This window comes from Muscardinus avellanarius, assembly GCF_963383645.1.
Source record: "Muscardinus avellanarius genome assembly, chromosome: 5".
In the NCBI taxonomy this organism is placed as follows: domain Eukaryota; kingdom Metazoa; phylum Chordata; class Mammalia; order Rodentia; family Gliridae; genus Muscardinus; species Muscardinus avellanarius.
The window spans coordinates 63,393,044-63,465,132 of record NC_137790.1 but is presented as its reverse complement, the minus strand read 5'-3'; the positions used below and the strand labels follow the sequence as shown (position 1 = coordinate 63,465,132).

Here is a 72,089-nt window from a genome sequence, read left to right as displayed (position 1 = left end):
TTGTTCTTTATTTTGAAACAGGCTGTCACTGAGTTGCAAAAGGCCTCACTAAGTAGCTGAGGCTATCCGTGAACCTACAATCCTCCTGTCTCAGCCTCCCAAGTACTGGGATTACAAGCGTGCACCACCACACCCGGTCCTATTTTATTTTTTGAAACAGGGTCTTGCTAGGTTGATGAGTCTCCTACTTGTTGAGGTTATTCTTGAACCTGTGATCCTCCTGTCTTGGCCTAAGTACTGGGGTTACAGATGTGTGCCAGCACGCCTGGCTCTTCTTTCCCTAATGGTCAGTCATGTTGAGCATCTGCCATGGTTTAGATATGGAGTGTCCCTCAGCAGTGGTCATGAGTTGGCAATGCAGCAGTGTTCAGGGCGGAAATAATTGAGTCAGGGCTCTGACCTCATCAGTGGGTAAGTCCATTGGTGTATTAATAATTTGACTGAGTTTACTGGGTGCTGAGTTTATTGGCAGGTGGGCTGTGGCTGGAGGAGGCAGGTCACTGGGCATGTGGCCTTGGGGACTGTGGCCTTGGTCCCTTTTTCTCTCTGCCTCATGGTTGCCATAAGCCAGGTGGCTGTCCTCTGCTGCACCTGCCTCCATGATGCTTCTGCTTTGGAGCCAGGAGACCATGTACTGGACCTTTGTGAGCCAAACCAACCTTCTTTCCTCTAAGTTGTTTTTGTCAGGTTTTAGTCACAGGGATGAAAAGGTGTGGAAGCTAGAGAGAAAAGAAAGGAAAGGGATTTAGACAAGAGAGGAGAGAGATCCAGGAGAATAGTCGAAGGGGATGGAGGAAAAGGAAGCGAGGGGGAAAAGGAGGCTTGAGGAAGGAAAAAGACCAAATAATGTTTTGTTCATATATGAAGGCCTCACGGCCTGTTTTGCTAATGTGTACAGGGAAGGTGGGGGGGAGGAGGGATCTATAGGGAAACATATCAAGTAATGTGTGCATACATAAAGTATCACTCTGAATCTCACCATGTTATTTAAGTAATATATACCAATAAAGTTACTTTTAGAAATTCTTTGCCTTCTTTTCTTTTCTTTTTTCCTCTATTCCTTTTTTGCTGAAGTTGAACCTAGGGCCTTACTATTCTAATACAGAGCTATATCCCCAGCCCCTCTTTGTCCATTTTTTTTTTTTTTTTGGTGATACTAGGGGTGGAACCCAGAGGCTTTCTACCTCCGGGCTATACTCCCAGACCTATTTTATACTTTATTTGGAAACAGGGTCTCACTAAGTAGCTGAGGCTGGCTTCGAACCTGTGCGATCCTCCTGTCTCAGCCTCCCAAGCCCAGGGATTACAAGTGTGCGCCACCACGCCTGGCTTCTTTGTCCATTTTTAAATAGAGTTGTCTTTTTGTTATTAAGTTGTAAAAGTTCTGCAAATATCCTAGATACAATTTTTATTGGATTTATGATTTATAAGTAGTTTCCCGTACCCTGGTGTAGTGGTGCACACCTGCAATTCCAGTACTTAGGAGGCTAAGACAGGAGGATCAAAGGTTTGAGGACAGCCTCAGCAGCTTATTGAGACTCTCAGTAACCTAGTGAGATCCTGTTTCAAAACAAAAAATTAGAGCCAGATATGGTGGTACACTCTTGTAATCCCAGTATTGGGAGGCTGAGACAGGAGGATCCTGGTTTACAGCCAGCCTCAGCTACTTAGTGAGGCCCACTGAAACTTAATGATACCCTGTTTTAAGGTAAAGAATAAAATATAGGTTGAGGGTGTATCTCAGAGGTAGAATGCCCCTGGGTTCAACCCCCAGTACCAAATAACAACAACAACAACAACAACAACAACAACAATCATCATCATCCCTAGTACCTAAATAAATAAATAAATAACTTTTTTTTTGTTTTTTAGGGTTTTCACTTTTTTGTGTTGTTATTTAAAACACAAAAGTTCTTAATTTGAGCCAGGTGTGGTGGTGCACGCTTGTAATCCCAGCGCTTGGGAGGCTGAGACAGGAGGATTGCACAGGTTCAAGGCCAGCCTCAGCTACTTAGTGAGGCTCTCAGCAACTTAGTAACACCCTGTTTCTAAATAAAATATAAAATAGGCCTGGGAGTGTAGCCTAGAGGTAGAAAGCCCCTGGGTTCTACCCCCAGTAACGAAAAAAGAAAAAAGTTCTTAATTTGATAAAGTCCATGTCAGGCATGGTGGCACAAACCTGTAATCCTAGTACTTAGGAGGCTGAGATAGGAAGATCACTAGTTTGAGATTAGCCTAAGCAATTTAGCAAGGCCCTTAGTACTTGTGAGACCTTGTTTCAAAATAAATAAAATAGGTCTGGGAGTGTAGCTTGGAGATAGAATGCCCTTTGGGTCATCCCTAGTACCACAAAACAAAACAATAAAAGTAGCTGAACTGAGATATCATTTGCATTTCATGTAGATCATGTATATAAAGTATAGGCTATAAGCCAAGTGTTGTGGTGCACAGCTATAATCCCAGTAGAGAAGAGGTAGAGGCTGAGACAGGATTGAAGGGATTGCAGGGTTGAAGCTAGTAGCACACAGTAACTTGGTGAGACCTTGTCTCAAAATAAAAAGTAAAATAGGGTTAGGGGTATAGCTCAGGTGGAATGCCCCTGGGTTCAGTCCCCAGTGCGCCCTCCACACACACAAGTGTACACTCCAGTGATGTTTTGTTAGTTCACAGAATTCTGCACAATCATTTTGAGAACATTTTCATTATCCATTGAAGAAACTCCATGACTGTTAGTAGTTGCTTCAGGAAAACCCAGTATATGAGCACTAGCCACCAAAGGCATAGATAGTGCTGAGAGACCAAAGAAAGAGGCAGATGGGTCCAGGATTGTACAAAATGCAATTTATTGGTGACTTATGGACAGAACCCTGTGCTGAGCAGCAGCAAGACAGGAGGATCCTTGGGCCCTGAGACAGGAGGAAGGAGCTTACATGCTAAGCTAGACAAAGGTGGCCTTTGGCCAGCTAGAGCATACCTGGACTTTCTCAAAAACAAAACAAAACAAAAAAAAAGATTATTATGTCAAATGTTAGCTAGAAGCAGTCTAGGCATCAGTGGCCAGCACAGAACACTCAGCTGACTTACCTTAATGACTCTGTATCTTGTAGTGTTTGGAATGTGTGCCAAGGTCACCTGGTGAGCAGAATGGCAGTTGCCACCAGGACCGGTGTAGTCTTGTAAAACTGAGTCCCTAGAGTAGTGGTTCTCCAGTTCTCTTCCCCAACACAATACTCTAGTTCACTTCTGAGACTTCTTATTTTAAATAAATATAGATTCACTAGAAGTTGCAAAATAGAACAAAGAACCTATGCATTTATTTTTCCTTTTTTTGGAGACAGTCAGAATAAGATCATTCTCCTGCCCTATCATCTCCCCAGTCACTGGGATTCCAGGCATGGCCCACCACCACCCTTGGCTAGAGGCCATGTATTCTATTTCCTATGCTCTCCAGTAAATTTAACTTAAATCACTTAAAATTCTGTAAAAATTAAAATTGAGTTTCATGGTCACATTAGCCACTTTCAAGTAATTAATAGCCATGTGTGTCTAGCAGTGAATGTATCGAGCATCTCAGAAACAGAGTATTCCATTATTGTACAAAGTTCTTTTGGACAGCACTTGTTTAGTCTGTGTTGTTTTTGAGGGCACATGCCTTCTTTGTATAGGCATTTCCTAGGACACTGTGGGTACTTAACCCATACTTGAATGACCCAAGTTAGTCCTATCCTCTTGTTTTACATGTGGAGAAATTTAGATACAGATAAATAAAGTGGTGTCTAATTACTGAACAGCAAATCTAGAACTAGAACTCAGGCTTCCTAATTCTAAATTCATTGCTCTTTCCATAAATTCATAAATTCATTGCTTTTTCCAAATGGACCGTAACTTCGTGAATTCCTTAGTCTGTGCTGAGTTTATAGGAAGTAGTATTAAAGTAATTATAATTATTTTAAACCTTTAGTGTGAATAATAAACTACCAGGTGTGGTGATGCACACCTGAAATAAACAAGGGCTGGGGTATAGCTTGGAGGTAGAATGTTCCTGGGGTTCAATCCCTAGTACTACAGTAATAATAACAACAACAATCATAATAAACAAAACATGCAAACAGCCCATGTATCTACTAGTAGAAAAATGGGTAAACAGATTGTGTTATAAACTCACACTCAGTTATAGATTCATACTTGGCAACAAAAAGGAACAAACTACTGCATGAATTTCAAAAATATATTAAGTAGAAATTGACACAAGAATTGTCATTAATATATTTGTATGAAGTCCTGTGGTGAAAGCAAGTAAGATAGTACTTGTTTCTAGAATGGGAGGATTGACTAGGAAAGGTCATTGCGAGAACTTCCTCTGGTGATAATCTTCTGTGCCTGGATGGTGGTTGGTCACACAGTTGTGCACCTTTGTCAAAATCCATTGAATTATATTTAATGTTTGTGAAATTTATATGTGGGTTTTGCCTCAAGGGGAAAAAACTGTTAGAAAAGATGTGATTTGGTACAGGTGATATGAGGACAATAATTTGAGGATCACTGAGTTTAGCTAATTTCCAAATAATTCTAATATTCTAATTTCCAAATAATTTCTTACCATAAAGACATAATTCACAGATTACTATAATAATATTTTGGCATTTTAAATTAAAAGTTCATGGAACCTTATATTACTGGGTATATTTGTTTAATTATATTACTGGGTATATTTGTTTAATTATATAGATATTGTATTCAAAATGCCATTTCAGGCTGAGAGTGAAGCTCAGTGTAGAGCACATGCTTATCATGCACAAGGCCTTGGGTGTGATCCCCAAGACCAAAAAATGAGGAAAAAAAGCCATTTCTTAATTAGTAGGTTAATTAGTAAGTAGACTGTGATTTATGACAGTATAGTTCTTTATTCTAATACATGTTCTTTTTTAACTTGAGGAATGCAATTTTAATATTGAGAAAATTTAGCATGGGAATAATTTTATATTGAATTGGCTGTAATTGAATTTGTTAAAATGTGGTTTGGGATGGATGCTCATAATGGCATTTGGTAAACTGGATGATTTTGATTTGCAGTTGTATTCATCTTGCAATTAAATTCCTGGTTTTCATCCAGTGCAATAAATGTGAATCTGCAGATGTGAAACCCATGGACGCAGAGGGCTTGATTGTACCTCTCAATAATTGTTATCAGCAGGAATGTCTGGGAAACATTGCCTAAAAGTATATCAAACTTTCTCAGATGTGTGTGTGTGTGTGTGTGTGTGTGTGTGTGTGTGTGTGTTACTGAGAATTGAACCCAGGGGCATTCTACCTGTGAGCTATACTCCTAGTCCTATTTCTTTTTTTTATTTTGAAATAGGGTCTTTCTAGGTTAATGAGAGTCTCACTGCTTGGTGATACTGTCCTTGAACCTGCAATCCTCCTGTCTTAGCCTCCCAAGTACTGGGATTATAAGTGTGTGCCATTGGTTCTGACTTCAAACTTTTTGTATTGAGAAAGGGTGGAGATGGGGGTTGGGATGGGGCAAAGGGGATCACTTGTGAAGAAAGGAAGAAGAAAAATTGCCTAAGAAGCTTGTTGATAAATGTAGATTCGTGGGCCTTCTCAAGCTTTCACATTTGTCAAATCTGGGATAAAGGTCTCAAATCTACATTTTTCTTTTTCTTCCTTCCTTCTTTTCTTTCTTTCCTTCTTTCTTTCTTCCTTTTTCTTCTTCTTCTTTTTTCCCCCTGTGGTACTGGGATGGAACCTAGAGGTATTCTACCTTTGAGCTACACCCTTTTTTTTTTTTCTTTTTGGTGGTACTGGGGTTCCTGGAAACCCGTCTACCTCCGGGCTACACTCCCAAACCCATTTTTATATTTTTATTTGGAAACAGGGTCTTTTAAGCCAGCGAGGCTGGCTTCAAACCTGTGCGATCCTCCTGTCTCCACCTCCCAAGCGCAGGGATTATAAGCCTGCGCCACCACGCCTGGCCCCCTAGCCCTATTTTTTATTTTTTATTTTTAGGTGGCTTTCTACCTCCAAACTATACTCCCAGATCTGTTTTTTATATTTTATATTTTTTATATTATATCTCACCAAGTTGCTGAGAGCCTCACTAAGTAGCTGAGGCTGGCTTCGAACCTGTGCGATCCTCCTGTCTCATCCTCCCAAGGGCTGGGATTACAAGCGTGTGCCATGCCTGGCTATTTTTTATTTTGAAACAGGCTCTCACTGAGTTGCAAAGGGCCTCACTAAGTAGTTAAGGCTGGCCTTGAACCTGTAATCCCCCCCCCATCTTGGCCCCCAAATGCTGAAATTACAAGTGTGCGCCACCACGCCCAGCTTACATTTTTCTTGATGAACACATACAGTGTACTGGTCTGAGGCCTATCTTCCTAGTGTCACTACCCTGATGAAAGATCCATGAATACATTTTGAGTGTGTGTGTGTGTGTGTGTGTGTGTGTGTGTGTGTGTGTGTTACTGGGGATGGAACCCAGGGGTCTTCTACCTCTGGGCTATACTCCCAGACCTTTTTATATTTTGTTTGAAAACAGGGTCTCACTAAGTTGCACAGAGCCTCACTAAATAGCTGAGGCTGGCTTTGAACCTGCATGATCCTCCTGTCTCAGCCTCCCAAGTACTGGGATTACAAGTATGTGCCATCATACCAAGCTTTCAGTCACTTTTATAAGGAAGAAGAGGAAGATAGGAAATTGAAGGAGTTGCATTAGGAGGGGGTCCAAGATGGTGGCTGCAGGATCAATAGCTGGCAGCGGCCAAATAGGACAGGTATTCCTCTGAGAAACCCCAGACATCAGATTTTGTTTTAATATCGGATCGGGACAATATATAGAGACATTTATAGCCATGACTTCCTAACTAAAATATAAGAAAGAAGAGATGGACCAAGATGGCGGAGATGGTGGTGGCAGCTGCAGCCAATATTCGGGAGAGCTAGATAAATCCAATCCAACCCGCCTTGAACTGTTGGAGAAATCTCCCCAAAAAAAGACTGCTCTGCCCCACATGCTCAGGAATTCTGGCCAACATACTATGTAAGAAAAATGCTCGGGAGGAGAGCCAAGATGGCGGTGGCGGCAACAGCTAGTATCGGGGAGAGGCAGGTAAATTCAGTCTAATCTACCCTGAACTTTTGAGGAAATCTCCCCAAAAGTAGACTGTACCTGCACCACATGCTCAGGAATTCTGGACAACATACTATGTAAGAAAAATGTTCGGGGAGCGTCAGATGGAACCCTGCATAGTTGGATCAGCGGATGCCGAGCGTCCTGGGAGCCAAGGGTGCTCCTGGCCGTGTGCTCCTCTGCGTAGCGCTGGGGCTGGGTGCGCTCACCCGCTCTCCATGGTGCAGCTGTGGGCCTCCGCTCTTGGCGGGGAGATAAAACACATTGCTACTAAGTACTTGGGTCCCCAACTCCTGCAAAAACCACGTACTATTTTCTTTTATTAAAAATATTGAGGGAGGGGCCAAGATGGCAGTGGCCACGGTCACCACTGCGACCCAACAATAGTTGGCAGCGGCCAAATAGGACATGTATTCCTCTGAGAAACCCCGGACATCAGATTTTGGTTTAATATTTGATTGGGACAACATATACATTTATAGCCATGATGTCCTACCTAAAATATAAGAGAGAAGAGATGGACCAAGATGGCGGATATGACAGCGGTGGTGGCCAGTATTCAGGAGAGCTAGATAAATCCAATCTAACCGCCTTGAACTGTTGGAGAAATCTCCCCCCAAAAAAGACTGCTCCTCCTGCTCCACATACTCAGAAATTCTGGACAACATACTATGTAAGAAAAATGGTAGGGAGGAGGGGCAAGATGGCGGTGGTGGCGGCGGTGGCCAGTATTGGGGAGAGGCAGGTAAATTCATTCTAATCTACCCTGAACTTTTGAGGAAATCTCCCCAAAAGTAGACTGCACCTGCACCACATGCTCAGGAACTCTGGACAACATACTATGTAAGAAAAATGTTCAGGGCATGTCAGATGGAGCCATGCATAGTCGGGTCGGCCAGTGCCGTGTGTCCTGGGAGCCAAGGGCGCTCCTGGCCGCCTCGCTCCTCTGTGCAGCGCTGGGGCTGGGTGTGCTCAGAGCAGCAGAACCTGCTGTCTGTGGTGAAGCTGTGGGCCTCTGTTCTTGGATGGGAGATAAAACACATTGCTACTAAGTACTTGGGCCCTCAACTCCTGCAAAAGACATCTACTGTTTTCTTTTATTAAAAATATTGAAGAGGGAGAAAGATGGTGGCAGCTGCAGCTGCAGCTGCAGCGGCAACCACGGCCACAGCCATGATGGTTAGCAGTGACTGAATAGGACATGCATCCCCCTGAGAAACCCTGGACAACAGATTTTGATTTAATAGCTGATTGGCACAACACACAGAAACATTTCCAGTCATGACTTCCTATCTGAAATATAGGAGAGAGAGTGGAAAATGGCAGAATTAGAAGCAAGACTGCAGCGTGGCGCCCGCCACTGCAAGAAAAGTGATTTTTGGAGGGATAGCCCAGAAGAGATTAGAAAGCAGACTGCTCCTGCCACCCATGCACAGGAATACTTAACAACAACATACTCTAGGAGAGACCAAGAAGGTGGCGGTGGCAAGTATTCAGGAGAGGCAGACACATCCAACCAAATCCACCTTGAATTTTTGAAGAATCTCTCCAAAAGTAGACTGTTCCTGCCCCACATGCTCAGGAACTCTGAATAATGTACTGTGTAAGAAAAAGTTTTGCGGAGACAACCAAAATGGCAGTAGCAGCGGTGGCCAGTATTTGGGAGAGGCAGACAGATCCAATCCAGTCCACCTTGAATTTTGGAAAATATCTCCCCAAAAGTAGATTGCTCTTGCTGCACATGTGTAGGAATTCCAGACAACACACTATGTTTTCAGTGAGTAGGAATAAATGTGGAGAAATAGAAGCTCTAATACATTGTTGGTGGGATTGCAAGTTGGTGCAACCACTTTGGAGAACAGTATAGAAGATCCTCAGAAGAAGGAAAACAAACGTACCGTATGATCCAACAATACCACCTCTGGGTATCTACCAAAAAGAATGAAAACCAAAACACCAAACTAATGCATGAATAACCATGTTCATAGCTGCACAGTTCATCACTGCCAAACTGTGGAACCAGCCAAGATGTCCTTCAACGAATGAGTGAATTTCAAAACCATGGGATATGTATACAATGGAATTTTGCCCAGCCATAAGGGAGAACAAAATTATGGCATTTACAGTGAAATGTCACAAAAAATAAGAAATCAGATGCTTTTCTTAATGTGCAAAATATTAGGGAGAAATGGGTAACAGGAGGAACTCTAGATGAAGAAGGAACCCTATAGAGGAGCAATGAAGGTGACATACCCGAGGGGATAAGAGGGAGGATAAGGGAAAATCTCTTTAAAGCACATCATGTACTTAAACATAACAAAGTCAATCAGGAAGCCAAGCATGGGTAGGGGGCAGGGGAGGGAAGGGGTTAGATATAGATTAAGTAGGGGCTGGTTGGATAATGTGTGCATGTATATCTCCACAAGTTTTTTGTCCCATTGAGATGTATGACTACAACGCACCAATAAAAATTTATTTAAAAAAAAGAAATTGAAGGAAAAATAATTTTAGAACTGAGTATATATCCTAGTATGGAGGACTTTAGGTAACACACAGGCAGGGAGGTAGTAAGGAACAGCAAATGTGCATAAAGGAAGAGAGAATCACCTCTTGGGGCCATCTCTTGGCTATAAAACTACCTACCATCTTTGTGGGGCTGATTCATGAGTAACCCATTGGAAAGGGACTTTTGATAGCAGTGGCATTTATTTTCTTCCACATGGTGGGGAGAATTCAGGATTACACTGCATACCTGTAAAAATCTGCCTGCATACTATTGGTTGTCCGCCCTTGTCTCATGTGCTGCTAATTGGCTTCTGGAGATTATAATCATTCCTGACTTTTCTCTTGTATAGAAAGAAGAAAACATAACCTATAGACCATCTTTTGGCAGAAGATGATAGATTTGGATCAGAAACGGGAGGTGTTGGAAGCCAGGAATCAAAAGTAAAGAAACTCTGCCAGCCCTTGGGTAAGAAAGGTGACAAGAGAATGTATTTGTCCTATATTGTCATTATATGCTTATCTAACATGAGTGTATTGCTTTTAGGCCCATAAATACCTTTACAAATTGTAGAGAGAATGTGGGGCATGAATAAGCTGCTAGAAATGGGTCTTGAAGTATGTGTGTATGTATGTGTGTTCCTGGGAATTGAGCTCAGGATCATTCTACTGGTGAGATGCATCCCAAGCCCATTTTTATTTTTTATTTTGAAACAGGGTCTCGCTAATTTGCTGAAGCTGGCCTTGAACTTGTGATCCTCCTATCTCAATCACCCAAGTACTGGGATTACAGGCGTGCATCACCACACATCAGTTTGGAAATGGGTCTTGGCTACACCTTTCTCTGCAGGCTGCTTCAGTTAGTACTTCCTGTCATCCTCTTTTCTGCATTCCCTTTTACTTTTTTTCCCAGAACTCTTCTGCCTCCTTTCTGTGACTAGCACTAACCCTGTGACACTTCATTAATACTCATAGCTAACAACAATTATTGGATCCTTATTAATGCCAGGCACCATGTATTGTGGCCTCCCTGCATTGTGTGTGTGTGTGTGTGTGTGTGTGTGTGTGTGTGTGTGTGTGTGTGTGTTACTGGGGATTAAACCCAAAAGCATTCTACATTCTACCTCTGAGCTATGCCCCCATCCCTATTTTTTATTTTTATTTTGAAACAGGGTCTCACTAAGTTGCAGAGGGCCTCACTAAGTAGCTGAGGCGGTGCATAAACCCACGATTCTTCTGTCCTAGCCTCCCAAATACTGGGGTTACCAGCATGTGCCAGGCTCTCCCTACATTTTTTTATTCCCTTTTCTCTCTCTCTCTCTCTCTCTCTCTCTCTCTCTCTCTCCCTCCCTCCCTCCCTCCCTCCCTCCCTCCCTCTCCCTCTCCCTCTCCCTCTCCCTCTCCCTCTCCCTCTCCCTCTCCCTCTCCCTACCTCCCCCTTTCTTGTGGTACTGGGGAAGGAACGCAGGGGCATTCTACCTCTGAGCTACACTCCCAGCCCTATTTTTTATTCCTCCGGGCTACACTCCCAGACATATTTTATATTTATTTGGAAACAGGGTCTCTTATGCCAGAGAAGCTGTCTTTGAACCAGAGATCCTCCTGTCTCTGCCTCCCAAGTACAGGGATTACCAGCATGTGGGTATTACAAGAGTGAGCCACCACGCCCCGGCTTTTATTCTTTATTTTGAAACAGGGTCTCTTTGAGTTGCAAAGGGCCTCACTAAGTAGATGAGGCTGTCCTTGAACCAAGATCCTCCTATCTCAGCCTCCCAAATGCTGGGATTACAAGCCTGAGCCATCACACCTGGCTCCCTTTTTCTTTTTCTTTTTCTCCTTTTCCTTTTCCTTTTCTTTTTCTGTGGTACTGGGGATTGAATCAGAGGTATTCGACCTCTGAGCTATACCCCCAGTCCTATTTTTTATTTTTTAAATTTTGAAACAAAGTCTCACTGCTTATTGAGACTGTCCTTGAACCTGTGATCCTCTATCGTAGCCTTCCAAGTGTGCCACCATGCCCAGCTTTTATTCCCTTTTCAAAACAATCTAATACTGTAGATGAGACATTTGAGGTTTCAAGAGATTAGGTAACTTGCCCAAGACCTGATGGGTAGGAAATGGCAAAGCCGGATTTTAAACTCCCACTGATTCAGGCTCCATACTTGCTGTCTTTTTTTTCTCAGAGGAAAAGGGGGAAGCTGTTTGTGTGCTGCCCCTCCTCCAGTGTACCAGAACAGGTATAGCCACTTGGTGGACCTCTCAGAAAGTGATCATTTCCTAGGACTTAGAGTATTGAAATTTTCATTAGGAAGTTTTTGAAAATCAGAGAAGAGAAGAAACCACCTATAATTTTGTTGACCTTATATAACCACAGTTAATGTACTAATGTTTTTCCTTTTAGCCTTTTTCCATATATGAATGTATTTTCCTATAGTATTTATGTTCTTTAGTATCCTCATATTTTAAATAGTAATACTAATTTTCATAACTCTCATATGGTAATGTGAGACTTCTAGCAGTTTATAGAGAGCCCAGCAAACAAGTGAATGAATGAATTCTTGCTTTCCGTGTGTGTGTGTGTGTGTGTGTGTGTGTGTGTGTGTGTGTGTGTTTCTGTATTCAGAGAGGGGACTCATTGTTCTAGTTGAAATTTCGTTTAGCACTTGATGTCATGGACAAAGAGTATACTCTGCCAACTCAAGTATGTCCTACCTGTATTTCCAGGTTTTGTTCAAGCTCACATCACCTTTGAGCCTTTTTGATTTCCAAGCTCACAGTGTTCTTTTTCTGCTCCAGTCTTCTCAAGTGTTTTCTGGCTGTATTTCACATTTGATATTCCTCATGTTTTACATCTGCTAGTTACAATGTTTTGTCCTATTTTCTTACACCTTTGCCCATTTATAACACCTAATCCAGTACTTTTTCAATGCCAGTTTTATTTAAGCATTTTGGTATTCAAATGAAATTGCTGTTGATCAATTTCTTCAAGATTTCAGAGTGACTAAACTTTCTTGTGTGTCTTTCCATCCCTTTGTAGGTTCCTGTCACCATGCCAGAAATGACAGAACATGAGACTCCTATGAAGAAGCAGCATAGGTATGTATCCACAGGCCAAAAATAATATTGTTTGGGTAGATAGATAGCAGAACTAGTCCCCATTTTGCTAAGTAGATAATTTTTAATGAACTTTCATTTGAATGCCTCGAAAATGATTAATTTATAAAAATATATGGAGGTAAGTAAAGATTTACTAAAAGGGTTATATGGTTAAAATGTACTCACCCTCCTTATTCTATCAGCAATGTAATAAGTAAGAGTGGCCATCAGTAATTAAAATAGTGTATCAGCCAGGCACTTGGTGTGCACCTGTAATCCCAGTACTTGGGAAGTTGACACAGGAGAATTGAATGTTCAAGACCAGCCTCAGCAACCTAGTGAGACCCTGTTTCAAAATAAAAAATAAGAAAAGGGCTGGAGGGGGCGGTAGTGTAGTTTGGAGGTAGAATGCCCCTGGTTTAGAGCCCCAGTACCCAAAAAAAGTGTATCAAATCTATGCTGAATGTTTAGTTTCTAATGACATAAAATAGCAGATATTAGCCGGCCATGGCGGCACATGCTTGTAATCTCAATACTGGGGAGGCTGAGACAGGATTGCAGGTTTAAGGTCAGCCTCAGCTACTTAGGCCCTCTGCAACTTAGACCCTGTTTTAAAATAAAAAATAAAAAAATAGGGCTGGAGATGTAGCTCGGATGTAGATTCCCTGGGATTCCATCTGCAGTATAGAAAAATAAAATAAAATAGCAGATAGTATTAATTTTTATAAATCCTAAATTAGATAGGCTATGGTCAGTTTGAATAGATATATTGCAACATTATAATCTATTGATGTTAATATGCCTATCTGTACAATAATACTTTTATTTTCTGGCAAGGCCCCTCTTCTAAATTTGTAGCATGTCTCTGCATACAATTGGATGGCCAGTGGTTTTACTAATATTAAAATTACTGTTCTTTTTCCTTACAAATAACTCTTTGAGAATGCTACTATACTGAGCCGTTATGCATAAAAGGAGACATCAAAACTTTTAATAGATAGTCTTTTAAGAAAATTTAAGTTTGGACAACCTAAGTATACAAATTCAAGATTGTTCAAAAACCAGTTGCTGCAGGGTGTGGTGGCACACGCTTGTAATTCCAGCATTTGAGAGGCTGAGAGAGGATCACAGTTCACAGCCAGCCGCAGCTACTTAGTGAGGCCCTTTGCAACTCAGTGAGACCTTGAGTTGCAAAGAATAAAGATATAAAAGAATATAAAAATAAGGAATAAAGATATAAAAGAATATCAAAATAAAGAATAAAAAGTAGGTCTGGGGGTATAGCTAAGAGGTTGAATGCCCCTGGGTTCCATCCCCAGTACCACAGGCAAACAAACAAACAAACAAACAAACAAACAAACAAACACACACAGTTGCCAATGTGCAAGTGTTCTGTTGGCCTCTGCATTTTCCCTACTGAGGATTACGAACTTCCTCTCTACTATTGCTTGGCTCTCCCATGCCTACTCCCACCTGGTTGCCAGGGCAGACATTGGAAGTCACCTATTAAATATGTCACTTTAAGATTTTGGTAGCACCCAAATTACATTTTTCAAATAGGTATGGTTTTCAGTGATTGAGTCTATTCTCAAACTGACTTTTGTATATCAAAGAATAGAAACTATCTTCTAAATTTATATGGAGAGTGTCTGTAGGTTTTTATAACATCATATATATTAAAGCTTTTCTTCAGATGTTTTTTTATTGATGCAGCAAATACAAATTTATAAATTTTATTTTTATGGTTCTCAAAATAGAAAGTGGTAAAATATGCTTTGCTTTTATCATCATATTACCTTTTATCTATACTTTTTGTTTCAGAAAGAAAAACCGGGAGACACACAATGCAGGTAGATACAATAACTTATATCTTACTTGTTAGCATTTTTTTGCTTTCAGAGGGAAATTATGCCACAGTTGATTATAGGTGCTTATATTAAAACATAGTTATTATTTATTGTATTTTAAGAAAGCACAACTGTATTCATCTTTGTAGTCTATTTGGTTAAGAGATTAGTATATTCTTAGAGTTGGTATTTGAAGAGATTCAACCACCAAAGGATCCAGGTGTACTTCCCCTTCCTATAGTAGAATGAAGGTTATGTGTCTGGCTGCGTAAATGCTAGAAGGGGTGATTCTCTAGAGGAAGAGATGAGCTTCAGACAACAGATCTTAAAGGAATTTACATGTAAAAAGTCTTATGTTGTATGGCTTTGATTATAGGAAGGAATACAGAAAATAAATATTTGATTTTTATCTCCAACATCAAAAGTATAGGCCAGCTGGGCATGGTGATGCACACTTGTAAGCCCAGTACTTGGGAGGCTAATATAGGAGGAGCATAGGTTCATGGCCAGCCTTAGCTACTTAGGTCCTCTGCAACTTAATGAGACCTTGTTTCAAAAAAAGAATAAAAAAAATAAGGATTGGGGTATATAATGGAGGTAAAATGTTCCTGGGTTCAATCCATAGTACCCCCCCCCAAAAAAAAAGTATAAGCCAAAGCCAGACACACACACACACACACATACACACACACACACACACAGTATATTGAATATTCTACATACATTTACAGTTTGGTGCATTGTATAACGTTTTGTTTTCAATCAGAGACTTCATTCAAACAAAAAAAAAAAATTAGAAGTTATTTTCTATTCTACTACTTGAAAGTGTTATCTGCTTTTTACTATGAAAAGGACTAGCCAGGTGTGGCAGTGCATGTTTGTAATCCCAGAATTCAGGAGGCTGAGACCAGAGGATTGTGATTCGCGGACAGCCTCAGCTACTTAGTGAGGCCCTCTGCAACTTAGACCCTGTTTCAAAATAAAGAGTAAAAAATAGGGCAGGGGGTGTAGCTCAGAGGTCGAATGCCCCTGGGTTCCATCCTCAGACCCGCAAAAAAAAAAAAAAAAGGGCAGGAAATTTGGAAATTTTACATTCTAGAAACAGTAATATACTACCAATGTTCAAGACATGTTTGTATAGATAAATTTCTCCAACAGTCCTTTTTTTTTTTTTTTTTGGTGGGTCTGGGATGGAACCCAGGGGCATTTGACCTCTGAGCTACACCCCCTGTCCTATTTTTTATTCTTTATTTTGAAACCGGGTCTCACTGAGTTGCAGTGGGCCTCACTAAGTAGCTGAGGCTGTCCGTGAACCGCTATCCTTCAGTCTTAGCCTCCCGAATGCTGGGATTACAAGTGTGTGCCACCATGCCTGGCTTTTTAGTTTCCTGCCTTTGAAACCTATTTATTTATCATTGTGGGTAAAGAGTCTTAATATGAGATTAGTCAAGCACAGTAAGAGAAGGGACATATGTTTTCTCTAATATGCCCAAGCTAGGGAGTAGTGGTAATACCAGAGGGACTCCAGATAATGGAGGGGAAATCTCAGCAAAGCTAGAATGGAAGGATAGGAGAGGAAGAAAGCTGAAGTTGTTCAATGGAGGAGCTACATCTGAATATGTGTAATAGTATAAATATAGCATGGTTAACCTGGACACTCTTTATTGGGAGGGAGGAAGGGGAATGGGGGGTGGGGGAGGGCACGAAGCACAATCTAAATGTACACTATTTTCAATATGTTCCACTTATAAATAAAATAAAATATGGAAAAAAATCCTCCTAGGAATTAAAAATGTTTTAATATTGGGTTGTTATATTTTTAAAAACTTAACACATTTAAGAAATCTGCTCTTAGGTAATAAAAAAGATTATTGTTAGCGAATTCAGGAAAAGGTAAGCTATACCTTATTGCTTTGGGTATTTTGCCTTTCTGAATTAAATTTAATCTTTTATGCCATACATACAAACTGAATATTTTTTTGGAATCAACTTCTTGATGCCCTAAAAAATATCTTCACTGTAGCTTATTAAGAGAGGCTCTTTGCAACTCAGTGAGACCCTGTTTCAAAAATAAAAAGACTCAGCTAGGCTGAGACAGGAGGATCCGGGTTCATGGCCAGCCTCAGCTACTTAGTGAGGCCCTTTGCAATTCAGACCCTGTTTCAAAATAAAGAATAAAAAATAGGACTGGAGGTGTAGCTCAGAGGTAGAATGCCCCTGGGTTCCATTCTCAGTACCGCAAAATGAATGAATGAATGAATGAATGAATAAAAAGACTAAAAAATAAAGAATAAGAAAGTAGGGCTGGGGGTATAGCTTGGAAATAGAATGCCCCGGGTTCGATTTCCAGTACTGCAAAAACAAAACATCAAAACAAAACAAAAAAACACAATTAATCATTCCTGTCCTTTCTTTGAATGGACTTACTATAGATGATATTTTTGTGTGTGTGTGTGTGTGGTACTGGGGTTCCTGGAAACCCTTCCACCTCCAGGCTACACTCCCAGACCTATTTTATACTTTTTATTTGGAAACAGGGTCTCCTAAGCCAGCACAGCTGGCTCAAACCTGCGGGATCCTCCTGTCTCCGCCTCCCAAGGGGGATTACTAGCGTGCACCACCACGCCCAGCTAGATGATATTCTTTAAAAGGCTAAAATGAAAGCCGGGCATGGTGGCGCATGCTTGTCATCCCAGCATTCGGGAGGCTGAGACTGGAAGATCGCATTTCACGGACCCGTCTCAGCTACTTAGTGAGGTCCTCTGCAACTTAGTGAGACCCTGTCTCAAAATAAAGAATAAAAATTAGAGCATGGGGTGTGGCTTGGAGGTCGAATGTCCCTGTGTTCCATCCCCAGACCCGCAAAAGAAAAAAAAAAAAAGCTAAAATGGCTGGGCGTGGTGGCATGCTTGTAATCCCTGCCCTTGGGAGGGTGAGACCGGAGGATCGCATAGGTACAGGTTTGAAGCCAGCCTCAGCTACTTAGTTAGGTTCTCAGCAACTTAGACCCTGTTTCCAAATAAAATATAAAATAGGCCTGGGAGTATAGCCTGGAGTTAGAAAGCCCCTGGGTTCCACCCCTAGTACCACACACACACACACACACACACACACACACACACGTGCTAAAATGTTTTAGGTCAATTTTTTATAACGTTTGATAAACATTTCTTAATTTCTTGACCTAGAATTTTCTTGGGGTACTTTGGCATAGTAGTATAATGTTTGACAAATGGATTTTCCCTCCTATCTAGTGGAGAGGCATAGAAAGAAGAAAATCAATGCTGGAATAAACAGAATAGGAGAGCTGATCCCATGTTCCCCGGCTCTGAAGCAGGTAAGAATCCACTCATATTTTCATTGCTTACTTGTGAACAGAGAGTTTTCTAAATTTTTTTGGTGCTTAGAATAATTATTTTTGTTTCCTGCCATTTGTAGTAGTTTTGGTGAATTAATAGTTGCCTCATTTTTCATTTGCTTCATTTTCTATATACCTAACTTTAATTTTCCCTACATTTCTAACAATCATTTGGTATAATTTTCTACATGGTCAAATGTACCATAGAATTACTAGACTCTTTCAAGTTGTGCTTTCTCTTGAAAGACTAAGTCCCATGATTATATTGATATATGTCATTCTGTTTATCAGTCACTTTTGTTTTGTTTTGTTTTCTACTAGTTTATGTTTATATTCTTTACTCTTTTAATTATTTTCTTTTTAAATTCTTTTTGGTACTGGGACTTGAACCCAGAGGCATTCTACTTCTGAGCTGTACCTCCAGCCCTTTTTATATTTTTTGTTTTGCAAAGAGGTCTCACTAGGTTGCTGACTGCCTTGTTAAGTTGTTGAGGCTACTCTTGAACCTGTGATCTTCCTGTCTCAGCTTCCCAGGTGCTGGAATTTTAGATATGTGCTGCCACACCTGGCTTTTTTAAAAATTCTTACCTAGAAACTTCCAAGGACCTATTCTTCAATTTATTCTTCATGCCCTATTAACTTCGAGTAGTTCTTAAAAATCTCAGTTTAGTGCATGATAGTTTTCCCTAATGAAGATAGGTTTGGGTTTCTTCTAGCCATGATGATAAAGCATACTCATTGAAAACCAAACAGCTGAAGAAATATGGAATGCATAAAAAGGTTTTTATTTTTTAAATTGACATCCTAGCTGGGCATGGTGGCACATGCCTATAATTCCAGTCCTTGGGAGGCAGAGATCAGAGGATCATAGGTTCGAGGCCTGTCTCAGCAATTTATGAGACCCTCAGTAATTTAGCAACATTCTTTTTCAAAAAGGGGCTGGAGCTGGGCACAGTGGCACACGCCTATAATCCCAGTACTTAGGAGGTTGAAACAGGAGGAGACAGGTTTACTACTAGCCTCTGCAAGGTTTACAGCAATTTATTGAAACTCCGTTTCTAAATAAGAATTAAAATAGGGCTGGGTGTGTAGCTTGGATGTAGAATGCCCCTAGGTTCAATCAATCTCCAGTACCAAAAAAGAAAAGGAAAAAAAAAAAAAAAGTGAGGGGCTGGAGGTGTAGCTTGGAGATAGAATGTCCATGGGTTCAATCCCCAGTCCCCAAACAAAACTGACATCCTATTCCCAAGTTATAACCACTAATGTTATTACACATATCTCCAGCTCTCCAGACATGGCTTTATAAGTATAAATGTGTCTATAGCCAGTGCTGTTTCATAATCTGCCTTGTCACTTGCATTCAATGGTACATGGTAGAGTTTTGGTTGTAGACATCTGTTCTCATATGATACTCTTTCTTTTTTTTTTTTTTTTTAGAATTTATTTATTTGTGTGTGTGTGTGTGTGTGTGTGTGTGTGTGTGTGTGTGTGTGTGTGTGGTACTGGGGTTCCTGGAAGCCCTTCTACCTCCGGGCTACACTCCCCTCCCAGACCTATTTTTACATTTTTATTTGGAAACAGGGTCTCCTAAGCCAGCACATGCGGCTGGCTTCGAACCTGCACGATCCTCCTGTCTCTGCCTCCCAAGCGCGGGGATTACAAGCGTGCGCCACCACACCCGGCTATACTCTTTCTTTTTAATGATCATATGTTTTTTTCTTTTGTGGTACTGGGGATGGAACCAAGGGGCATTCTACTTCTGAGCGACATCCTCAGCCCTATTTTTCCTTCCTTCCTTCCTCCCTTCCTTCCTTCCTTTATTTATTTATTTATTTTTTTTGCGGGTCTGGGAAGGGAACCCAGGGGCATTCGACCTCTGAGCTACACCCCCTGCCCTATTTTTTATTCTTTATTTTGAAACCGGGTCTCACCGAGTTGGTCTCATTAGTGGCTGAAACTGTCCACGACCCGCAATCCTCTGGTCTCAGTCTCCCGAATGATGGGATTACAAGCGTGTGCCACCACGCCTGGCTTATTCTTTATTTTTTGAAACTGGGTTTCACTGAGTTGCAAAGGCCTCACTAAGTAGCTGAGGCTGGCCATGAATTGCAGTCCTCCTGTTTCAGCCTCCCAAATGCTGGGATTACAAGCATGTACCACCCTCCCCAGCAATTATATGGTATTTTTATAGTGGGGTATTAATAATTTATAGTAACTTTTTGGTTAATTTTAATTAAATTATATATACAAAGATTACCATATGCACATAGCAAATAGCATTAAAAAGCTTAAAACAGAGGCTGCAGCCAAAGCAGAAGGATTTCAAGTTTGAAGTTAACCTTAGTACCTTAGCGAGATCCTCAGCAGCTTAGCAAAATCCTGTTGCAAAATAAATAATAAAAAGATCTGGTTAGAGGATAAATGCCTCTGGTTTCAACCCCAGTACCAAAAATAAATAGGCAGATAGAAAAAGAAGCTTAAAACAAACACAAATCCTCTGCTTCTCAACCCTAACACTCAGAGGCAGCCATTCTAAATTGTGTCTTCTGATATTTACTGATATATTCTAAATAACATACTTATATTACTGTTTTAATTTTTCCCTTTTAGGTATTATATCTATCAAAATGCTGTTGTGCTTTTCTCTGGCTTCTCTTTCTTTGATTCTCCCTGTCTAATTCTATTAGAACTTTTACATGCAATTGACCTTCAGTCTTTATATTATTAAGACTGTGCAAATAATATTTGTTGTTGAGTCAAGGAATGTACTATTATTGTTTCATTTCATATGTAGCTTTTGGTATTTTAGAGTTAATAATTGCCTCATAGTTTCTCATTGCTTAATTTTCTATAGTGTGTATGTGTATGTGTGTATGTGTGCGTGCGTGTGTACGTGCGTGCGTGCGTGTGTGTGTGTGTGTTTTCTGTGTATTTTACTGGCAACAGAACTAGGGGTATTCTACCTCTGAGCTACATTGTCAGTCCTATTTTATTTTTATTTTGAAACATGGTCTCACTAAGTTACTGAGGGTCTTGTTAAATTGCCAAGGCTTTGAACCCATGACCTTCCTGTTTCAGCCTCCCTTGTACTGAAATTACAAGCATGTGCCGATGAGCCTGGTTTATGTACCTATCTTTAATTCTTTCTACACTTCCAGCAAGCTTTTGTTCTGCTTTTCTGGATGGTCAAGTGTACCACATAATTTCTATTTTCTCTTTGAGACTTTACTTCTGGAACCCTCTCTCCTTCTTTTTCGATCTCAAATAGTTGACATCTCCGAACTCTTCTTAATTTCAGATCTCATTTTTAATTTCCAAGAGTCTTTTCCCTAATTCTGTTTATTCTTTTTCATATTGTATGTTTATTCTAGGGACACAATGTTGTCTCATCTCTAAATGTTTTATAGGTTTTTCCCTGAGGTTTTCTTCAATCTATGTTTATTTTTTTCTTGTTTTAAATTTTTTATTGGTGGACAATCAAGAGACTTCCGGGAAGATGGCGACCAAGAAAAGCGGGGCTTAAGAGCCCCGCTAACAACCAATCTCCATTACCACAAAATCAGCGCCTTTCATAGCCAGAAAACACCATCACCAGAGAAACAAAAAAATGACCAGGCTCCAGAGAGAAAGCGGTCTGAGAACAGAGCTCAGGGCCACAGAGGAGATACACTGGCCTCACGCCCGAGGACGCGGCAGTAGCGCCATACTGCCGGGGGCAGCTGCGACTTCACTGGACGGCTACAGCAAGCCGAGGTGAGCCGCTGCGGAAGAGCCAGGCGGGATTTCTCGCCGCAGGTAAAATCTAAAGCTCCCAGTGGCTGAGCTCAGCACACGCTGCAGGGATTCAGAGTGGAAATCAAAACCAAGAAGAAATACGCCAGCCTCACGGCCGAGGGCGTAGCAGCGGCGCCATATTGCCACCGGTGGCAGCAGCAGAGAATTCACCGAATCTAGTACAGCTACATATGCATACTCAAGAACAGTGAGTCAAATTGCGGGCCACAGAGGAGAAATCCCAGTACTGTACTCCCTGGTACTTGACCCAGTGGGGGAGGGGTGGTGGCAGAGATATCACACAATAGAACGCCCAACTTGGCACCCCCCCCATGGTCTAAAGCAGCCTCGATTGACTCCCTGGGTCTGAGACTCTGTGATACAACCCAGTAAAGGAGTAGTGGGGTCTGAGATACTACTGACTCGAGATCCAGAACACCTTTAGTGAAGTCATAGTGACCCAAGGGAAGAACCCAGAGAAGGCACAAACTTCCGAAATCATGGGAAAGAGGAATAATACTGGAGCAATGAATGCCCACAACCCCACAACATCAGAACCAGATAAAACAGAAAATCAGAGATTTCTAGAAGATCAAATCAGGAAAATAACTGTAGAAATAATAGAGGTGCTTCGAAAAGAACTCAGAGAGAGCCAAAAAAGAGATAAAAGATGCAATTAATGAAGTAAAGGCCTCAATTCAAAGCATGAACAACCGCTTAGACCACATGGAGAACAGAATCTCGCTCTTCGAAGATGATCATTCCAAAAATGAACGCATAGTTTCTAATCTAGGAAAAAATATCCGACAGCAGGAATCTGATATTGAAGAAATATGGGCCCATTTTAAGAGAGCTAACCTAAGAATAATTGGAATAGAGGAGGGAAAAGAAAGTGAAACCAAAGGGATCAACAATCTCTTCAAGGAAGTAATAGCAGAAAATTTTCCAAACATAGAGCAAGAGGTTGATACACAGGTCCAGGAAACTTATAGAATTCCCTTTAGACAGGATCAGAGAAGAGGACCCCACGCCACATAATTGTCAAAATGACCAATGTGGAAGCCAAGCAGAGAATCTTAAAGGCAAAAAAAGCAAAGGGCCAAGTGACATTCAGAGGCAAACCAATTAGAATCACTCCAGACTTCCCAAACCAAGTCATGAGAGCCAGAAGGGCTTGGAGTAACATATTCCAAACTCTGAAAGAAAACTTCCAGCCAAAAATTTTCTACCCAGCAAAACTTTCTATCAAATTAGATGGAGAAATAAGAAGCTTCCATGACAAACAGCAACTGAAGGAATTTATGTCTTCAAAACCAGCACTAGAGAAAATACTCAAAGAGATTAACTACAAAGAAGAAATAGGTAACACACACCAGAACCAGAGAAACAAGAGTTTCCATCCAACAGACAATTAAGATTGGTTATCTGTGGAGATTCATTACTTATGTTAGTGTTTTACCTATCTCTAAATGGTATTGTTTTCCTTTATTGTTGTTAATTTTTAGGATTTCTAGTTGGAATATTAATATACCTTCAGATATAGCATTTGGAAATATTTTATGCCATTCTATTAGTAACTGTTAACTCTGTTTACATTGTCTTTGGATATACAATATCTTTTTTATTTTTTAGGGAGTTTGTATACTCTTCCGTTGCCTGTGCCATTGAAATCATATCCAAGAAATCACTGCCAATTTCAATGTTGTGAGGTTTTATGACCCAGATTTTCTCCTAAAAGTTTATAGTCTTAAGATTTATATTTAGGTCTTTTATCTATTTTGAGTTAATATTTGTATATGGGATTAGGTAAGGGTCCAACTTTATTCTTTTCCATGTCATTATTATGTTTCAACAATATTTAGTTAAAAGATTATTATTCCCACCACCAAATCTTCGTGGAAACCTTGTCAAAAATAACTTGACAATATAGGGAAGAATTTAGCTCTAGGCTTTTATTTAACTCCAATGGTTTATATATCTGCCTTTAGAATAGTACTACACTGTTTCAATTAATGTAGCTTTATATGGTTTGAAATCAGAAAATATATATCTTCTAGCTTTGTTCTTTTTCGAGATCATTTTGGGTATCTAGAGTCCATATTCCTTATTAGGATAGATTTTTTTTTCTGAAAAATAAATATATAAATATATGATAGTTTCACCTAAAAAAAGTAGAAAAAAAAATTCTCTGGTAAGAAAGAAAGTAAAAAGAAATATTGAAATGTTATCTTTAAGTCATCAAAAGCTTGGTATCAGACAAATGAAACTATTATGTGAGATTATCATTTTTAATTTTGGATAAATTGCTATAATACTAGATGTCAACCACTAAGCCAAGCATGGGAGGGAGGGATGGGGAGAGAATGGGGTGGGGATCGGGTGGGGGCTGACTGGGAGATGTGTGCATGTATGTCTACAAAAGTTTGTATCCCACTATGATGTATGAATACAGTGCACCAATAAAAAATAAAATAAAATAAAATTATGCAAAAAAACCCACAATCAAGTAAAAAAATTTTTTTTTTATTGGTGTATTATATCCATATATCATATTAGGGTAAAAAACTTGTGTGGACAAAGCCGGGTATGGTGGCGCACGCTTGTAATCCCCGCGCTTGGGAGGCTGAGACAGGAGGATCGTGCAAGTTCGAAGCCAGCCATGCTTGCTTAAGAGAACCTCTTTCCAAATAAAAGAAAGTATAAAAATAGGTCTGGGAGTGTAGCCTGGAGATAGAAGGGTTTCCAGGAAAACCAGTACCAAAAAAAAAAAACAAAAACCAATAAAACAAAAAGAAATTTGTGTGTACATACATGTACACATCACACATTTAGCCTCTACTCAATTCCCACCCCATTCCCTCCCCACCCCTCCTTCCCATGCTTGGCTTAGTAGTTGACTTCAATATGTTTAAGTACATTGTGTGTTTTAGAGAATTTCCTTCTGTCCCCCCCCATCCCCTCATTTAGGTTGTCTTGTTTGCTGCTCTATAGGATTTTCTTTTTCATCTAGCGTTCCTCCTATGACACATTTCTCCTTAGCTTTCACATAATAGGGAAAGCATCCGATTACTTATTTTTTGTGACTGACTAATCTCACTTAGCATAATGTCCTCAAGTTCCATCCATTTCCCTGAAAATGATGTAATTGAGTTTTTTTTTTTTTATGGCTGAGTAAAATTCCATTGTGTACATATCCCACAGTTGTGTTTATCTAAAAAGTTGTCAGTTTCCTCCAGATTTTCCATTTTGTTAGAGTATAGTTTTTCAAAGTAGTTTCTGATAATTCTCTTGATTTCTACACTGTCAGTAGTAATGTCTCCTTTTTTATCTCTTATCTTCATAATTTGGGTTGATTCTCTTTTTTTAGTTAGGTTGGCTAGTGGTTTATCTAACTTGTTAGTTTTTTCAAGAAACCAGCTTTTGGTTTGGTTGATTTTCTGTAGTGTTTTTTTATTCTCTACTTCATTAATTTCTCCTCTGATATTAATAATTTCCTGTCTTCTACTGGCTTTGGGGTTAGATTGTTCCTGTTTTTCAAGGGCTTTGAGGTGTGTTGTTAGGTTATTTATTTGAAGATTTTCTGTTTTTTTTTTTTTTTTTTATGTGATCACTCAGTGCTATAAATTTTCCTCTTAATACTGCCTTCATAGTATCCCGGAGGTTTTGATATGTTGTATTTTTATTTTCATTTGTTTCTAGAAATTTCTTGATTTCACCTCTTACATCTTCTATGACCCATTCTTCATTCAGAAGTGTGGTGTTCAGTCTCCACATGTTTATGTTGTTTCTCTGGGTCTTCTTATAGTTGATTTCTAGTTTCGTTCCATTATGGTTTGAAACGACACAGGGAAGTATGTAACATTTTTTGAATTTGCTAGTGTTCATTTTGTTTCCCAGGATGTGATCTATTTTGGAGAAGTTCCGTGAGCAGCTGAGAAAAATGTAAATTCCACCGTAGTTGGGTGAAATATTCTATATATGTCCAATAGGTCCATTTGATTAATGGTGTTCTTTAGTTCTGAGGCATCTTTACTGACCTTTTGTCTGGAAGATTGGTCTAATGGTGTGAGAGGTGTGTTGAAGTCTCCCAGTATTATTGTATGGGATTGCTGTGTGATTTAATGTCACAAAGAGTTTATTTTATGAAAGTAGCTGCACGTATATTTGGGGCATAGATGTTGATTATTGTTATTTCCTCTAGATGGATTATTTCTTTTACAAGTAAAATATGACCTTCTAATCTCTTCTGATAAGTTTGGGTTTGAAGTCTAACTTGTCTGATATCATAGTTGCTACTCCTGCTTGCCATTGAGTTCTGTTAGCATGAATTACCTTGCTCCAGTCCTTTACCTTGAGTTTGTTACTATCTTTACTTTTAAGGTATGTTTCTTGTAAGCAGAAGATGGATGGATTCTGTTTTTTAATCCATTTTGTCACTTTATGTCTTTTTATTGGGGAATTGAGGCCATTTACATTCAGTGTGATTATTGAGAGATAATTTTTAATTTCTGACATGTTAAGATTTAATTTCTGTTTGTAATACTGTTTATTCTTCTCTACTTAGTTGTCTGCTGGATGATAAATCTTGTTTCTCTGGTTCTGGTGTATATTACCTATTTCTTTTTTGTAGTTAATCTATTTGAGTATTTTCTCATGTGCTGGTTTTGAAGACATAAATTCGTTCAGTTTCTGTTTGTCATGGAAGCTCCTTATTTCCCCATCTAATTTGATAGATATCTTTGCTGGGTAGGAAATTTTTGGCTGGAAGTTGTTTTCTTTCAGAGTTTGGAATACGTTACTACAAGCCCTTCTGACTTTTCTGACTTGCTTTGGGAAGTCTGGAGTGATTCCAATTGGTTTTCCTCTGGATGTCACTTGGCCTTTTGTTTTTGCTGCCTTTATGATTCTCTGCTTGGCTTCCACATTGGTCATTTTGACAATTATGTGGTGTGGGGATCCATTTCTCTGATCTTGTCTAAAGGGAGTTCTATAAGTTTCCTGGACCTGTGTATTGACCTGTTGCTCTATGTTTGGAAAATTTTCTTCTATTAGTTCTTTGAAGATATTATTGTTCCCTTTGGTTTGACCTTCTTTGCCCTCCTCTTTTCGGATTATTCTTAGGTTGGCTCTCTTAAAATGGGCCTATATTTCTTCAGTGTCAAACTCCCGCTGTCAGATTTTTTTTTCTAAGTTATAAATTACACATTTGTTTGTGGAGTGATCATCTTCTAGGAACGAGATTCTATTCTCCATATGGTCTAATCGATTGTTTATAGTTTGAATTGGTGCCTTTACTTCAATGATTGCATCCTTTATTTCTTTTAGACTCTCTCTCTTAATTCTTTTTGAAGGTCCTGTATTATTTCTACAATTATATTCCTGATTTGATCTTCTGGAGATCTATGAATTTCTGTGTTATCAGGTTCTGATATTGTGGGGTTGTGGGCGTTCATTGCTCTATTGTTGCGCCTCTTTCCCATGATTTCAGAAGTTTGTGCCTTCTCTGGGTTCTTCCCCGGGTCACCATGACTTCACTTAGGGTGTTCTAGATCTTGAGTTTGTGGTAATCTCAGCCGCCACTACTCCTTTACTTGGTTTTATCCCAAAGTCTCAGACCCAGGGAGTAAATTGAGGCTGCACAAGACCATGGGTGTGCCAGCCTCGGTGTTTTCCCACGGGGATCTGCGACTAGGATGTGGTATCTCTGCCACCGCTACTTCTTCACTGGGTTGAAATCTAAAATCTCAGACCCAGGGAGATTATCAAAGCTGCACAAGTCCCTGGGGGTGTAGTGCTGGAATTTCTCCTTTAGGGACTGCAATTTCACTTTTGTTTGTTGTGCTCAATGATCTGGAGCTGTCACGGGCGTGGTGATCTTGACAGCACTGCTTGCAATATGGCGCTGCTGTCATGCCCTTGGACATGAGGCTGCTGTATTTCTTTCCTGGTTTTGTGCTCCTTTCTTAGTCCCTGGAGGGCATGATGAGCTTGGCCACTGGGAGTTTTAGTCATTCTTTGCTCTGAAAGAACTGCTAAATTACACCCGAATGATCTGCAGCTCCTCACCTCAGCTCCTTGTTTACTTTTCCTCCCTGGAGCCTGGTGCTGTGATGCAAGATGGTGCTGGTGTGGTGTCTGCTGCCGCAAGGCAGGATGGTTTCTTTTCTGGTCTCTGGTTGTTCTTCTAGTCTTCTTTTTTTTTTATCCCTTGTATTTGCATTTTTTGTTTCTCTGCTGATAGTTTTTTCTGGCTATGAAAAGCGCTGGTTTTGTGGCAATAGAGATCGAGTGTTAGCAGGACTCAAATGCTGCTATTCTCCGTCACCATCTTCCTGGAAGTCTCCAGGTTTTTTTCTTGTTTTTTCTTATTCCCTTTCCTCCAATTTGTTTCAATGTTTGGTCCTTTCTGGAGGTTTTATTTAAATGCTTAGCAGCCAGACATGATGGTGCATGTTTGTAATCCCAGCACTTGGGAGACTGAGAGAGGAGGATCAAGCAGGTTCCAAACCAGCCTCAGCTACTTAGTGAGACCGTGTTTCTAAATAAAATATAAAATAGGCATAGGAGTGTAGCCCAGAGGTAGGAGGCTCCTGGATTTGATCCCCACCCAGCTCCACACACAGAAAAAATAAATAAAAATAAATGCTTAGCATTATGTAGCTGTTTATTCATACTTGACATTGAGGCATTTAAAAAGATGTTCAAATGAATAACCCTGCTGGGCGTGGTGGCGCCCGCTTGTCATCCCAGCATTCTTGTAATCCCAGCATTCTTGTAATTCCAGCATTCTTTTTTTTTTTTTAATTTATTTTTTATTGGTGCAATGTATTCGTACATCATAGTGGTATAAAGAAAATACTTTTGTAGACATACATGTACATCTCGCCCAGTTAGCCCCTACCACGATCCCCACCCCTTTCCCTCCCCATCCCTCCTTCCCACGCTTGGCTTACTGGTTGACATCTAGTATTATAGCAATTTATACAATATTAACATTGATAATCTCACATAACAGTTTCATTTGTCTGGTACCAAACTTTTGGTGACTTAAAGATAACATTTCAATATTTCTTTTTGCTTTCTTTCTTACCAGAGAATATTTTTTTAATTTTTTTTTTTTAGGTGAAACTATCATACATTTATTTATTTATTTTTCAGAAAAAATCTATCATGATATGGAATATGGACTCTAGATACCCAAAACAGTCTCAAAGAAGAACAAAGCTAGAAGATGTATATTTTCTGATTTCAAACCATATAAAGCTACAATAATTGAAACAGTGTAGTACTGTTCTAAAGGCAGATATATAAACCGTTGGAGCTAAATAAAAGCCTAGAGATAAATTCTTCCATACATTGTCAAGTTATTTTTGACAAGGTTTCCATGAACTTTTGGTGGAGGAAATACTAGTCTTTTAACTAAATATTGTTGAAAAATAATAAATGAAAAAGAATAAAATTGGACCCTTACCTAACATATATACAAATATTAACTCAAAATAGATAAAAGACCTAAATATAAATCTTAATACTATAAGCTTTTAGAAGAAAATCTGGGTCATAAAACCTCACAACATTGAAATTGGAAGTGATTTCTTGGATATGATTTCAATGGCACAGGCAACAAAAGAGTAAACAAACTCCCTAAAAAATAAAAAAAAATTGTATATCCAAAGACAATGTAAACAGAGTTAAAAGTTACTGATCCTCTTCCAAGAGTTCCTCCTATGACCCATTTCTCCCTAACTCTCACATATTAGGGAAAGCATCTGATTTCTTATTTTTTGTGCCTGACTAATCTCACTTAGCATAATGTCCTCCAGTTCCATCCATTTCCCTGAAAATGATGTAATTGAGTTTTTTTTGATGGCTGAGTAAAATTCCATTGTGTACATATCCCACAGTTTTGTAATCCATTCATCTGTTGATGGACATCTTGGCTGGTTCCATAGTTTGGCTATGGTGAATTGTGCAGCTATGAACATAGATACACATGCATTAGTTTGGTAGTTTGGTTTCTTTTCTTTTGGGTAGATACCCAACAGTGGTATTGCTGGATCAAATGGAAGATTTGTTCCCATTCTTCTGAGGATTCTCCATACTGTTTTCCAAAGTGGTTGCACTAATTTGCAATCCCACCAACAATGTCTTAGAGTTCCCACTTCTCCACATCCTCGCCAGCATCTGTTGTTGTTTGTGTTTTGAATGATGGCCATTCTAGTTGGAGTTAGGTGAAATCTCAGGGTAGTTTTGATTTGCATCTCTCTGATTGCCAGTGATGTTGAGCATTTTTTCATGCATTTATTGGCCATTTGAATTTCTTCTTTTGTGAAGTGTCTATTTAGTTCATTTGCCCATTTTGTTATTGGATGCTTTGTTTTCTTAGTGTTGAGTTTCTTGAGTTCTCTGTATATTCTAGATATTAGTCCTCTATCAGTGGTGTAGGTGGCAAAAATCTTCTCCCATTCTGTTGGCTCTCGATTGAGGTTCTTGATAGTTTCCTTTGCTGAACAGAAGCTCTTCAGTTTCATGCAATCCCATGTATTGATTCTCCTTTTAATTTGTTGTGCCTTTGGGGTCTTGTTGAGGAAATGTTTGTCTGTGCCTATGTGTTGTAGTGTTGGACCTATGCCCTCTTCAAGGAGCTTCAAGGTCTCTGGTTTAATTTCCAAGTCTTTGATCCATCGTGAGTTGACTTTTGTACAGGGTGAAAAAGTGGGATTAACATCCAATTTTCTGCATATGGTTAACCAGTTTTGCCAACACCATTTGTTGAAGAGGCTATCTTTTTTCCAGTGTATGTTTTTGGCCCCTTTGTCAAAAATCAATTGGCTGAAAGTGTGTGGACTTGTTTCTGGGTCTTCTATTCTGCTCCATTGGTCTATATATCTGTTCTTTTGCCAGTACCATGCTGTTTTTATTACAATGGCTTTGTAGTATAGTTTAAAGTCAGGTATTGTGATTCCTCCTGCGTGGTTTTTGTTGCTGAGAACTACCTTGGCTATTCTGGGCTTTTTGTTATTCCAGATAAATTTAAGGACTGATTTTTCTATGTCTGTGAGGAATGATCTTGGTAGTTTAATGGGCATTGCATTAAATCTGTAGATCACTTTTGGGAGGATGGCCATTTTAATGATATTAATTCTGCCAATCCATGAACATGGAAGGTCTTTCCATCTTCTAAGATCTTCTTCGATTTCTTTTTTCAGTGTTTTATAATTTTCTTTGTAGAGATCTTTTACTTCCTTGGTCAAGTTTATTCCTAGGTATTTTATTTTTTTGTGGGAGATCCTGAGTGGAAGTGTTTTCTGAATTTCTTTTTCAGTGGATTTATGGTTGGTGTACAGGAAAGCTTCTGATTTTTTAAGATTGATTTTGTATCCAGATACCTTGCTGAATTTGTTGATCAGTTCTATAAGCCTTTTGGTTGAGTTTGTTGGGTTTTCTAAATATAGTATCATGTCATCTGCAAATAGTGAAAGCTTAAGTTCTTCTTTTCCTATTTGTACTCCTTTGATTTCCTTTTCTTGCCTTATTGCTCTGGCTAGAGTCTCTAGTACTATATTGAAGAGAAGTGGTGATAGTGGACATCCTTGTCTCGTTCCAGTTTTTAAGGGAAATTCTTGAAGTTTTTCCCCATTTAATATGATGTTGGCAGTGGGCTTATTGTAGATTGCCTTAATAATGTTGAGATATGTTCCTTCTATTCCAATTCTCTGCAGTGTTTTTATCATAAATGGATGTTGAATTTTATCAAATGCTTTTTCAGCATCTATTGAGATGATCATGTGGTTTTTGTCTTTGATTCTGTTTATATGATGAATTACATGGATTGTTTTTCGTATATTGAACCAGCCTTGCATCCCTGGGATGAACCCTACCTGGTCATGGTGAATGATTTTCTTGATGTGGTTTTGAATGCGTGTTGCTGGTATTTTGTTTAATAGTTTTGCATCCAAGTTCATCAGAGATATAGGCCTGTAGTTTTCCTTCCTTGAACTGTCTTTATTCGGTTTGGGTATTAGTGTGATGTTGGCTTCATAGAATGTATTTGGGAGAGTCTCGGTTTTTTCTATTTCCCGAAATAGTTTGAGTAGTATTGGGATTAGTTCTCCTATAAAGGTTTTATAGAATTCACTTGGGAAACCATCTGGTCCTGGGCTTTTCTTTGATGGTAAGCTCTTTATTGCTATTTCAATCTCTTTGATTGTTATTGGTTGGTTTAAGTGTTCTATATCTTCTTGACTCAGTTTAGGAAGGTTGTATTTATCTAGGAAGTTGTCGATTTCCTCCAGATTTTCCATTTTGTTGGAGTATAGTTTTTCAAAGTAGTTTCTGATAATCCTCTGGATTTCTACGCTGTCAGTAGTAATGTCTCCTTTTTCATCCCTTATCTTCATAATTTGGGTTGATTCTCTCTTTTTTTTAGTTAGGTTGGCTAGTGGTTTATCAATCTTGTTAATTTTTTCAAGAAACCAGCTTTTGGTTTTGTTGATTTTCTGTATTTTTTTTTATTCTCTATTTCGTTAATTTCTGCTCTAATTTTAATAATTTCCCGTCTTCTGCTGGCTTTGGGGTTCAATTGTTCCTGCTTTTCAAGGGCTTTGAGGTGTGTCATAAGGCTATTTATTTGAAGATTTTCTGTTTTTCTTATGTGAGCACTCAGTGCTATAAATTTTCCTCTTAATACTGCCTTCAAAGTGTCCCAGAGGTTTTGATATGTTGTTTCTTTATTTTCATTTGTTTCTAGAAATTTCTTGATTTCACCTCTTACATCTTCTATGACCCATTCTTCATTCAGAAGTGTGGTGTTCAGTCTCCACATGTTTATGTTGTTTCTCTGGGTCTTCTTATAGTTGATTTCTAGTTTCATTCCATTATGGTCTGAAATGACACAGGGAAGTATGTAACATTTTTTAAATTTGCTAGTGCTCATTTTGTGTCCCAGGATGTGATCTATTTTGGAGAAGGTTCCATGAGCAGCTGAGAAAAATGTAAACTCTGCTGTAGTTGGGTGAAATATTCTATATGTGTCCAAAAGGTCCATTTGGTTAATGGTGTTCTTTAGTTCTGAGACATCTTTACTGACCCTTTGTCTGGAAGATTGGTCTAGTATTGTGAGAGGTGTGTTGAAGTCTCCCAGTATTATTGTGTTGGGATTTATGTGTGGCTTCATGTCACAAAGAGTTTGATTTATGAAAGTAGCTGCCCCTATGTTTGGGGCATAGATGTTGATTATTGTTATTTCCTCTTTCTGGACTATTCCTTTTACCAGTAAAACGTGACCTTCTTTGTCTCTTCTAATAAGTTTGGGTTTGAAGTCTAACTTGTCTGATATCATAGTTGCTACTCCTGCTTGTCTTCGAGTACCATTAGCATGGATTACCTTGCTCCAGCCCTTTACCTTGAGTTTGTTCCTATCTTTACTTGTAAGGTGTGTTTCTTGTAAGCAGCAGATGGATGGATTCTGGCTTTTAATCCATTTTGCCACTTTATGTCTTTTTATTGGGGAGTTGAGGCCGTTTACATTCAGTGTGATTAGAGAGATAATTTTTAATTCCCAACATGTTAAGATCTTATTTCTGTTTGAGATACTGTTTATTCTTCTTTGCTTAGTTGTCTGCTGGATGGGAATTCTTGTTTCTTTGGTTCTGGCGTGAATTACCCATTTCCTCTTTGCAGTTAATCTCCTTGAGTATTTTCTCTAGCGCTGGTTTTGAAGACATAAATTCCTTCAGTTGCTGTTTGTCTTGGAAGCTTCTTATTTCCCCATCTAATTTGATGGATAGTTTTGCTGGGTAGGAAATTTTTGGCTGGAAGTTGTTTTCTTTCAGAGTTTGGAATATGTTACTCCAAGCCCTTCTGGCTTTCATAACTTGGTTTGGGAAGTCTGGAGTGATTCTAATTGGTTTGCCTCTGTATGTCACATGGCCTTTTGTTTTTATTGCCTTTAAGATTCTCTCCTTGGCTTCCACATTAGTCATTTTGACAATTATGTGGCGTGGGGATCCTCTTCTCTGATCCTGTCTAAAGGGAGTTCTATAAGTTTCCTGGACCTGTGTATCGACCTCTTGCTCTATGTTTGGAAAATTTTCTGCTATTACTTCCTTGAAGAGATTGTTGATCCCTTTGGTTTCACCTTCTTTTCCCTCCTCTATTCCAATTATTCTTAGGTTAGCTCTCTTGAAATGGGCCCATATTTCTTCCATGTCAGATTCCTGCTGTCGGGTTTTTTTTTCTAAATTAGAGACTATGCGTTCATTTTTAGAATGATCATCTTCAAGAAGCGAGATTCTATTCTCCATGTGGTCTAATCTGTTGTTTATACTTTGAATTGAGGCCTTTACTTCATTAATTGCATATTTTATCTCTTTTTGACTCTCTCTAAATTCTTTTCGAAAGTCCTCTATTATTTCTAAAGTTATTTTCCTAATTTGATCTTCTAGAGATCTTTGGGTTTCTGTGTTATCAGATTCTGATGTTGTGGTGTTGTTGGCATTTACTGCTCCATTGTTATTTCTCTTTCCCATGATTTTGGAAGTTTGTGCCTTCTCTGGGTTCTTCCCTGAGTCACTACGAGTTCACTTAAGATGCTCTGGATCTCTAGTCTATGGTATCTCAGTCACCACTACTCCTTTACTGTGTTGTATCACAAAGTCTCAGACCCAGGGAGTCAATCAAGGCTGCTTAGACCCTGGGGGGTGCCAAGTTGGGCGTTCTCCAGTGGGGAGTTGTGACTATGGTATGATATCTCTGCCACTGCCACTCCCTCACTGGGCTGCACTGCTAAAATCTCCGACCCAGGCAGACTATCTGCGCAAGTCCCTGGGAGTGCAGTACTGGGATTTCTCCCCTAGGGGCCGCAATTTGACTCACGGTTGTTGAGTGCGCTGATGGAGCTGTAGTGAACTCAGTGGATTCGCTGCTGCCGCCACTGGCAATATGGCACCACTGCCACGCCCTCGGCCGTGATGCCGCGTATTTCTTCTCTGGTTTTGAACTCTGCTCTGAGTCCTTGCCAGTTGTGCTGCGCCCAGCCCTTGGGAGCTTTAGATGTTCCCTGCACCAACAAAACTGCTGACTGCCGCCCGGCTGTTCAGCACCTGCTCACCTCGGCTCGCTGTCCACCCCTCCTCTCAGGCGCCTGGTGGCTGGTTGAGTGGGTTGGTCTAGGGCCGTCCGGTGAACTCGCCGCTGCCGCCAGCAGTAAGACGCTGCTTCTGCATCCTAGGCCGCGAGGCCAGAGTACCTCCTCTCTGGATTTGAGCTCTGTTTTGAGTCTCCCTCCTCTCTGGAGCCTGGTGTTGCTAGGGGAGATGTAGGCCGCACCACTCTGGCCGCTCTGCGCCGCGGCTCTGGCTGCTCCGCACCACGGTTCTAGCCGCTCCGGCTGCTCCGGCCGCTCTGCACCGCGGCTCTGGCTGCTCTGCACCGTGGGTCTGGCCACTCCGGCCGCTCCGGCCGTTCCGTGACGCGGCTCTGGCTGCTCCGGCTGTTCTGGATGCTCCGCTCCGGCTGCTCTGGCCGCTCCGCTCAGCTGTTCTGGCCACTCTACTCCGGCTGCTCCGGCCGCTCCACTCCGCGCCGCCGCTCCAGCCAATCCGCGCTGCAGCTCTGACTGCTCCGGCTGTTCTGGCCGCTCCGCTCGGCTGTTCTGGCCGCTCCGCTCGGCTGCTCTGGCCGCTCTGCTCAGCTGCTTGGAACCGCGACTCCAGCTGCTCTGTACCGTGGGTCTGGCCACTCTGGCCGCTCCGGCTGTTCCGCGCCGCGGCTCTGGCTGCTCCGGCTGCTCAGGCCGCTCCACTCCGCGGCTCCCCTCAATCTGCGCTGCGGCTCTGGCCGCTCTGGCTGCTCCGGCCGCTCCGCACCGCGCAGGCGCGGCACTTCGGGCTGGTTTTTTTCCGGTGTCTTGTTTTTCCAGCCCTTTTTCTCTGTCCCTTGTATTTACCGTTTTTATTTCTTTGCTGTGGTGTTTTCTGGCTCTGAAAGGCGCTGGTTTTGAGGTAGTAGAGTTGGATTGTTAGCGGGACTTGTAAGTGCCGCTTTCCTCCGTCGCCATCTTCCCGGAAGTAGTCTCCAGCATTCTTGTAATCCCAGCATTCTTGTAATCCCAGCATTCTTGTAATCCCAGCATTCGGGAGGCTGAGACTGGAGGATCGCGGTTTGCGGACAGCCTCAGCTACTACTTAGGCCCTCTGCAACTTAGTGAGACCCTGTTTCAAATTAAAGAATGAAAAATAGGGCAGAGGGTGTAGCTTGGAGGTCGACTGCCTCTGGGTTCTATCCCCAGACCTGCAAAAAAAAGAAGAAAAAAAATATAGCCCTAATTATATGATTAGATAGTGTGATAGTTTTGTTTTGCTTTTATATAGTGATGATAGAACTAAAAAATATTAGCTTTTGTAGTTTCTTTCTCTTTTGGGAAGGTAGCTATTAATTTCTTTTTCCCAAGAAAGAGTGTGTGTGTGTATGCTTGTGTGTCTGTGTGTGCGTTTGATACTTGAGATTGAACCCAGGAGGATTCTACCTCTGAGTAATACCCCAATCCTATTTTACTTTTTTTTTTTTGAAATAGGATCTCACTATTTATTATTTATCTCACTATTTAAATAGGTTGATGAGAGTCTCACTACTTGCTGAGACTGTCCTTGAACCTGTGATCCTCTTGTCTCAGCCTCCCAAGCACTGTGATTACAAGCATATGCCACCACACCAGGTTAAGAATCTATCAGTCTCTTACCTGGAAATGGAAGTAGTGGAAGGGAATATGAATTTATTTGCTAGCATTTGAAGGCTGGGTAGAGACAGCCTAGAAAATGCCTGGTTGTGTCCCCCTGACATGATGGAGAATGATCATCTCTCATTACTCCCCACCTATTTTTGGGGCAGAGTACTGGAAATTTAATCCAGGAGGATTTTACCTCTGAGCTATACCCCAGCCCTATTTTATATTTTTATTTTGAAACAGAGTCCCACTAAGTTGCAGAATATCTTGCTAAGTTGCTGAGGCTGGCCTTGAACCTGTGATCCTTTTATCTCAGTCTCAAGTGGGAATTACTTGGATCACAGGCATGTGCTACTATGCCCAGCTCTCTGTCCCTTCTTATAAAGACATTAATGTCATTAAAGTTCCACCCTCATGATCTAATTACCTCTTTAAGGCCCCACCTCCGGATAGCATCACATTAGGTATTAGGATTTCAACATATGAATTTGATGGGGGAACACATTTAGTCCATAGCACACAGAATCCTTCATTAATTATCACCTTGGCTTCTCCCTACTGTGATGTATTTTTATTTGTACTACTTCGTGTGTGTGTGTGTGTGTGTGTGTGTGTGTGTGTGTGTGTGTGTGTATGGTGTGATTTTATCATCACTTGGGTGTGTGTGTGTTACTGGTGATTGAATCCAGGGCATTCTACCTTCAAATGACACCCCCAGCTTTATTTTATTTTTATTTTGAAACAAGGCGTTGCTAGTTTTACTATTTGCTGAGACTGTCCTTGAACCAGTGATCATATTCCCAAGTACTGGAATTAGAGGTGTTCATGCCTGGTTCACTTGTTTACTTTGCATGTATTTTTATATTCTTCAAGGACACATACTTTGTTTTCCTACTGCTTCCCAGTGCCTAGAACAAAGCCTGACACATAGTAAATGCTCAGTAGATTCCTTAAAAAATGAATGGAAAATGAAGAGTAGAAGCTTTTGAATATGGTGCTTGTTTTCAATTTTAACTGTTACATATATATGATGAAGCAAAAGCTATAAATTTCTTCTGGCATATTCTTAAGCTTGGGACTTTTATTTATTTTATTTTTTATTTTATTTTTGGTGGTACTGGGGTTTCTGGAAACCCTTCTCCCTCTCAGCTACACTCCCAGACCTATTTTATATTTTTTAAATTTGGAAAGAGGGTCTCTTAAGCCAGCAAGGCTAGCTTCGAACCTGCGCGATCCTACTGTCTCCACCTCCCAAGCGTGGGGGTTACAAGTGTGCACCACCACACCCAGTGGGACTTTTATTTTTTTAATTAAAAAATTTATTGGTGCATTGTAGTCATACATCTTACTGGGATTAAAGATGGTGGAGGAATACATGCACACATCACCCGATTAACCCTTACCCAATCCCCACTCCATTCCCTCCCCAACCCTCCTTCCCATGTTTGGCTTAGTGATTGACTTTGATATGTTTGTTTAAGTACATCATGTGCTTTAGAGAGCTTGGAACTTTTATTTATTTATTTATTTATTTTTTATTTTTGCAATTACATTTTATTCAGTATTTTAAAAATACAGATTTTGTGGCAACTTATGAATTTTTACTGTAATAATAATTTGATACTTTAAACCATGAAAACAATATAAGCAAAATTCATTTACAAATTAAAGCACTATGCTTTGTTGTTTAGAGGTGCTTCACTTTAAGCATAACTTTGCTTTTAAGATGATTGTTACAATCAGGAATAATCACTTAGTTATATCTAAGTTCTGTCTGTTAAAAATAAGTTCTTTTGGAGAATCTGACTTAATCATCTTATGCTTTTGTTTAGTGATTTTCTCCAATCAGTGGTCGAAGTATTCCTTGATGGACAGAATGACCCCACCCAGATCAGAGACATGTGGACCACACAGGCTTGAGTCCAAAGAAGCCCAGCTCTAGGGTGTTAAGCAGGCCCAGTTTAGAAAGTAATTGACATGGTACTATTTGTTATTAAAAATTGACAACTTTGGGTGTCTTTGTTTTGGGTTTCGGTTTAGGCACATCCAAAACTTCTTCATAGTCTGCACTCATTCCCTTTGCCCAGCGACCAACTGTGACCATTCGATCTGAATTCTGACTTTCAGGGCAATCTTTCTTAAAATGGTTCACAGAGCCACAAAGTTTACAACCACCACCATCAGCATAGACACCTTTGGGATTATCAGGACAAGATCGGGACAGGTGCCCCATTTCCCCACACATAAAGCATTTTGCAAAAGGAAATTCACCAAGAGCTGGGTCTGCTTTCTCCTTGCACTTGGTTATCTCGTGCTCTGTGGACCCACATCGGTAACATATCCTAGTGCCCATTTCTTGATTTTCAAGGGCCGCCGGGCAATCTGCAATTCCATGGCCAGGTTTTCTGCAGTGGAAACATACCATTGCATTTTTCTTTGCTGCTTGTCTTTTTTAAAATTTATTTTTTATTTATTTTTATTTTTTTTAAATTTATTTTATTGGTGCACTGTATTCATACATCATAATGGGATAAAAATAATACTTTTGTAGACATACATGCACACATCGCCCAGTTAGCCCCTACCCGATCCCCACCCCGTTCCCTCCCCATCCCTCCTTCCCATGCTTGGCTTAGTGGTTGACATCTAGTATTATAGCAATTTATCCAATATTAACGTTGATAATCTCAAATAACAGTTTCATTTGTCTGATACCAAGCTTTTGATGACTTAAGGATAACATTTCAATATTTCTTTTTGCTTTCTTTCTTACCAGAGAATATTTCTTTCTTTTTCTTTTTTTAAGGCGAAACTATCATATATTTATTTATTTATTTTTCAGAAAAAAATCTATCCTAATATGGAATATGGACTCTAGATACCCAAAATGATCTCGAAAAAGAACAAAGCTAGAAGATGTATATTTTCTGATTTCAAACCATATAAAGCTACAATAATTGAAACAGTGTAGTACTGTTCTAAAGGCAGATATATAAACCATTGGAGTTAAATAAAAGCCTAGAGGTAAATTCTTCCATATATTGTCAGGTTATTTTTGACAAGGTTTCCACGAACATTTGGTGGTGGAAATAATTATCTTTTAACTAAATATTGTTGAAAAATAATAATTACATGGAAGAGAATAAAATCGGACCCTTACTTAACACCATATACAAATATTAACTCAAAATAGATAAAAGACCTAAATATAAATCTTAAGACTATAAACTTTTAGAAGAAAATCTGGGTCATAAAACCTCACAACATTGAAATTGGCAGTGATTTCTTGGATATGATTTCAATGGCACAGGCAACAGAAGGGTAAACAAACTCCCTAAAAAATAAAAAAGATATTGTATATCCTAAGACAATGTAAACCGAGTTAAAAGTTACTGATAGAATGGGATAAATATTTCCAAATGCTATATCTGAAGGTATATTAGTATTCCAATTAGAAATCCTAAAAATTAGCAACAATAAAAGCAAACAATACAATTTAGAGATAGGTAAAAGACTAACATAAATAATGAATCTCCACAGATAACCAATCTTAATTGTCTGTTGAATGGAAACTCTTGTTTCTCTGGTTCTGGTGTGAGTTACCTATTTCTTCTTTGTAGTTAATCTCTTTGAGTATTTTCTCTAGCGCTGGTTTTGAAGACATAAATTCCTTCAGTTTCTGTTTGTCGTGGAAGTTTCTTATTTCCCCATCTAATATGATAGAAAGTTTTGCTGGGTAGGAAATTTTTGGCTGGAAGTTGTTTTCTTTCAGAGTTTGGAATATGTTACTCCAAGCCCTTCTGGCTTTCATGACTTGGTTTGGGAAGTCTGGAGTGATTCTAATTGGTTTGCCTCTGAATGTCACTTGGCCTTTTGTTTTTGTTGCCTTTAAGATTCTCTGCTTGGCTTCCACATTGGTCATTTTGACAATTATGTGGCGTGGGGATCCTCTTCTCCAATCCTGTATAAAGGGAATTCTATAAGTTTCCTGGACCTGTGTATTGACCTCTTGCTCTATTTTTGGAAAAATTTCTGCTATTATTTCTTTGAAGATATTACTTATCCCTTTGGTTTCACCTTCTTTTCCCTTCTCTATTCCAATTATTCTTAGGTTAGCTCTCTTAAAATGGGCCCATATTTCTTCAATATCAGATTCCTGCTGTCGGATTTTTTTTTCTAAATTAGAAACTATGCGTTCATTTTTTGAATGATCTTCTAAGATCAAGATTCTATTCTGCATGTGGTCTAGTCGGTTGTTTGTACTTTGAATTGAGGCCTTTACTTCAATGATTGCATCCTTTATCTCTTTTTGACTCTCTCTGAATTCTTTTCGAAACACCTCTATTATTTCTACAGTTATTTTCAAGATTTGATCTTCTAGAAATCTCTGAATTTCTGTTTTATCAGGTTCTGATGTTGTGGGGTTGTGGGCATTCATTGCTCCATTGTTATTCCTCTTTCCCATGATTTCGGAAGTTTGTGCCTTCTCTGGGTTCTTCCCTTGGGTCACTACGACTTCACTTAAGGTGCTCTGGATCTCGAGTCTGGGGTATCTCGGGCCCCACTACTCCTTTACTGGGTTGTATGGCAGAGTCTCAGACCCAGGGAGTCAATCGAGGCTGCTTTAGACCATGGGGGGGTGCCAAGTTGGGCGTTCTCCTATTGTTTGATATCTCTGCCACCGCCACTCCCCCACTGGGTCAAGTCCCTGGGAGTCAGTACTGGGATTTCTCCTCCAGGGCCCGCAATTTGACTTACTGTTGTTGAGTGCGCAGACGTAACTGTAGTGGACTCGGTGAATTCGCTGCTGCTGCCGCCGGTGGCAATATAGCGCTGCTGTCACGCCCTCGGCCGTGAGGCTGGCGTATTTCTTCTCTGGTTTTGAGCTCCGCTTTGAGTCCCTGCAAGGTGAGCTGAGCCCAGCCCCTGGGAGCTTTAGATGCTCCCTGCACCGAGAAATCTGCCGAATCCCACCCGGCTGTTCTGTAGCGGCTCACCTCGGCTCGCTGTCCGCCGCTCCTCTCTGGAGCTTGGTCGGCTGTTGAGTGTGTTGGTCTAGAGCCGTCCGGTGAGGTCGCCGCTGCCGCCGGCAGTAAGGCGCTGCTGCCGCGTCCTCGGGCATGAGGCCAGCGTATCTCCTCTGTGGCTCTGAGCTCCATTATGAGTTCCCTTCCTCTCTGGAGCCTGGTGCTGCAAAAGAAGATGGCGCCCACCACTCCACGCCGCGGCTCTGGCTGCAGCACTGCGGTCTGGTTTCTAGTGTCTCGTTTTTCCAGCCCTCTTTTTCTCTGTCCCTTGTAATTACATTTTTTGTTTCTCTGCTGATGGTGTTTTCTGGCTATGAAAGGCGCTGATTTTGTGGCAATAGAGATTGGTTGTTAGCGGGGCTCATAAGCCCCGCTTTCCTCTGTCGCCATCTTCCCGGAAGTCCTGCTTGTCTTTTTAATCTTCGTCCTTCCCGCCGACTGTCTTTCTTTAAAGCAATTGAAATTTCTTCCCTTACTTCCTGGCTGTCTGTTGTTATCATCTCCCCATTGTGAACCATCTGTGGGTTCTGTCTTAGGTATTCCATAAACCCATTCACATCTTCATTTAAGTATTTTTTCTTCTTTTTGTTCTTTTTATGCTTTGCTTGGGGTGCATCATTTTTCAGGGACAGCCTACTAGGTCCAGGTTGTTTATGCTTGGGCAGGTTTGGCTTGTTCCCTCCAAGGAGCCCTTTTTCATGTCCTCCCATGATGTTGCAGACAAGGTTCTCTTATTATGTGTGGTAGTAACTCGTGCCCAGCCCATCTGGTCATGATTATATCAGAGGTACCTTGTCAGTCTTTAAGGTAAGTGTGGCTGGTTAGTTATCATTGTGCGCGGATCAGCTTGGAACTTTTAAATGGCTAACTGTGTGTGTGTGTGTGTGTGTGTGTGTGTGTGTGTGTGTGTATGTATTTTGTGGTCCTGGGAATTGAACACAGGGTGATTCTACCTCTGAACTATACCCCCAGCCCTATTTTCTTTCTTTCATTTTTTTTTTTTTTTTTTTTTTTTGTGGTACTGGGGGGTGGAACCCAGAGGATTTCTACCTCCGGGCTATACTTGTAGACCTATTTTATTTGGAAACAGGGTCTCACTAAGTTACTGAGAGCCTCACTAAATAGCTGAGACTGGCTTCGAACTTGTGCGATCCTCCTGTCTCAGCCTCCCAAGCGTGGGGATTACAAGCGTGCGCCACCATGTCCGGATTTTTCTTTTTTAATTTTGAAACAGTGTCTCACTAATTTGTGGAGGGCCTCACAAATTTGCACTGAGACTGACTGTGAACTTGAGATTCTCCTGTCTCAGCCGCCAAAGCAAGGGGACCAGGTGCTGCATAAGCTGGGGAATTAAATGGTTACTCTTTTTGGCAGAGCAAGAATATGATCCTGGACCAAGCCTTTAAATATATAACAGAATTGAAAAGACAAAATGATGAACTCCTGCTTAATGGAGGAAACAATGAACAAGGTAAAGATTTGGAGATTCTTATTTTTTGTTATTTGTTAAATATATAGGCCTTTGTGTTACAGCTAAACTTATTTAGAATGCATAAGGCTGCTTTCTTTTTTCCCTAAAACATTGAGTCTGGGAGAATAGTGTTGCAAATAAAATCATTTAACTCTTCTCCCTCCTCTCTGAGCAACTGTAATCTTGCATGCTTGCCTAATTTTGATTTTGGACCCTTCTATGTACTTCATGTTTGCCTAACTTTAACTCATGATACTAATAATACTAAGTCTCCTTTATTCTAGTTGGATCTTGCAGCTAGGGAATTCCTGTAAGAGGATATAGGGAGGAACTCTGCTTAGTGTAACTTAAAAAGAAGATGGGATAGACCTGTGCCAAGTCTTTATTTTACATTAACTCAAAAAGTCAAACATTCATTTTATAATTATTTGCATTGATGTAAATATGTATCAAACTGCCTGATAATGTAGTGATTGATACTTGATTTTTAGGTAGAGGTGACATTTTATGTTATCAAATGAGTTCTTTATTTCTACTACCATTGGAGAGAATCAGAAAAAAAAAATAACCATGTCAATCTTAGGGTGGTAGGCCAGTTCAAATTGTCCTTTTTATGGTTTTGACGACAGCAGAGAGAGAATTTCCTTTGACAACTCAACAGTCTACCTTAAAAAAAGAGAAAATAAGCAGAATTTGCTGAGGTAAGGAGAGTGCTAGGCACAGTTTATTGTAATGGGTGGGAAGAATATTCAAAAGCATATCCAGAAGGCCAGCATTCACAATTCTCTTTGTTAACTTTTAGTTAAATGACAGCTAAACCCCACTCAGAGTTTAGGTCAGCTGTCTTTCTGGTCTAGGTCCTTTTATGTGATGCTGCCAGATAGTTAGGTACACTGATCTGTGTTGACTAATCATTACATGATACCCCACAAAAGGATGGGAAGCTAGAATGGTGTGTGGACTTTTCTAATGAAGGTTTTTTTCATTTCAAAGCATGGAGGCTAAGGCATTCAAGTTACTTTAGAGAAAAGGGAAACTATTAAAATACTGGGTGCATGGGGCTCAGCAAAGCTGAACATCAGGAACAAGGGTTGGAGGAGGGGCAGTGCCCAAGGCAGCTGCAGTTTGCTGTCATCCTGGCCTTCACCATTGTTTCTCTAGGTCTTTTTCTGCCCCCCTCCCTCTCTCCCTCCCTCCCTCTCCCTCTCCCTCTCCTTCTTCCTCTCCCTCTCCCTCTCTCCCCCTCTCCCCCTCTTCCCCTCTCCCTCCCTCTCTCCCTCTCTCCCTCTGTCCCTCTCCCTCTCTCCCTCTCTCTCCCTCTCCTTCTCTCTCTCTCTCTCTCTCCCTCCCTCCCTCCCTCTCTCCCTCTCTCTCTCTTTCTCTCTCTCTCTCTCCCCAGTGACTTCCTCTGCAAACTCAACCATCCACATGACAGTTCAGCGTAGTAGTTGAAGCAGTAGCCTTGGAGTCAGGCATGCCTGAACTTGAGTTTCAGCTTCATTTTCTCACTTAGTACCCTTAGGCCAGTTACTAAGCCTTCCCAAGTATCAGTGGTGCTGGAAATTGAACCCAGGACCTGGTGCATGCTTGGTTCTACCACTGAACTATACCTTTAGCTCTTTTTGTTTTATTATAGAGACAGGGTCTCACTAAGTTGCTTGGGCTGGCCTCAAACTTGTGATCCTTTTGCCTTCTCTGCCCAAGTAGAAGGGATTATAAGTGTGTGCTACTGTGTCCAGCTCAGTTTCTGTACCTCAAAATGAGGTTAATTAAGCCAGGTGTGGTGGCACACACTTTTAATCCCAGTTACTTGGGAGACTGAGAAAGAAGGATCTCAGGTTTCTGGATAGCTTCAGCAATATAGTGAGGCCCTCCACAACTTAGTAAGACCCTGTTTCCAAATAAAGTAATGAAGTAGGGCTGGGGATATAGCCCAAAGGTAGAATGCCCCTGGGTTCCATCTGCAGCACTACAAAAACAAAAACAAAAACAAAAAAAGAAAAGAAAAGAAAAGAAAAAAAATGAGGATAATTATAATATCTACTTGGATGATTTTAGGCAAATTATGTAACCACTATGAGCTAAGTCTTACATTTACAAATAGTGATAATAAAACATAGTTACCATTTCCTGGTCCTTATGAGGACTAAGAGATAATATAAGTAAAGCCTTTAGCCTAAAGCCTAGTATATGGTAAATGCTTGATAAATGTTAGTTGTCTTCATTGGTGGTGTCATCATTAAATGAGACAATGAATGAAAAGTGTCAGGCAGTAAATATGCAGTAAGTGAGAACAAGTAGATTATTACTATTTGGTTCTTAATGATTATATATATTTTAATTTTTAATGTTCATGGAATACTGGCATTTTTCATCATGTAGTTTAAATATCTGAGAAAAATGGCCTGGCAGTCAGTTCATTCTTGTTGAAATGGAACTTTTCATTTTAGGCTGCTTCATAAGTCTTATAGGTTGACTGCCTTTGGTGGGGAAGGAATAAGAATACCTACAACTGTGGCAAGACAGATGGAGGTATAGGCCACAGAGCATAAACACCAGCAGACAAAGCTGTCCCCATAGGAGGACCTGTGGCTGAAGTCATCTTCTTTAGAAAGGAGATGGGTGTGACGGACCCTTCGCTGCTTAGCAGCAAACCTGGCCCTGCCAAGGGAAACTCAGGTTCCATTGCTGATGCCCTTTATGGTATTCTACTACTCGACTTCTGACTTGTTCTCATTCCTTTTGTCTCCATTGTTTCAAAGGTTAAATGAAAAAAATAAAAGTTATTTGGAAAAGAGGCCATTATCACCACAAGTCATGTTAGGTGTTACAGCATTTAAGTGGTATGATGGGATACTTAGTGTTATTTTCCCAACATGTAACCATAATATCAATGTCTTTCTTTGCTTCACTGGTGTACCTGCACTATTGGAAATGTTCAAATTGGGAATTTTGATATTTCTGCATTATGAACTATTTTCAGTGGTTGACCTTTTTTTTTTTTTTTTTTTTTTTTTGGTAGTACTGGGGGTGAACCCAGGGGCTTTCTACCTCCGGGCTATACTCCCAGACCTATTTTTTAATGTTTTATTTGGAAACAGGGTCTCACTAAGTTGCCAAGAGCCTAAGTAGCTGAGACTGGCTTCGACCCTTGGGATCCTCCTGTCTCAGCCTCCCAAGCATGGGGATTACATGCGTGTGCTGCCATGCCCGGCAGTGCTTGGCCTTTGAAGATATATATAATTTTAAAAGGCTAGGGTGGGAGTTTGAGGTACCATTCTTTTTTTTTTTTTTTTTCTTTCCCAGTATTGGGCATGGAACCCAGGGGCAGTTTACCTTCGAGTTATACCTCCAGCCCTAGTTTTTATTCTTTATTTTGAAACAGGGTCTCACTTAGTTGCAGAAGGCCTCACTAAGTATCTGACTATGAACCACAATCTTCCTGTCTCAGCCTCCCAAGTATTGGGATTATAAGCATATGCTAGCATGCCTGGCTTGAGTTACCATTCTAAAAGAAGAAAGAATGTATATTAGCAAAGAGCTGAAGATTCTCAATTTATTATTTGGAATGCTAGAATTAGAGTTCAGTAGTTCAGTACATAGTTCTTTTTCAAGTTATTATTATTATAAGTGCTGACATTCACCAGTTTTTTTAATTTTATTTTTAATATTGTAGCTGAAGAAATTAAAAAGTTACGGAAACAACTGGAAGAAATCCAAAAAGAAAATGGCCGATATATTGAATTATTGAAAGCAAATGACATATGCTTGTACGATGACCCCACAATCCACTGGAAAGGAAACCTTAAAAACTCAAAGGTGTCTGTTGTTATTCCAAGTGACCAGGTTCAAAAAAATATCATTGTTTATTCCAATGGGAGTCAGCCTGGTGGAAACAGCCAGGGAACAGCTGTTCAGGGGATCACCTTTAATGTTGGACATAATTTACAAAAGCAAACCGCCAACGTGGTGCCAGTACAGAGGACTTGCAATCTTGTGACTCCTGTGTCTATTTCTGGAGTTTACCCTTCTGAAAACAAGCCGTGGCTTCAGACCACAGTTTCTGCACTGGCTGCCAACCAGCCTGTTCCTCTTTGTCTTCCTGCTACCATTTCTGCTCAAAACATTCTTGAGCTTTCCACCTCTGAGACTGAAGCAAGTGTGTCTGGGGCCACTGGGAGCTCCCTGATTGCTGTTTCAGTTGAACCTGACCCTCACCACCATCGTTCCTTGCACACATGTCTAAATGATCAAAATTCTTCCGAAAACAACAGTGGGCAAGAGAGCTCCAAATCATTAAAGAAGACAGCCCCTTGCGTTACAAGCATCTCCTCAGCAACTGCCACTGAAGTGCAGCATGGAAGCAAGGCCTGCCGGAGCACACAGGACCTCAGAGATAATTTTCAGAACACCTTCGTTGTTTCAGTTACAACCACAGTCTGCTCCCAGTCTCCCAGATCTGCAGGTGATCCTTCTCCAACGAGTGTTAGCAAGTGCACAAACTCAACCAGTGCAACCACAGTGGTGGCACCATCTGCCCCAGGAGCAGGGAGGACCACCACTTCAGTAAGTACTCTTTCTGCAAATCCTTTGGACAATGGCTGGACTCTTTCTTGTTCTTTGCCTTCTTCAAGTGTTAGTGCTTCAGACTTGAAAAACATTAATAGCCTTACCCGAATTTCTTCAGCTGGAAACACACAGACAACGTGGACTACTTTGCAACTGGCAGGAAACACTATTCAGCCTTTAAGCCAGACACCATCTTCCACTGTGATTCCAGTATTAAATGAGTCTGGTACTAACCCCACCACAACCAACCACAGTAAACACATGGCTACAGGCATTAACTTAAACAATTCCATTTCAACAGATGGGCAGTCAGTTGAGCAAGTAGTTGTAACCTTTCCTTCTTGTCCATCTTTACCTATGCAGCCACTAATTGCTCAGCCACAAGTTAAATCTCAGCCTCCAAAAAATATCCTTCCACTGAATTCAGCAATGCAAGTGATTCAGATGGCTCAGCCAGTCGGGTCAGCTGTAAGTGGAACTCCAACTAATCAGAACGTCATCATTCTTCAGCCACCCAGCACTGCCTCTTGCCCAGCAGTGATGCGGGCAGAGGTTCCCAACCAAACAGTAGGTCAACAGATAGTCATCATACAGGCAGCTAACCAGAATCCCTTGCCACTCCTCTCTGCTGCTGCACCTCCTGGTTCTGTCCGACTGCCTGTCAATGGAACCAGTGCTATAATAGGATCCAATAATTCAGTACAAAATGTATCAACCCCACAGACTTTTGGAGGGAAGCATCTTGTCCACATATTACCAAGACCTTCATCTTTATCAACATCTAATTCAACACAAACTTTTTCTGTTACCGTGTCAAACCAACAACAGCCTCAAACCATTTCTTTAAATGGACAGCTCTTTGCTTTGCAACCAGTGATGTCTTCATCAGGAACTACAAATCACGCCCCTATGCAAATTATTCAACCTACCACCAGCGAAGATCCAAATACCAATGTTGCCCTGAATACATTTGGAGCTTTGGCCAGCCTCAATCAAAGCATATCACAGATGGCTGGGCAAAGCTGCGTACAACTCTCTCTTAGCCAGCCTGCCAATGGTCACACTGCTGCAAATGGTCACACCACCCCAGCTAATTGTGTTTCGCTGACAACTGTAGCACCTCCCATGACAATGGACAATTCAGCCACACTCCCCAGTACTTTTAATCTTGTGACCACTTCCTCAATGAACACTGTCACTTGTTTGCCAGCTACCGTGAAGTCAAAAAGATTGAATAAGAAGTCAGGTGCCAAGAAACACATAGCAGCTAGCAAACCAGCATGTCCTCTGAATCTGGTCAGAGGTGTGGGCAAGTTAGATGGCCCCAGCACTGAGGGCTCAGCAGAGCCGTTGAGTAGTGAAGGATTGTTGGACAGCCTCCCTGTTGCACTACCATCTGTCACTGTGTCCCAGGAAAATAGTGTGAGTGTTTCTGCTTCACATTCTTTAGACAGTCTAAATTCTGAATCAGTAATACCTGAGTCTGTATCCAAATCTAAGGCAGTAGAAGAGCATAGCTCAACCTCTCAAGAATCTGTAACAAGTGAACAATTTGCAGCAGCCCCAGTAAAATCCAAAGATGCCACCCCCATTTTGCAACAAGAGACATGTCAGGATAAACCACCAACTAGTGTAGCATTGTCAGATGCTACCAAATCCTGCACTTCGGCCAGTGTGTTGATTCCATCTCCAAGTGATCCCCAGATTTTGGTTTCTCAGGTTTCTGGTTTGTCATCCACCACAAACACTACAAGTACTGACTGTGTTGCTGAGGTAGAAATCATCACCGAACCTTGCAGGGTCGAGCAAGACCCAGCAGTAACAATGCAGACCACAAGTCTCTTAAAGGGGCAAGGTTTAACAACACTGCTATCTGATCTTACTAAGGAAAAAGACCCTCAGAAATCATCTCTTTCAGTCCAGATGGATCATTCTGACTTTTCTTCAGAAAATTCTAAGATAGTTGATTCAAGTGTTGATTTAAATCCCAAACAGGAACTGTTACTGATGAACAATGATGATCGAGATCCACCACAGCATCATTCCTGCCTTCCTGATCAAGAAGTTATTAATGGTTCTTTGCTCACCAGTAGGCAGGCTGACTCTCCCATGTCTACCAGCTCTGGCAGTAGCCGTAGTTTCTCAGTTGCATCCATGCTCCCTGAAACAACCAGAGAAGATATGACCAGCAGCACAACAACTACCACGTGTGACAGCTGTACCTTTGCAGAGCAGACTGATATAGTAGCTCTTGCAGCAAGAGCTATTTTTGACCAGGAGAACATTGAGAAGGGAAGAGTCAGCATCCAGGCTGATGTAAATGTAGTTACCTCGAAGCCTTCTGAAGCATCATCTTTAGAGGGAGATCAGCCTCACAGATCACAGATCCCTAAAGAGAATGGCACAGGACAGGCAGAAGCAACACCAAATGAATTTAACTCTCAGGATTCAATTGAAGCAGCAGTGGATAGGCCTCTTGAAAAACCCAGTTGCTCTCTAGGAATTAAAACATCAAATGCCTCCTTGCAGGTTTCTACTTCTCAGCCACCAAGCCTCACCAGTTTAAGTGTGAATAATCTTATCCATCAGAGCAGCGGCAGCCATCCTCTGGTCAGCTGTGCTGGTGTATCCCAGACTTCAGAGCAAACAGCTGTTTCGGCAACAGTCAACCTGACCATTTCATCTAGCTCCTACAGCAGCCGGCCTTCTGGACCATCTCTGATGACAGAATATTCCCAAGAACAGCTAAACACTATGACTAGTAGTACCTTACCAAATCCACAGATTCAAGAGTCCCTCTTAAAGCCAAATCATGAAAGCCGTAAAGATTCCACCAAGCGTGCGGTCCAAGATGACCTTTTACTGTCTTCAGCCAAACGTCAAAAGCATTGCCAGCCAGCCCCCCTCAGGCTTGAAAGTATGTCCCTGATGAGCCGAACTCCTGATGGCATTTCTGACCAAACTCAAATGATGGTTAGTCAGATCCCTCCCAACTCTTCAAACTCAGCTGTGCCTGTGAGCAACCCAGCACATGGAGATGGCCTTGCACGCTTATTTCCACCTGGTAACAACTTTGTGTCTCCTGCATTGAGGCAGGCTGAAGTACAGTGCAGTTCTCAGCCTTCAGTTGCTGAGCAGCAGCAAACCCAGGCAAGTCAACACCTACAGGCCCTGCAACAGCATGTTCCAGCTCAAGGAGTGTCTCACCTTCATAGTAACCATCTCTATATCAAGCAGCAGCAGCAGCAGCAGCAGCAGCAGCAGCAGCAGCAGCAGCAGCAGCAGCAGCAGCAAGCAGGGCATTTGAGAGAGAGGCATCACTTATATCAGCTACAGCATCATGTAGCTCATGCAGAGAGTGCTGTTCACTCTCAGCCCCATAATGTGCATCAACAGAGAACTCTCCAGCAGGAAGTTCAGATGCAGAAGAAGAGGAATCTTGTTCAGGGCACACAGGCCTCTCAGCTTTCTCTACAACCAAAGCATCATGGAACTGACCAATCTCGACCCAAGAGTGGTCAGCCACATCCCCACCATCAACAGATACAGCAACAGATGCAGCAGCATTTTGGAAGTTCCCAGCCAGAGAAGAGCTGTGAAAATCCTTCAACTAGCCGAAGCCACCACAGCCATCCCCAGAACCATCTCACTCAGGATATCATACACCAGCAGCAGGATGTGGCGAGCAGGCAGCAAGGCTCAGGGGTTTCTTCTGAACATGTTTCTGGGCATAATCCAATGCAGAGGCTTTTGACATCAAGAGGCCTAGAGCAGCAAATGGTGTCCCAACCAAGTATTGTGACTCGACCTTCAGACATGACGTGTACTCCACACAGGCCTGAGAGAAATCGAGTTTCAAGTTATTCTGCTGAGGCACTCATTGGAAAGACATCTTCTAATTCAGAGCAGAGAATGGGCATATCAATTCAGGGTTCCAGAATTTCAGATCAGCTTGAAATGAGAAGCTATCTTGATGTTTCCAGAAATAAGAGCTTGGCTATTCATAACATGCAGGGTCGCGTGGACCATACGGTTGCCTCAGATATCCGCCTTTCTGATTGCCAGACGTTCAAGCCAGGTGGAGCCAGTCAACAGCCTCAGAGTAATTTTGAAGTACAGTCTTCAAGAAACAATGATATAGGTAACTCCGTATCATCATTGAGGAGTATGCAGTCACAGGCCTTTCGAATTAGCCAAAACACTGGCCCACCACCCATCGACCGTCAAAAGAGATTACCTTATCCACCGGTTCAGAGCATCCCGACAGGAAATGCTATTCCACCAAGGGACAGTGAAAATACGTGTCATCAAAGTTTCATGCAGAGTTTGCTTGCCCCCCACCTTGGTGATCAGGTCATTGGGAGCCAAAGATCACTCTCTGAACATCAGAGGAACACACAGTGTGGCCCATCAACTGCAATTGAATATAATTGTCCCCCAACTCATGAAAGTGTCCATATTAGGAGAGAGGGTGAGAGTCAGAATAGGGAAAGTTGTGACATGTCTTTAGGTGCAATTAACACCCGGAACAGCACCTTGAGTATTCCTTTTTCAAGTTCGTCTTCCTCAGGAGATATTCAGGGTCGAAACACAAGCCCCAATGTTTCTGTACAGAAGTCCAATCCCATGAGGATTACTGATAGTCATGGGACCAAGGGCCACATGAACCCTCCTGTCACAACCAACATTCATGGGGTTGCAAGGCCAGCCTTGCCACACCCATCGGTGTCTCATGGAAATGCTGACCAAGGGCCTCCTGTACGTCAAGCTAATTCTTCAGTTCCTCAGAGATCAAGGCATCCTCTGCAAGACAGCAGTGGTTCCAAAATTCGTCAGCCTGAAAGAAATCGTTCTGGAAACCAAAGACATAGCAATGTCTTTGATCCCAGTCTTCCCCATCTTCCTCTCTCTACTAGTGGCACTATGATTCTTGGACGTCAACAACCTGCTGCAGAAAAGAGAGGAAGTATTGTTCGTTTCATGCCTGATAGTCCACAAATACCTAATGATAATTCAGGTCCTGACCAGCATACACTATCGCAAAATTTTGGCTTTCCTTTCATTCCTGAGGGTGGCATGAATACACCAATAAATGCTAACACTTCTTTCATTCCGCAGGTCACTCAGCCTAGTGCCACTCGAACTCCAGCCCTCATTCCAGTAGATCCCCAGAATACGCTACCCTCCTTCTATCCCCCATATTCTCCTGCTCATCCAACACTGTCCAATGATATTTCAATACCTTATTTTTCTAATCAGATGTTCTCAAATCCCAATACAGAGAAGGTAAACAGTGGAAGTTTAAATAACCGATTTGGATCAATTTTGTCTCCTCCCAGACCTGTTGGCTTTGCTCAACCAAGCTTTCCTCTTCTCCCTGATATGCCACCGATGCATATGACCAACTCTCACTTATCCAATTTTAATATGACATCTTTGTTTCCAGAAATAGCAACAGCTCTTCCTGATGGCTCAGCAATGTCACCTTTGCTTACAATAGCGAATTCCTCTGCCTCTGACTCTTCCAAGCAGTCCTCAAACAGACCTGCCCACAACATAAGCCATATTTTAGGTCATGATTGCAGTTCAGCTGTTTAGATGCAGATAAACTAAATGTGAAGGTATAGGCGAGATTGCAGAAATACTTGTGTGCACATACACACATACAAATACATCACATACCTGAAGAGAGGGATTGTGTGGGTGTCCTTGTGTTTGTGTAATCAATTTTCAGTTGTCTTCTGAAAGTAAGGAAGCCATGTCAGAGATGATACAAATACTAGGTTGTCAAAAACAAATTATTTTTCTTTTTTAACTGCATGGTGTGCTCCCTCCAAACATATTTAGCATATTTACATTTCCCAGTTTGATTTGTAACTGTGTATTCTCTAAATTCTAGTCAGCTGGAAGTTGGGGGGTGTCATCTTGGTATATGTTAGGTAGCAGGAAGGGGCTGAAATTTTAAACTTGATCATTGGTAGTTAATAAAAGAGATAATTGAGATATAGTTGAGTTGCTATTTCAAAAATATAGGTAACTTGATAAAACATAATGGCTCATAACCAGATGCTGGCTGATGTCAGCATGTAAAAATTTCTTACCCATGGCAGATTTTGAATTGAATGTCCATGAAGTCCAGCAGTTATCAAATAAATGAATTGTTTAAGCAGCCTTCATTTCCTAAGTTTGATTTATATATGGGTGTTTTTCTTAATTATTTATAAATTATCTAACTTTCTTGTCTTGTTATTCAAAGTAGGGAGCCATGTTACACTTAATGTGCCAAGATCCTTTAAAGTCAAGTCTTCCTGAGACAATTAGCCTTAACAATAAAAAGCTAAAAAGTAGCCGGGCGTGGTGGCGCACGCTTGTAATCCCCGCGCTTGGGAGGCGGAGACAGGAGGATCGCGCAGGTTCGAAGCCAGCCGTGCTGGCGTAAGAGACCCTGTTTCAAAAATATAAAATAGGTCTGGGAGTGTAGCCTGGAGGAAGGAGGGCTTCCAGGAACCCCAGTACCACCAAAAAAAAAAAAAAAAAAAAAGCTAAAAAGTAAAGTGCATACATGCTCTCTATTTTGTATTGTAGTTTGTATCAGGCCATAAGTACAAAAGCAGTCAATTGTGGAGTTTTTCATAGGTTCATTTAACAATTGGTGTTTCATTCACTGAGTTTTGATTTAATGTTCTCTTTTTATCCTATTTTTATCTCAAAATACATTCTCCATTTATTCAGATATTATGACTTATCAGTAAATAGTGTGCTTAAAATGTACACACTTATTTGAGCCTTACTTTAAAATAAAAGTTTCTTAATGGAGCTTTAAGCTCTCTCAGTATATACATTTTCTGATACTTATTTTTTTTTTTTTTTTTTTTTTTGCGTGTCTGGGGTTGGAGCCCAGGGGCATTCGACCTCTGAGCTAAAACCCCTGCCCTATTTTTTTTATCCTTTATTTTGAAACCGGGTCTCACTGAGTTGCAGAAGGCCTCACTATGTAGCTTAGGCTGTCCGCGAACTGCAATCCTCCAGTCTCAGCCTCCCGAATGCTGGGATTACAAGCCTGTGCCACCTCGCCCGGCTTGATACTTATCTTTTAAATATGGCATTGTATATGGCATTGTTATCCTTCATAATAGAATTATGATGAGAAGATTAATTTGTTCATTATTTTTCTTGATGGTAGATGTGAAATGGTGCTTCAAAGAAATAGTCTTTATGTCTGTGTGGCGTGTGAATGAAAACAGACAGATTTTAAAATATAAACTGGTCCTTCCTATTCCATAATGTGCATATACTTCAATATCTTATTGTATACCATACATACAGTATTGTCAATTAAAAACAAATAATAAATTTGAAAAAAAATGGGACTACCATCTGAGAGTAGGAAATTGAGACCTGCTAAAGCATAGAAAAACTTGACATAGGTGGGGCTTTTTAAAAACCCAGTGACGTTAATAACTTCACTTTGAAAACTTAAAAAACTAAGAAAATAATTGTATATACTGATTTTCTTGTGCTTGTTTAACCCATGGCTTGTTTTTTTTCTTTGTTATATTCTGCCAAAAATGGGATGGGGTGGAGAAATGCATATAAATTGCTCCATCTGCTCTGTTAAAGAATGAACCCAGGGACCAGCATTTTTTCCATCCTAAGAAAGCTGCCCAGGCCTGGTCAGAGCAGTTACCTTCAGCAAATACCTCTTCTAAAGACTCAGCAAAAGGGTCACTTGTGCCTCTTCAACTTTCACCAAACTTTCCTATCTGTTTCTGCGCCAACTACAGCAGCCTCCCCAGGGGCAAATAAATAGCATAAACGAGAAAAACCTGTACTGTCTTGTTTCTAAATGATCCTGGGGGAAAAATAGAAGAGCTTCATGAATAAGTTACTTAAGCAAGACAAAAGATAAATAGCAGTTAAAAATTTTATTGGGAAATTGTCTGAACCTATGTTTAAGCTTTAACATTGAGATTTTTCTTTGTCCTTGAAAGGTTCAGTCTGCCAGATTCAAGGACAGTGTTCTGTGTTTGTCTGTTCATTTCTCTCTGTCTTGATCTCTGTCTCTCTCCCACACACCCACAACTTTTAATTGCTGTTGAGCAGAAGGACTGGAGAGTTAGGTATAATTAGATCTAAGGTAACAGGCTCAGGAGAAGTTTAATCCTGTCCCCGCTTCTGGCTCATGGGGTCTTACTATGTTATCCAGGCTGGTCTCCAACTCCTAGGCTTAAGAGATCCTCTGTTCAGCCTCCTAAGAGCTGGGACTAAAGGTGCATTCCCCCATGCCTGGCTGAGAAGCTCAATTTGAACACTGCAGTGCAAAGGGCTCAAAGTCTGTTACTTTCAGGAATTTCTGTTGCATCGATTATATTTTAATAATTCTTGCTGTCTGTGTTCAGAGGTTTGTTCCAAGAATATTAAATGAGATTCCATGAGGCTTATTTGACCATCTGAAAAAAGATGTGATCACTTGCAGATAATTGGGCTCGTGCCTGTAAGTAGCTCTAATTATCTTAATAGACAAAACACATTTGTATGTTAGATGTCATTTCATATATTGGCTTAATTCTGAAGGTGTCCATTCCATTGTATTGTTATTTGATTAAAAAGCACGAGTACTTACTAAACAGTATTAAGTATTTGATAATTAAACCTACATGATTTTAGGGAGGAAATTATTATATGGTACTAGATATTAGTATATAACTTTTGAAAAGGAATGACAAAATACAGTCAATTTTGCTTATAGTAAATTTAATGTTATTCTTGGCTTGCTAAAATGACTATATAAAGTTAAGCAATCTCCACAAATAAATTATAATTTCTGGACATACACAAATGTCTGAATCATAAGTGAGAGTCATCGATTAAATCATTTATTTTTGCATTATTGATCAGATAGGAACAGTTGCAGAAAATAATTGATTCCCTCAACACTTAACAATGAATTCTAATGAGGTAAAAAATTTCAAATCTCTTTTCATGTACAAGCTTCATAAATGAGTTTTTTAAATATGTCAATCATAGAGGAAATCCATTTTGATGTTTTATTTTTTAAAATACAAGTTGCTTTGGGATATCTTATATGTTTTATACCACTACAGGAAGTTTATTTTTTATTCCAAGACCTTTTGGGATACCAGAGGTAGCAATTTTTTTCCGAGTAAGACCCGAGAATTCCACTGTGGTCAGGATTTGTTAAATATAACTTATCAGAACTGTGGAAAAGGAGGGGAGACCGTGTTCTCTTGCAGCAGTGTCTAGTCACATGTCAGGGTTATGTTGAACTGCAATGATGATCACCTTTTTAAAATTGGCCTTCTTAATGCAAGGCATTATTTAGGCATTTTAAAGTTATGTCATTTGCCTTGTTCTTGCCTTCTGACAGCCATTTCATAGAGAGGCTAAAGTTTATACTCCAAAAAATGTAGAAACATATAATGGGAGTAAAAGTTTTCAGAAAGGATATAGACTCAGTAATGCATCATCTCAGCTTTATCTTTCCTTCATATATAAGGACTCAAACTCTTGTTTTCTTCTATTTGCTCCACATCAGATAGGTGATAGGGAGCCTGGTCATTTCCTCAGCAGGATGATTACTCATTTGCCTTGAAGCATTTATTGGGACCACTATCTATTAGGTTAGTATATGGTAGGGAGCCGTATTTCCAAATTAGTAATTCCTGATTTCTGGCTCTGGGAAACCACAATGCTTCTTATTATCTTAAGGGACAACAACAATTTCTCAAAACAATATTAGTTGAAAATTGATCTAAACCATTTCAGTGTGCCAGATGGCTCTATTCCTTGGTTTGGTGGACTTAAGGTGGGATGAAGAAAGGACAAAGGTGGTTCCAAAATGAAATGGCTTTGGGTCAGTGTCCTAAGGAGCCTAGAAGCCATTGCAGTTCGGTATCTAGACAAATCCTGCCTGGAGGCAATGTGCATATCTAGAGGGTAATAGTAATAGCTAATTAATGACCAGGTAAACTAAGTTTAAATCTCTTGGGTGGTGATGTTATCGGACTAACATGCAAATTAAAGGCAGAAGTTAATTTCTTCTTGAGATGCCATTTTGGCTGAATGTTACCATAGTTCCTTCCCCAAAGTTCTGCATAAAAAGGTTCTTTTATTCTTTTTCTCAACTATACTCTCTTTGCATTCTACTTTTCCTGGGTTGGTTTTTACTAGAGTGAAACCTAGGAAGTGTTTCTGTGAGAGTCTGTGGGCATCACCTGGTTGAGATTGGGCAGTCCAGATATGCTAGGAAAAAGCACTGAGGACGTTGCTGGGCACAAAGCTTCTAGCTCTGTCCTCTTGCCTCTTACCCTGGTACTGCACTTTACTTGAAACTGTGCCTCTGGTCCACAGCCAGATACTGGAACATATCACTTGCCCACTCTTCAGTTATATAGCAAAGGACCAGCTGGGATGGTGCACACTGTGTAATCAAACACCTCCCAAAAGCAAGTACAGCTGATGTTTCTCACTGTTGCCTTATCATTCTCTGAGCCATCTTTGAAGCCAGTCTTGTTAAAAAAAAAAATAACGAACTTAACTAGTTAGTAGCAAAACTCCTTTGGAACACCGAGTTTATAGGTGGTGGTCATTCAGAATTCTTATTTCTAGATTTGCACACACTATCAACTAATCTTCTGGCACATGTATGTGGTCAGATACTTCATAAACAAGAGAATTGAGGTTGAACATGTTGTGCATCTTATCCACACTGGTATTCTTTTGGATGACTGTATAATCCGTCACTGGAGATTTCATGAGACATAGAAGATGATTTGTAATGTAACACTTTTTTTTTTAAAAAGATGATCTTTAATTTTTTGGCTCAGTGCATACAGCTACATAACATAATTATGTCATAGGAACTTAAAGTTTGATTCCTGTAAATCTCTTCTTCAGTTCAGCGAAAGCTCTCTGCCCTCCCACCCCTAAGTCATCAAGTCATTTTCACCTGTTAGGTCACTGAGGCGCTGGGCTTGGCTGTTGTGCTAACCTGGACAGGGAGTTGACTGTTGATCTTCCAGGAAGAAAGGGACCAGTGTTGCTTATGATGCTGCAGTCGTGTTACTGTGAAGAAAAGATTCGCTTCCACTTTCAGCAGGTTATATAAATAAATATATATACATATATATTTTCATTTTGGTAAAAAAAAGTCTGAAAAATCTGAGGAGGACATAATTACCTTCACAAATTATTTATAGATACTCTGGGTGAGAAGCTTATACTGTAGGGCGGTCACCAGGAAAAATCTAATTTTAGTGCTTCAGTAGTATAATATTTGTGTCTATTACTATGCCAGCAGGGTTTGCTGTGCACTGTGTCCTATTACTGTAAATCACCTGGTTTATAATTCTAATGGAAACTAATTTGTTTTGTAATGGAATCCAGAGCAGATATGTATAATATGATCAGGATTGTCCTGCAGCTGTAAATAAGAATAGGTCCTGTTTATTTTGACATCTTTTTACAAATGCATTGTATTAGGGTGTGAATATTCTGAACCATGCTCTTGTTTAAAGTTTTGAAATTTTTATTGTTAAATGTAACATTTTAATGGTTGTAATAATTATTTGTATAGATATGAATATAGTATTTTATTTAAGAAAATAAACTTTGCATATTTTGCATTGTGAATTCTGTTCTTTCTGATCATTGCCTGTGATGTGCTAAACCTGCTTGTCTTGCAAACTGAAGTATTATATTCAAGTAAGTCTTTTTTTTTTTTCCATGCTGGTTTTGAACCCAGGGGCATTCTACATCTGAGCCACACCCTCAGCCCTATTTTGTTTTTTATTTTGAAACACAGAGTCTCACAAAGTTGCTGAGAGCCTTGCTAAGTTGTTGAGGCTGGCCTCAAACCTATGACCCTCCTGTCTTAGCATCCCAAGTACAGGGATTATAGATGTTTTTCACCACACTCTGCCAAATGTGATTTGAGAGAAACAAATGAGAGTGGCTTGTACAATATAAAATTGGGTATAGTTAAAATGCCTATAAGTCCATTTATTACCACTCCAGGGATGGTAAGAATAATAAATTAAGGAAACAAAATTCAGGATAATGGATATCTCTTGAGAAAGGACAGAGAGGGATTGTATTAAGGAAGAGTGCTTCAAAAGCAATAGGATTCGCCAGGCATGGTGGCGCATGCTTGTAATCCCTGCGCTTGGGAGGCTGAGACAGGAGGATCGCACAGGTTCAAAGCCAGCCTCAGCTACTTAGTAAGGCTCTCAGCAACTTAGTGAGACCTTGTTTCCAAATAAAATATAAAATAGGTGTGGGAGTATAGCCCAGAGGTAGAAAGCCCCTGCTTTCCACCCCCAGCACCACTAAAAACCAACCAAACAAAACAAAACAAAACAATAGAATTCATTCAGGCATAGTGGCTAAATTGAAAAGGTCAAAACAGCTATGTGTTGTTTATAAGAGACACAGAAGACACATGTCAATGATAAGGAAAAAGGTTAAAAGTAAAAGGATGGGAAAACATAAAATTACATGTAAACACTAATAAAAAAAAAAAGAAAAGCTGATATGGATATTAAAACCAGAGTGCTTTGGTTTGACTTTGCTGCTGGGTCAGCTGCCCTGCCCCACCCCCACTCCGCCACTGAAAGCTACTGGACGTCACACTGTATGGGATTACAGGCGTGCACCACCACACCTGGTAGACTGGGTCTTTTAAAAATCTTCCCAGAAAGAAAACTTTAAAGTGGTTTCAGTGGTATAGTCTTCTAAACATTAAAAAAAAATAAAAGGTTTTTTTATAACCCAAATAACCCAAACTCATGAAACAGTAAGAAGGAACACATCTGAACTTGTTTTAGGAAGTTATATTAATTTTTTTTCGATACTGGGGATTGAACCCAGGGTGATTCTACCTCCGAGCTACACCATCAACCCTATTTTTTTTTTTTTTAATGGTGGTACTGGGGTTCCTGGAAACCCTTCTACCTCCGGGCTACACTCCCAGACCTATTTTTTAATATTTTTATTTAGAAACAGGGTCTCTTAAGCCAGCGAGGCTGGCTTTGAGCCTGGCGATCATCCTGTCTCCACCTCCCAAGTGCGGGACAAGCGTGCGCCACCACGCCTGGCATATTTTTTAGTCTTTCTTTGTCCTTTTTTTTCTCTTTCTTTCTTTCTTTTTTTTTTTTTTTTGTATTGGTGATGAAACCCAGGAAGATTCTACCTCTGAGCTACACCCCTAGCCCTATTTTTTTATTCTTTATTTTGATTTGAAACAGTACCTCACTGAGTTGCAAAGGGCCTCAGTAGCTGAGACTGGCCGCAAACCATAATCCTCCTGTCTCAGCCTCCCAAATGCTGGGATTACAAGTATGTGCTACCACGCCTGGCTCGCTCTTTCCTTCCTTCCTTCCTTCCTTCCTTTCTTTCTTTCTTTCTTTCTTTCTTTCTTTCTTTCTTTCTTTCTTTCTTTCTTTCCTTCCTTCCTTCCTTCCTTCCTTCCTCCTTTCTTTCTCTCTTTTTTTTTTTTGCGGTACTGAGGGTGGAATCCAGGGGCATTCTACCTCTAAGCTAAACCCCCAGTCTTATTTTTTTTTATTCTTTATTTTGAAAGAGGGTCTCACTGAATTGCAGAGTGCCTCACTAAGTAGCAGAGGCTGGCCATGAACTGTGAGCCTCCTGTCTCAGCCTCCGAAATGCTGGGATTACCAGTGTGCAGCCACCATACCCTTGCTTATTCTTTATTTATTTATCTTTTGTTTTGTTTTTTGTTTTCTTAAGATTGTTTCTTTTTTTTAATTTTATTTTATTGGTGCACTGTATTCATACATCATAGTGGGATACAAACTTTTGTAGACATACATGCACACATCACCCAGTCAGCCCCCACCCGATCCCCACCCCATTCTCTCCCCATCCCTCCCTCCCATGCTTGGCTTAGTGGTTGACATCTAGTATTATAGCAATTTATCCAAAATTAACGTTGATAATCTCAAATAACAGTTTCATTTGTCTGATACCAAGCTTTTGATGACTTAAAGATAACATTTCAATATTTCTTTTTGCTTTCTTTCTTACCAGAGAATATTTTTTTCTTTTTTTTAGGTGAAACTATCATATATTTATTTTTCAGAAACAAATCTATCCTGATATGGAATATGGACTCTAGATACCCAAAACAATCTCGAAGCAAAAACAAAGCTAGAAGATGTATATTTTCTGATTTCAAACCATATAAAGCTACAATAATTGAAACAGTGTAGTACTGTTCTAAAGGCAGATATATAGACCATTGGAGTTAAATACAAGCCTAGAGCTAACTTCTTCCCTATATTGTCAAGTTATTTTTGACAAGGTTTCCACGAAGATTTGGTGGTGGAAATAATAATCTTTTAACTAAATATTGTTGAAAAATAATAATTACATGGAAAAGAATAAAATTGGACCCTTACCTAATCCCACATACAAGTATTAACTCAAACTAGATAAAAGACCTAAATATAAATCTTAAGACTATAAACTTTTAGGAGAAAATCTGGGTCATAAAACCTCACAACATTGAAATTGGCAGTGATTTCTTGGATATGATTTCAATGGCACAGGCAACAGAAGAATATACAAACTCCCTAAAATATAAAAGAAAATATTGTATATCCAAAGACAATGTAAACAGAGTTAAAAGTTACTAATAGAATTGGATAAAATATTTTCAAATGCTATATCTGAAGGTATATTAATATTCCAACTAGAAATCCTAAAAATTAACAACAATAAAGGCAAACAATACAATTTAGAGATAGGTAAAAGACTAACATAAATAATGAATCTCCACAGATAACCAATCTTAGTTGTCTGTTGGGTGGAAACTCTTGTTTCTCTGGTTCTGGTGAGTGTTACCTATTTCTTCTTTGTAGTTAATCTCTTTGAGTATTTTCTCTAGCGCTGGTTTTGAAGACATAAATTCCTTCAGTTTCTGTTTGTCATGGAAGCTTCTTATTTCTCCATCTAATTTGATAGAAAGTTTTGCTGGGTAGGAAATTTTTGGCTGGAAGTTGTTTTCTTTCAGAGTTTGGAATATGTTACTCCAAGCCCTTCTGGCTCTCATGACTTGGTTTGGGAAGTCTGGAGTGATTCTAATTGGTTTGCCTCTGAATGTCACTTGGCCCTTTGTTTTTGTTGCCTTTAAGATTCTCTGCTTGGCTTCCACATTGGTCATTTTGACAATTATGTGGCGTGGGGATCCTCTTCTCCGATCCTGACTAAAGGGAGTTCTATAAGTTTCCTGGACCTGTGTATCAACCTCTTGCTCTATGTTTGGAAAATTTTCTGCTATTACTTCCTTGAAGAGATTGTTGATCCCTTTGGTTTCACTTTCTTTTCCCTCCTCTATTCCAATAATTCTTAGGTTAGCTCTCTTAAGATGGGCCCATATTTCTTCAATGTCAGATTCCTGCTGTTGGATATCTTTTTCTAGATTAGAAACTATGCATTCATTTTTGGATTGCTCATCTTCTAAGAGCGAGATTCTGTTCTCCATGTGGTCTAATCGGTTGTTTGTGCTTTGAATTGAGGCCTTTACTTCATTAATTGCATCCTTTATCTCTTTTTGGCTCTCTCTGAGTTCTTTTCGAAGCACCTCTATTATTTCTACAGTTATTTTCCTGATTTGATCTTCTAGAAATCTCTGATTTTCTGTTTTATCAGGTTCTGATGTTGTGGGGTTGTGCACATTCATTACTTCAGTGTTATTCCTCTTTCTCATGATTTCGGAGATTTGTGCCTTCTCTGGGTTCTTCCCTTGGGTCACTATGGCTTCACTTAAGGTGCTCTGGATCTCGAGTCTGTATTATCTCAGACCCTACTACTCCTTTACTGGGTTGTATCACAGAGTCTCCGACCCAGGGAGTCGATAGAGGCTGCTTTAAACTATGGGGGGTGCCAGGTTGCACGCTCTCCTATGGTGTGATATCTCTGCCACCACCACTCCCTCACTGGGTCAAGTCCCAGGAGGCACAATACTGGGATTTCTCCTCTGTGGCCCGCAATTTGACTCACTGTTCTTGAGTACGCAGATGTAGCTGTACTGGACTCGGTGAATTCACTGCTGCTGCCGCCGCCGGTGGCAATATGGCGCCTCTGCCACGCCCTTGGCCATGAGGCTGGCGTATTTTTTCTTCTCTGGTTTTGATTTCCACTCTGAATCCCTGCAGCGTGTGCTGAGCTCAGCCACTGGGAGCTTTAAATGCTGTCTGCGCCGAAAGATCCCGCCTGGCTGTTCCACATCGGCTCACCTCGGCTTGCTGTAGCCGTCCGCTGAGTTCGCCGCTGCCGCCGGCAGTATGGCGCTGCTGCCGCGTCCTCGGGCGCGTGTGTCTCCTCTGTGGCCCTGAGCTCTGTTCTCAGTCCGCTTTCTCTCTGGAGCCTGGTGGCTTTTTTGTTTTTCTGGTGATGGTGTTTTCTGGCTATGAAAGGCTCTCTTTTTGTGGTAATGGAGATTGGTTGTTAGCGGGACTCTTAAGCCCCACTTTTCTCGGTCGCCATCTTCCCGGAAGTCTCTTTATTTTTTGAAACAAGGTCTCATTAAGTTTCTTTGAACAGGGTCTCACTAAGTTTCAGAGGGCCTCACTAAGTATCTGAGGCTGGCTGTGAACCTGTAATCCTCTTGTCTCAGCATCCCAAGTACTGGAATTAAAAGCGTGTGTTTCATATATTAACTTTGATAATCTTAATATCAAATCTTTGTGAGAGCAGCTAGGCATGGTAACACACACCTGTCAACACAGTACCTGTGAGGCTGAGACAGAAGGATCACAAGTTCAAAGACAGTCTCTGCAATGTAATGACTCTCAGCAACCTAAGCAAGACCCTGTTTCAAAATAAAAAAATAAAATAAGGCTTGGGGTGTAGCCCAGAGGTAGAATGCCTCTAGGTTCAATCCCTAGTACCAAAAAAAAAAAAAAAAAAAAAGTAAATAACTTAATTTCCCTCAAGTTTTGTGAAATCTGTTATTTTCCAGCCAATTTTTTCTTTTTCTTTTTCTTTTTTTTTAGTACTGGAGATGGATCCCAGAGGCTTTCTACCTCTGGGCTACACTCTCAGATCTATTTTTTGCATCTTATTTGGAAACAGGGTCTCACTAAGTTACTGAGAGCCTAAGTAGCTGAGGCTGCCTTTGAACCTGTGTGATCCTCCTGTCTCAGCTTTCCAAGTACTGAGATTACAAGTGTGCACTACCGTGCCGGCTTGTTTTTTCCTTTTAATTGGGAATTGGACATGAATATTCTACATCCGAGCTATACCCCCAGCCTTTTTATAATATACTTAAAATTTTCTTTTAAATTTTAAAACAGTCTCACTAAGTTGCTGATGCTGGCCTTGAACTTGTGATCCTTCTCTGTTAGCCTCCTAAATACTGAAATTGCAGACATGTCACCACTCCAGGCAAAATCCAGCTTTTAACTAAGTGTTTGTTGTGTAGGTCTGGTTTTTTTTTTTTTTTAACATTGTTTAATCACATTCAGATCTGTGGTCTGGAAAGAGGCTGTTGCCAAAATAATAATATTGAACTTATTGCTTCAGGGAGTTTTCTGGGAATTCATGATTCAGTTAGGTTAGATTTTTTTAATGATGCTGTGGGGTAAATGTAAAAATTCACATTCAAAAAAGGAAGTTTTGGGCGTGGTGGCGCAGGCTTGTAATACCCGCGCTTGGGAGGCGAAGACAGGAGGCTCATGCAGGTTCTAAACCAGCCTACTGGCTTAGGAAAGACCCTGTTTCCAAATATAAAAAATATATATTTAAAAAATAGGTGTCTGGGAGTGTAGCCTGGAGGTAGAAGGGTTTCCAGGAACCCCAGTACCACACAAAAAATTTTTTTTTGCCGGGCTTGGGAGTCTGAGACAGGATCGCACAGGTTCGAAGCCAGCCTCAGCTCCTTAGTGAGGCTCTCAGCAACTTAGTGAGACCCTGTTTCCAAATAAAATATAAAAAATAGGCCTGGGAGTATAGCCTGGAGGTAGAAAGCCCCTGGGTTCCACTCCCAGTACCACAAAAAAAAAAAAAAAAAAAAAAAAAAGGAAGTTTGTGGTGGCACATGCTTGTAATCCCTTGGGAGGCTGAGAGAGGAGAATCTGTGTTCATGAACAGCCTCAGCCACTTAGTGAGGCCCTGTTTCAAAATAAAGAATAAAAAATTGGGCTGTGGGTGTGGCTCAGAGGTAGAAATACTCCTAGGTTCAATCCCCAGCACCAAACAAAAAAAGGAAGTTCAACAGACTTTTGTATAACATCTTAGTACAGGGGAATAAAATTGATCTGCATGTCCCGGTTCCAAACAAAGTAGTATTGCTTGCGTGTGTGTTTTGTCTTATTTGGGGGCAAATTTAGAATATTTTTCACTATTCTCATTGTATCCCAAATGAAGAAGTATGATTTCCCAGTTCAGTGCATCAAGCTTCACTGTCTACATTGGGTTGGATTGAAGCTACTCCCTTCCAGGTGGGAGAGCTAAATCTGGCCACGGAGAGCACAGACGCTTCCGCTGTGGGGGGGGGCTGTAGACGCTGCCTGTCCATTGCCCCAGTGCAAGAGGCAGCTTTGGAGGACTTTTGGACTCCTGACAACTCTTTGAGTCTCTGAATTATTATTTTTTCTTTTTAGAAGCTAAGAAACCCCACTATATTCCTTTGCTTTCTCTACATTTTGTTTTTTTGTTTTTGTTTTTGAAGCCACAAGCTCCCAGTGGTAACCTGACACTTTATGGTATGTGTATTTTAATTTAAAATGAATGTTTGAGCTGACAGCCCTTTGCTAAGTGCAGTCGTTGAGTTTGTAAAAAGGACTTTGGTTCTTAACTTTACAAGCTCAGAAACTGATGCAACAGTGCTCACATGAGCCAGCTGTTCCAGGTTAGAGAGCCAAGCTGATCCAAAGTTGAGCTGTGCTCGTTGGCTTTCCAAAGGCATTCTAAGTTTCATTGTTACTTGGGTTTTTGCAATAATCTCATATCCTCTGATTTTTGGGAAAACCTCCTCTTTTATTAATATATTCAATAACTTTATAACTGCAGGCTATATGTCTTGCACATGTACACACATGCATGGATAAATGTGGAATTCTCATTGCAGCCAGTCTGTTTTCTTTTTCTCTGGTCTTAACCTGACTTACTTACTCATTTCTGACTAGTAATCCAGGTTTCTTTCTTCCTTTCTTCCTTTCTTTCTTTCTCTCCTTCCTTCCTTCCTTCCTTCCTTCCTTCCTTCCTTCCTTCCTTCCTTCCTTCCTTCCTTGTGGTACCAGGGATGGAACACAGGGGTATTCTACCCCAGCCCCATTTTTTATTCTTTATTTTGAAACAGGGTCTCACTGAATTGCAAAGGACCTCACTAAGTAGCTGAGGCTGTCCACAAACCACGATCCTCCTGTCTCAGCCTCCCAAATGCTGGGGTTACAAGTGTGCACCACCGTGCCCGGTTTGTAATCCAGGTTTCTGCACTACTCACTTTCCCTGGTGAGTGGCGGATAATGTACATCACACCCTTGGCGGAGTGCCTCATGATGAATGCTGACTGGTGTTTTGTTTGGTTTGGTAGTGGGGCTGGAACCCAGGGGCATCTACCTCTGAGCTCCACCTGCAGCACTGTTTTATTTTTTATTTTGAAACAGGGTCTTGCTAAGTTGCTGAAGGCCTTACTAAATTGCTGAGGCTGGCCTTGAACCTGTGATCCTTTTGTCTCGGCCTCCCAAGTACTGGGTGGACAGCCTCAGTTACTTAGTGAGGCCCTCTGCAACTTAGTGAGACCCTGTCTCAAAGAATACAAAATAGGGCAGGTAGTATAGCTTGGAGGTCGAGTGACCCTGGGTTTCATCCCCAGGACCCCCCCCCCACACACACACACACAAAGTACTGGGATTATAGGTGTGCACCACTATGCCCAGCTAAAGTTGGATGTTTAATGATCAGTTCTCCCAACTTTCATGTTCTGGGGAATTGAGGGCGGTGGTTGTCAATGGTAAGGTCCCACTGAAAGTGCCCACCCAGAACTTCAGTCCCATGCTTGGCCTCTACCAGGGAGAGGTTTTTGTAACTTCCGAGTTAGGGAATGGGGCTGTTTGTGTTTTTTTGAGGATGTATTAAAATGATCTCCAATCATTCTTCTCTCTAGATCTCTCTAGGGCTCACTAAGTTACAGAGGACCTCACTAAGTAGCTGAGGCTGGCCATGAACCTGAGCTCATCCTGTCTCAGCCTCCCAAGTACTGGGATTACAAGTGTGTGCCACCATGCCTGGCTACCCTTTTATCTTTTATTTATTTATTTATTTTTTTGCAGGTCTGGAGATCGAACCCAGGGGCATTCGATCTCCAAGCTACACCCCCTGCCCTATTTTTTATTCTTTGAGACAGGGTCTCACTAAGTTGCGGAGGGCCTCACTAAGTAGCTGAGGCTGTCTGCGAACCATGATCCTCCAGTCCCAGCCTCCCAAATGCTGAGATTACAAGCATGCGCCACTATGCCCGGCTCTCCTTTTATTTTGAAAGAAGGTTATTCTTTTCCTCTGGTCAGCGTAGGCCATGCTCTAAGAGTCCAGTGGATATCAGCTTGCCTGTTAGTACAAGTATGATATTTCAAAATAACCACCTGTAATAGGAAAGGAAATTTTAAAAAATTTAAGGGTTCAGGGAGAATGAATGATACAATTTTCTAATCTAGGGATATTTAGGAAGAGGGCAGAGTTCTGTTTCTCTAAGACTAGGGAAGCAACTAGGTGCGATTGTGCAGTAATCCCAGTACGTGGGAGGCTGAGACAGGAGGATAGCAGATCTGAGGACAGCCTCAGCAACTTGGCAAGACTGTTTCAAAATAAAAATTAAAAAGATCTGGGAGTGTAGCTTGGAGGTAGACTGCCCTTGGGTTCAATCCCCAGTAACACATTAACACACACACACACACACACACACACACACACACACACACACACGGGGAGCAAAGGGTGATTCTATGTGAATGATGGTAACCAGTAGTGAGGAGACATTAAAACTTAGCCACACAGCCGGGCGTGGTGGCACACGCTTATATTCCCAACATTTGGGAAGCTGAGACAGGAGGATCGCGGTTTGAGGACAGCCTCAGCTGCTTAGAGAGACCTAGAGAGAGGAATTCAGTGAGACCCTGTTTCAAAATAAAGAATAAAAAATAGAGCTGGGGGTGTAGCTCAGAGGTAAAATGCCCTTGGGTTCAATCCCCAGTACCGCAAAAATGAATAAATAAATAAGTAAATAAAATAAAAATAATAAAACAAAAAAAAAACGTAGCCACATAAACATATCATGTCTCCTTCAGCCAGTGTTAAGAAACACTCTCCCCTGAGCAGAATCGGGGCGAGCCGGGTCTGACATGCTTTAGGAGGAGCTGGCAGTGTCTCTATGCACACAGCTCCTCCTTAGGTTCACCAGGAGACATTCAGAGTAATGGTAGGGCTCTTTTCTTTCCTTTTCCTTTCTTTTCTTTCTTTTTTCTTTTCTTGTTTCTTTTCATTTATTTTTTGGTACTGGGAATTGAACCCAGAGGCATTTTACCTCTGAGTTACATCACCAAGCCTTTTAAAAAATTTTTATTTTGAAACAAAGTCTCACAAGTTGCCAAGGCTGTCCTCGAACCTGTGATCCTCCTGTGTCAGCCTTCCAAGTACTGGGATTACAGGCATGTGCCACCACCACATGCCTTGCTCAGGTTGGCCATTCTGAAACCTCAGCGGCTTGAGTAACACTCGCCATGCTGCTTCTTGCTGGGACCTGAGGCTGAACGTCCAGGCTTGCCCTCCAGGGCACGGGGTAAGCACTTGAGAGTCTGGGGCTCACTTGCACTGGGCATTCATTCCTTGAGCCACGGAGAACTGCTCTGCTTGGGAGGAAAAAAAAAAAAAAAATCAGGTTTCCTTTTTCTTTGAGATAGCCAGGGCAGAGACAGCAGCAATGAGGTGTGACATTACACTCAGACTTTCCACTCAGCCCTGGCTTCAGTTTTTTCATGGTAGATGGAATAAGTGTGTTAAGGGCCAGAAGCAGTGGAATGTGGCCATCAAGGGTAGAGGAGGGTGGGAATGGAAGGTCCCACAACTCTGGCCTCCTGGGCCTGGGGTCAGGAAACATATAGCTGGTGGGCGGTCCCCAGAGGAGAGAAACCCTGGCCAGCCCACCACAGGCTCTGCTCCTGCCCTGCCTCCCTGAAGGAATCGGGAGGGGAGAGCTGAGCATCTTCTCTTGGCCAGCTCTGCTCCATGGGCCCTAAACGAGTTTGTCAACCTCGTGCAATCTCATGGAGAGGTGCTGGCTGAGAATCAGAGAGTTCCAGCAACAACCCAGAGTCACAGAGCATGAAGGTGGGCATATCTGGATTAAACTCTGATTCTGAAATCTTTTTCAAGATGCCATCATTCTGTGTATGAGCAAGGTTTATCTTTTTTTTTTTTATGGTACTAGGGGTGGAACCCAGGGGCTTTCTACCTCTGGGCTCTACTCCCAGACCTATTTTATACTTTTTATTTGGAAACAGGGTCTCACTAAGTTGCTGAAAGCCTCACTAAGTAGCTGAGGCTGGCTTCGAACCTGCGCGATCCTCCTGTCTCAGCCTCCCAAGCGCGGGGATTACAAGTGTGCGCCACCACGCCCAGCAAGGTTTATCTTTGTTCCTCCCTTTCCCCCAAGTTTTAGACATAGACGTTATTGCCCAGAAGGAAAAACATGTGGGTGCTGATTGACTGAGGCATGCACTTTCCAACCCCACAGAACATTCTGAGCCGTGCTTGGAGCAGCTGCTACTGTTTTTGTCCCAAGGAGCTGGCTTAGAGATCACCTTCAGTCATGGAAAGTCCCTTCCCCAGATAGACTCTGGTTTCCACTGGCTTCTCATGCTGCTAAAATAAAACCAGACTAATCCCTGAGCCCTCCAGCATGAACAGGTGGGGCCGCCTCCCCAGTCCCATTTGTCAGAGGTGTGAAGAGGTCGCGTTTTATGAGCACAGAGCTGCCCCTCTGGCCGCCACATCGCGGCCTCCTTCCAGCCGAACTGCTGTCATTACTTCAGTGTTTGCTCCGCCAACAGCCTCTTCAAAGTCACTGCTGTTCTCAGTTACCCTCCCGCGGAACTTGGACTTCACAGTGATGCTGGCTTTTGCTTTTAAAGAGTGGAGTTAATTGCCGGGCCTGGTGGCGCATGCTTGTAATCCCCGCGCTTGGGAGGCTGAGGCAGGAGGATTGCACGGGTTCGAAGCCAGCCTCAGCTACTTAGTGAGGCTCTCAGCAACTTAGTGAGACCCTGTTTCCAAATAAAATATAAAAAAGGTCTGGGAGTATAGCCTGGAAGTAGAAAGCTTCTGGGTTCCATTCCCAGTACCACCCAAAAAAAAAAAAAAAAAGAGTGGAGTTCATGAACACAGGCAAATGCTTGCACACCCACTGCACGGTGCACAGAAGACGCACCCTGAGCAACTAAAACTCTGCCTGTTCCCCTCTACCCAGTGCTTGTGCCGAATCCCATGGATGCAGCTCAGTGACATCACCGTCGTCGTCATCATCATCATCATCATCATCATCATCATCATCATCATCATTGTAACTACTACTATTGTACTGAAATTGAGCCCAGAGGTATTCTACCTCAGAGTTTGTTTCTTTTTTTGTTGTTGTTGTTTGTTTGTTTTTGGTGGTACTGGGGTTCCTGGAAACCCTTGTACCTCCGGGCTACACTCCCAGACCTATTTTTTATTTTTTTATATTTTTGGTGGTACTGGGGATGGAACCCAGGGGCCTTCTACCTCTGGGTTATACCCCCAGACCTATTTTATACTTTTTATTTGGAAACAGGGTCTCATAAGCCAGAACATCTGGCTTTGAACCTGTGCGATCCTCCTGTCTCCGCCTCCCAAGCACGGGGCTTACAAGCGTGTCCCACCACACCGGCTCTTTTTTTTTTTTTTTTTTTTTTAAACAGGGCCTTCCTAAGAGTCTCCCTAAGTTGCTGAGGCTGCTCTCAAGCCTTCAAACCTCCTGGCTTGGCCTCCCAAGTATTGTGACAACAGGCATGCATGACTATGCTGGGCTTTAGTGATTTTCCTATGTCCTCCAACTGCAAGGTTTTGGTGCTGTAGAAAGGATCAGCACTGCCAAGTGTGGTGGCACACGCTTGTAATCCTAGTACTGGGGAGGCTGAGACAGGATGACCACAGGCTCGAAACCAGTCTCAGCTACTTAGTGAGGTTCTCAGTAACTTAGTGAGACCCTGTTTCCAAATTTAAAAAATATTTAAAAAAATAGGTCTGGAAGTATAGCCCAGAGGTAGAAAGCCATTGGGTTCCACCCCCAGTACCACCAAAAAAAAAAGAAAAAAGAAAAAATATATATATGTATGTGTATATGTATGTGTGTGTATATATATATGTGTGTGTGTATATATATATATATATATATATATATGGAGAGAGAGAGAGAGCGAGAGAGAGAGAGAGAGAGAGCGAGTGAGCTGGAGGGTAGCTTGGAGGTAGAATAGCCCCTGGGTTCCATTCCTAGTACTGAAAAAAAAAAAAAGGATTAGCACCACCATGAAC

General features: G+C 40.9%; 1 protein-coding gene and 1 pseudogene across 2 annotated transcripts; one reads left to right on the top strand and one right to left on the bottom strand.

The window, feature by feature from the left end:
- Positions 1 to 12,683: 12,683 nt before the first annotated feature.
- On the top strand, positions 12,684 to 53,099 carry USF3 (upstream transcription factor family member 3; the record flags this gene model as incomplete). Its single annotated transcript, XM_080696366.1, has 5 exons — positions 12,684 to 12,730; positions 14,552 to 14,580; positions 17,832 to 17,914; positions 42,836 to 42,932; positions 46,609 to 53,099. The coding sequence occupies 5 exons, from the start codon at positions 12,684 to 12,686 to the stop codon at positions 53,097 to 53,099; spliced, it is 6,747 nt and encodes a 2,248-aa protein (XP_080552492.1).
- Positions 38,428 to 42,227, bottom strand: LOC308263109 (zinc finger CCHC domain-containing protein 9-like; annotated as a pseudogene). Its single transcript has 2 exons — positions 41,865 to 42,227; positions 38,428 to 38,873 (listed from the first exon to the last, which is right to left on the bottom strand). The product of its transcript is annotated as a zinc finger CCHC domain-containing protein 9-like (transcript).
- Positions 53,100 to 72,089: the final 18,990 nt, after the last annotated feature.